The following is a 72,089-nucleotide window of genomic DNA, read 5'->3' as shown; positions in this document are numbered from 1 at the left end:
TTCTTGGAAAAGGAAACCAATACTTGATGATTATCCTATTTATAGCTTGAGATTTTGTACACATCCTCCACTCTTCATCCTTCTTTGGTGCCAGTACTACAGGTATTGCAAATGGACTCAGGCTCTACTGAATTAAGCCCTTCCTCAATAGCTCCTAAGCCTATCTACTTAGCTCTTCAGTTTAGTTAGGAGTAATCCCTTGAGTAGCCTTGTTAGGAAAACTAGCTCCTAGGATTAAATCTATCTGATGATTGATTTTCCTTACTGGTGGAAATCCTTCTGGAATATTATCAGAGATGATATCTCCAAACTCACCTAGTAAATCTAAAACTTCAAGTGGTATTTCACTACTACCTTCTTTATCTTTCCTAGGGGTCAAAGCATAGCACATACGTTGATGTTTCATGCCATCTAAAAACTTCCTGCCATCAACAAGACAAATCCTAACACTGCTACATACCTTTTCACCTTCCTTTTTCATGGGCTTCAATTTGTGGTGAACTCTATCCTTTGTTAGAGAGTATGTGTTTACATGACCATCATGTACTGCATGCCTATCAAACTGCCACGGTCTACCCAACAATAAATGGCAAACATCCATTGGAATAACATCACAGAGAACTTCATCATGGTAACTGCCAATTTTGAATTTCACTAAACATTGTTCACTTACCAGGACCTTATGATCATCTTTCACCCAAGAAATCCTCTTTTTGCATCCTCTGAATGTGATGATTGTGCATCCTCATTCACATGAGCAACGCTAGCTTGAGCCTCAGCTCTCCTATCTATCCTTCCTTGTCATTGAGGTCATTCAAAGGCACGATGACCTTCTTCATTGCAATGGAAATAGGTACCACGAAAGCCTCCTCTTCCTTGTCCATGTCCTCTACCTCTTCCTCTTTGATTTCCAAAGTCTTGATCATGGGAGCGGTTGAAACCCTCGTTCCTCTAGTTCTTGCCAGTACCCATATCTTTATTTTTCTTTTGGGTTTCACTTCGGCCTCTAGATGACCTACCACCACCCCTTCCTCCTTGACCTCACCCTCTTTGTCTCCCTTCAAAACTTTTATTTAACTTCCCTTCAACTCATAGGGAAAACTAGTATGCCTCTTCAACGCTAGTCATTCTTACCAAACTTAATTCCTCCTAGATGCTAGGTCGCAACTCACTGATATAATGAGAAACCTTCTCCTTATTTGCTTCTGCATGCCTTGCTCTAATCAAAAGTTAGTAGAACTCCTCTGTATATTCTTGGACTGATTTTCCTGCTTGCTTTAACCCATGCAAATTATTAAACAAATCAAGCTCATAATCAACAGGAATGAATTGCTTCTTCAATTTATCCACCATACAATCCCACCTTGTGATCTTCTCCTTTCCTTTTCTTATTCTTTCCAATTGAATCTCTTGCCACTAGATCTTGGCATGGCCTTTTAGTTTGGACTTTGCAAATTTAACCCTATCTAGATCCCTAGTATCCTCATAGTCAAAGTACTCTTCCAGTTCATTGATCCAATTGATCAACTCATCTGGTTTCAAATTTTTTGAAAATACACCCACATCAATTGTAGGTCTCTTCCCAAACTTAGTAATGGCCCTAAAAAGCCTTTCCTCTGCCTGATTCAGAACTTCCCAGTCAAATTTCCCTTCTGGTCCAATTTCTTCTTCTTCATTGTCATCCTCATTTTCATCATCTACGGCAACATTTGTTCCTCTACGGAGCTCCTCCTGTAATGCTTGTACCTGCCTTTGGAGGGATCTAACCTCCTCAAGATTAATAGCTCTAGCTCTTCCACCATGCTCTCTTCATGGAGGCATCTTCTTAACTCAAACCCACAAACACACATTCCTGGTGCAAAGTGCCTCATAGTCAGCGCTCTGTCTACACACTTAGGAAAACCAGGTCTGATACCACTTGATGGGGACACAACCCAAGCATAGAATGGACACAATAGGAAAGGGAAAATTTTATTAATTGTAAAAATATGCTAGTACACTTAGTGTAGAGAAATAGACTCCAAAACATGCGCTATGGGCTTACAATAGCATAAATCTGGAGATAAATTCTTCTCCTAGTACCTTCTCTCAAACTCCACTTTGAACTGCCTTTTACAATGCCATAATGTTATTAAATAGACCTAGAAGGGTTAAGGATTAGGAATACATTCTAGAAAGTGCTAGTTGGCATGCACCGACCAAATAGAAGGCTCTAGAAGTTGCATTAGAAGTCGGCACAAAATTAGAAGAATCCAAAAATGGTAATCAAACTTTTGGTAGGCATAACTTTTGAATCGTAGCTCCGATTGACAAATTGTTTACATTTCCAGAAAGCTCTCAAAGTGCTCTATATCCCTATGAACCACCTTTTCTCATCTCCAATTTTTGGCCCTTTTCAAGGTCATTTAATGCCCCTAACTTGACTTCGAAGCATTCTTAAGATGTCTCCAAAAACTGAAAAACTGCAATAACTTTCAAACAGTGGGGCCTTTTGACCTGATTCTTTTTTTGGAATGCTCTAAATTACAATTACATTCATCTGGCCAAGTTACACCTTCTAGTTCACCAAAATTATGGCTCAATTACATACTCCTATTTTTTTAACATTTACACATATCCAAAGGTGATTAAAAACTCTAACCCAAAACACCAATAGTGGAATTGTGAGAGTTGGAACCTTTATTTGACCCAAATGGGTATCCAAAAATGAAAACACATGAAACTAAAACTAAGTCTAAGTACATTTTTTTTGGATGACACAGGATTGCCCTTATACCTCTGGATGCTCCTGCATCACTAGGACCCATAAAACTTTCACCATTCATTTATCACATGCATTAATATAAAGAAATAACATGTAAAACATATGCATTTAAATTATGTAAACATGTAATCAATCACACAAATAACACCACATATTATTACCCAAAAACCCTCCAAGTGAGAAGGTAAAACTGGGGTGGGTATGACACCCAAAAATCTTCACTGCTGTAGTATTAAAGTGTATCCAGTGAAGGTTACAATGATTTGACCATGAATCATGGTCTACCCTATGAAAGGTCTTCCTATTAAAGGCTTACAAAGACTATTAGGTCTCACCTTATTAGATGATTCTAACACCCTGTTAGTAGTGTGCCTATTAAAGGACTTCAAATTATAATTAAGTAAGCACCATGGTAAAGGATTTTATATAGCTTGTTAGGACTACTCTGTTAAGAGATTTAACTAAAATCACCTATTAAAATGTCTCAACATAGATGCTTCAATTGGAACTTGCTTGCCTGATGTTAGAGCACCTCTACACAATGTCTAATTGATCCTTCATGATCTAGTAATGTATCAATGCTGTATCCTTCTCTATATCCTATGTTCTTCTCTAACTAATTCTACAACTCACTATTACTTTTAAGTCACCTTGAATGCTCTACAAATTTTCTTGTTCACTCTTCAAATTTCATCATTCACCCATCTATCTATTGTATAGAGTTTAGGGCTTCATCCTACTTAAGAAGACTTAGGTGGCTTAGGGTTACATATGAATCTATAGTTTAGATTCATTAATTTTTTTGCTTAAACCTTCTCATTTTCTGATTGGTTGCATGTAATTGCATAGGGAGTCCAAATATAAATTTTTTTTTATCTCCAAAGGATTGTAATCTATCCTTAAGTTAGTTCAGAAATGGTTTACATAGTTTTTTGTTCCATTGCAAACAAATATGTCAAAATTATGCCACTCGACATATGAAGTCACTAATGCTTGGCATGCACCATTCTATATAATATGACTTGACACCTGCATTACTCAACATCTAATGTTTACTTGGCACTTGAATCACTTGAAATGGTCTATTTACATGTTACTTGAGTGACTTAGCAAATAAGTGACTTGACACTCATTGCAACTTAACATGGTCTAATATTTACATGTGCTCAACATGTATTACTAGTTCAACATGAACTAAGTAAATGACTTAAGTGTGTTGACACTCACCTCTTAAACCAATCTAAGATCAACAACATCTCCTTCCTTTTTGTTAGACATGAGAGATCTTAAATTACAAACTTATCCTAAAAACCAATAAAAAATATCTAATTATATACCTAATGACTCTCTAAATGGTGCTAAGTAGGTCTCTACGCCTGTTTATATTCATTAATGGGTGCATGAGTCTTTACATGACACAAAAGAATAAAAGAATGAGAAGATAAGAAGAATTCAGCTCCAAGATGATCTAGGAATCTCTAGAAGCTCTAAAAATGGAAGCTCAACCTTCTCTAGGCATTTTTGGGAGTTGAATTTCCATCAAAAAGTGTTTTGGTGCATTAAATGCTCTAAATTAGAAATTGATAGTTAATTGTTGGTGCACTACTTCTTACTCAAAATTGTCGGTGCACTTTTTTGAAAAGTGATGCACCTTTGTGATAGGTTTCAAAAAATAAAAAATTCTTCTAAGTGTCAAAACTAAATTTCTAGCATTTGGGTTTTCTTCCCCTTTTAGACCAAAATAATGTATGGTTGTTTATTCTTAAACTTATCTATGATCTTGACCACTAGGCTAGCTTCCAAAAAATTACAATGCTCCATATTTATCCTTTATTTATTGTTGGTAATTACTAACTTCAGTTTGAGTTGCTGTAAAATCCTCAGGCCTTGTGTCTAGCTCCAACAATACCTCTTTAGTCTTGAATGCTTGTCTTATGTCTTCATTTGATGAAGAATATTTGGATGTTCCTTGGAATTGTTGGACCATTGATTACATCACAATAAGTTTGATCTTAGACTCATCTTCAAAATCCTCAAGGAAAAAAACATTGTAGTACCTTTCTTCTTCCAAAAATTGCACTTGAGTCTAATCCTTAAGCCTTTAGATCTTTGCATGTAATCTGTCCATAATCTTATTCCTTGCTGATATCTTCTCAATCTAGTCATCAAGATTGTCTAGCTCCTTAGCAATATATACCTTGATTAGCATATGATAACTTTGGCCCTTTATTGATTTTAAAGCCTATAGGTCTTTGGCCCAAGTATGAACTTCAACCATTAGCCCAAAATATTGGTTCACAATGGAAACCAACTTGTTGGCACTTGACTAGATGTGGAGCAATAGGTTCAAATTACCCTATATTATTTGTAGACCTTTTTCGTCAAAATTGTCATATCATTTCTAATATGCTTCCAAAAATGGATCTAATTGTGTTGTCCATGTTCTTCTTTTCTCCAATGTTGCCGCAAGATCAATCTCTTGATTTTCTAGGTTAATGGGGCCCATAAATTCATTTAGGTAGCCTCTTAGTATCTCATTTTATTTCCACAACATTATGAACTTGGACTTATCTTGGTCCATGTGCTTGAACACTTCTTTCATACCCATTGTGATCATCACTTTGGCTATGACTAGTGTGAGTCTTCCCAACATGACCTCCTTGATCTAGTAATATTTAGGAGTCAGTTTTTTAGTGTCAGCATGTAGAGGTGGAATGGCTATATGTGAAAGTATGTCCTACTCTTGGTTCTTCATGATGAAGAACTCTTGACTACTTTTGCTAACTCCTTCATTCCCTCCTCAATGTTTAGGTCTAGTTTCATTTTCTCATGAAATATAACTTCCCTCTTCAACCATGTCAATGTTATGCCTATAGAAGACATGTTTTTTTACTAAAGAGTTTATTGCTACTATAGGTTGCTTTCCCTTATTAGTTCTCTTTAAAGTCTTGTCATATCAAGAAAAATCTCCAGTTTGAGTACCTGTGTCTAGTTGGGATAAGGTCCTAGTCTCTGTATCCTAAGGAGTTTGCTGAGGCTTTTCTTGTAATTTCCCTTCCTTGGATACTTCATAAAAATGCACTTTTTGGGTCTCTCCTTCCTTGGTTTCTTGTTCTTCTTCTTCTTGGGTAGGCAGAGAAAGTGGAGTCACTGAACCATTATCCAAAAATGCCAAATCTTAAGATGTTGGTGGTGAAATGCCCAGAGTTCCTTAAGGTAGAGGTGGTAATTGATTCTACTCCTCTCCTAAGGTTTGATTCATGGTAGTATCTCTTATTTTCTCACCCACCATCTTAGTACCTAATAGCATGAAGTCAATGTTAGAGAGGTCGAAGACATCAATTTCTTGAACCTCCATATCTGCTATAAATTTTTTTTTCCATCATTTGAAGTTGACACTTGGATAGGCTCCCTTGGAAAAGATGAAGGTGTCACTATGGAGCTTCTTCTCCTCTCTTCCTCTATTTCCTTTGCCAAGCAGGTTTTTTGGCTTAAAGGGACAAATTCAATTTTCTCCCCTTCTTCTTTATCCTTTGCTTCCAAGATGGTCTCAAGCACTTGCAGGGATAGAGTATTCTTCTTATTTATTCTCCTTCTTCATGTTCCCACAATAGCTAATTTACCTCTTTCCCTTTTTGAAGTCAAGGGAGAGATTCCTTCCTCTTGTTTTTCCTTTGGTGGTATCTTTTACTCTTCTTCCTGTTCTTCCTCAAACTTTTTTAGCTATGGAAGTGCTTAAGGTTCTATGGATTTAGGCTTAGCTTATGGCTCAACTTGTTTAGGTTGTGCCTATAGTGGAGGTGCTTGAGCTTGAGATGTCTACTTCTTTTCCTTAGAAGAAACTTAGAGTCAAAGGTGGCAATACCCTTCTTTTTCTTTATCTCGAAGGCACCAATTGTGATGGGCTAGACCCATGTCTTCTTATGTTGTCTCCTCACTTTGTCATATGCAAAACTAAGCTAGCATATAATCTCTAGAAGAATGAGTCTATCAGATGGATATCTTGGGAGCTTCTTTGGGCACAATAGAATACCAACTACCCAAAGATAGGTGAAGGTCTTAAACTTAATGTAGTAGGTACCAATTTCAATGATTCTAGTTCCTACCTCTATTGATATTCTTTTGGCATAGTCACCTTTGATGAAACTTATAATTGCAAAGATGAATCCATCATTCACCACTCTATATTCCAAACTTTGTAGTGGGAGCTTCTTCTTCACTAGTTGTGGATATACTACATAGGGCCAAGAATTTGCATCCTGCATAATTCCCTTTCTATAGAGGCCAAGGTAATCTGTGGTTCTTGCCTCTAGTAAATACACCATGTATTATGTCATGTAGAAATGTGGGTCAAATTTGACAACTACTAACTCATCATCCAAGTTATCACTTAGGATGGTAACCTAATCAATTTGCATCCTTTCCATTCTTATGGATTAAATAAAGTGAAATATCTAGGTTAGAAGGTGTCCTATTTATGGAAGGCCCATGACTCTACTTAAAAGCATAATTGCATATCCAATATCTCTTTCATATAACCCCTTGTCATGTCAACTTTACTGACTCGGTGGCCCACTAGTGTTCTATCTATTAGGAAGGAGGGTTGCACTATTTCTAGTACCTCTTTTAGATTATCCTTATACCACCTTTCTAACCCATCATAGGAAATCTATAAGTACTAATCTGCCCTTGGGAGATAGAACCCTTTCTCAATGTTACTAAGTTAGAGGTCCATGACTATCTCTCCTATAATTCTCTTAACAATCTTCTATTCGGTCACATAGTGTTTTGTAAGGGTCATTATCAATTTATAAGATTGAACTAATGTTGGATGAGATACTCGATTGATGAGGCTTGATTGAATAATTTCTAACACCATTGTAAATCTCTCCTTAGATTTATTGCATATCATGAGGAACACTTTTTAATTAATGTGTCAAAATTTCATGTCTTTGATCTCGGCATGTCCATCTTGGAACCTTGATTTCCTTGGTGCCACTTGGTACTTGAATGCTACTTTTTTAGGAGCCATCTTTTTTGGAATTGGAGAGAATGAGGATGCCATCTTATTTTCAAAAAAGAAGCAATCACTAGTCAAAAGGCTAAAAATTTGACCTAAAAAAAACTCTAATTGACTTTGAAATAGGTAAAAAATAAGTTAAAATATGATAAAAGTAATTGAAACCCCCAAATGCCCTACTGTGCACTTTAGCACACATAGCACACCCTTATAGGTGTGTAGGTGCACTTTTTAAAAGCCCTAAAATGAATTTTATGTGTAGTTGCACACATGTGGAGCTTGATGAGGTGCACACATGCACATTTGGACAACTAAGAACATGTGCATTTCACAATGTAACTTGGGGAAAAAATCTTAACTCTTTAAATTATCTTTTAAGAGCACATAGGTGTGCACATACATACCTTGTGAACATGCACATGTGCACATCTTCATGGTGACTCCAAAGGCTTGGCATTTTTCTTTAGTCTTAATGTTTTGTCTTAGTGTTGGAAGGTCCACACATGTGCACCATGTGGAGGTATGAACATGTGCACCTTCATAGTGATTTTCAGGAGTTAGGCTTCATGTTATAGTTTAGTTTCTTAGGTCTTTGTCTAAATGGAGGTGCACATATGCACACCTTCATTGTGATGTTGACCTTGTTTCTTGTGCTTGCAAGAGATCAAAGAGCTAGGAGGAGTGCATAGACAATATGTGTGGAGGTATGCTTCTAGTCAGTGGGCAAATGCAAGCAAGGAGGGTTAGAAAGCTCAAGGTCTTATATAGACCCAAAGCCTAGTGCACACCCTTTGGAGGTGCACACATGCATAGGTGCACATGTGTGTATCTCTAGAAAGAGGTACAGTGTGCACTTGCGCACTGAGTGCACATGCACATGTGCTTTAAATGTACACTAGTACACTTAAAGCACTTTTAGCACAAAACTCACTTTTTCTCCATTTTTAATTCTCTAGGTCTTTCTAGTCAAATACTAGTGCTTGACCTAGACTCTTGGGGGAGTCCAAAAGTGACCCAAACCCTTGAATAGGAGCTTGGGAGACAAAAAATTTACCAGGGGGTCCCATTTATAGGAGAAATGGGGCATGCATTGTGAGATCACAACAGGACATATGTTGTTATCAAATGTATTGGTAGGAGTCATAGGCTAACCTATTACCCCTTTCAATAAAAATGATCAATTAGAATATGTCCCTAGGGGTCCTAGGACCCCTCACTACTACATTTGGATACAAATTGTGTTGGTAGGCCATCACAATTGTGATGAACAACCATTGGCTAAGCGATAGTACCAAGAATAGGTTCTCATTGGATGAGAGTCAAACTTTTGGTGTTGCAAATTATGATGGAAAGCATATTCAATTGCAATTGTGATACAAAAATTTGTCACAATTTGGCAGATGATAATGCCAATAGGTCATTGTCACATTATTGTAATTGTGATAGGTAGCCATCGCAATTACAATGCCTTACAGTTCCATTATGTTGTCACAATAGTAATTCCCGTGCTCTATGGATGATATTTAACTATCAAATTTTTGGTCATTTGTGGAAAAATAGTGCTATGAATGTGACACTAATCCATCAGATTTAGCCATCACAAGTGAGACAAAAATATGATGATAATGTTGTTGGTCCAATGATGTTCTGTTAGATCGAGCCATTGCAATTGTGACAACCTGCTAAAATATTTAAAAATAAAATATTTCATTCATGCTGGAAATAAATTCATATAACAAGATACATAATTTCAAATTACATAAGTATTTATTACTTATTTTGGTTTTTGTTATCTACCCATTAGAAAATTAATGACCAATCTTGATGAGATCAAAAGAGTCTATGAAATTATAGATGACAATACTGATGGGGTTATGACTTTTGGTGAAATCATTGGCTTCTTATGCAAACTTGTAGTACCAATTTTGGAACAAGATCTCACATATATGTTACTTCTCTCTCCAAAGTTGAAGACATGAATTGTAGGTACGTCTAGATTGAATAATTTATGAGATTATATCGATCAATCTTCATTAATAAAGATGAAGAGATAGAAGATGAGTGAATGGCTATGAGGTAATTATTCAGAGTGTTTGATAAGAATTAAGATGGATACATATCTCTGATTGAGTTGCAATAGGTATTGTCTTTGCTTGGTTTGATCATGCAGGGTCAAAAGTGTGAGAGTATGATTTGTAGATTTGATTCAAATTCCAAATGGTCCAATAGGTGTGTGTACTTGATAGTCAATCATGTGTAAACTTTTATTCTTTTGGTGGCTTTACACCATGTGATATCAAGAATGGTTTTCCATTGGAAGGCTACATGCTTGTGAAAAAAATCTGAAGATGTCATATAGATGAATGATTAAAGTGGAATTTTGGGTCAAAGTGGCTTTACATGAAATGAAACGCTTTATAGCCAAAAAAAGAAATCTAATTCTAAAATCAACAAAAAAAAAAATCTTTCTCTTCTTGGAATTACATGTAAATAAATCAAAACTAGAAAAAAAAAAGTACATCAAACTAGTGATTGAATAAACTAAGGTTTCCAATTGCTTTTAGGCCAAAAAATGAATGCTTTTATATTACAATTTGTTCACTACTTGCTGATCTTGATTTTAGTGCTTTGATGAAGGAATTGTTTTTTAAAACTCCTTATCCCTCTTGCATTCTAACAAAAAAAATAATTCTTTACACAATTAAATTAAAAAACTATTAAAAATTGTAACACATTATCAAACCAATTGAAACAATAGAAAATGTAGATGACAAAAAAATAGTGTTTAAGAAGAAATGCAAAGAAAACCTGTTGGGAGCATAAAAAGCTAATAAAATGGAAAACCTAGCATAAAGAAAGAAAAACACTTGGTGCCAAAAAATCCCTAAGATGGCATGATATGCTTTTTTCAGTGGAAGGATGTCTTATAATCAAATTGAGGGGTTTAAATTAAAGGGAAGGTGATGAATGCACATTTGTGTAGATGATTAGTTGAAGTGTGGGAAATTAATTGATAGGACACGAGTCATGATGAGATCTTGGTTTAAATAAACAAGCAAGCAATAATTATTGTCAATGTCAGATCTAACAAGGCATTAAAAACTATTTAAAATTTTATTTAAGAGTGACTTTAATATGCACACTGGAATTCTCTCTCTCTATAATTTATTATTATTATCTGTATAATTTTTGAATATAGTAATGATCACATTCATTATATTTTTACATCTATATGAATATTGTAATAACTATTAGGTTAAAAAGAGTGAATAATTCTTTTGTTTGGAATATTAAAATATTTTTTCTATACTTCCATCAATTTCCTTATTTTAATTTTTTTCCCTTACCCTCCTCCCCATCCCAAAAGTTTGGGGAATAAAAGAAAATATTGGACAAAGGTTTGTGTGAGATCAAAGATGAATTTTTTTAACAATGTTAACAACACAGGGAGTTATTTCCTATTATTATAAACATATTGCTCAAAAAAATAAAAATCCTTTGTCTAACAAATGATTTCACCCTATGCCAAAAGGATAAATTTGAGATGAGAACACATAGACAATTGGGTAGAAACAAAGAAAAAATGATGTGAAAACACTGGAAGAAGATTGGAAAAATAATGGTGAACAATCAATAGAAAACTAAAAATAATTTCCAATGAGAATTTAAATACAAGATGAAGAGAAAGTTGGACCAGATTATAAGTTTATTTGTAACACTTCTCTGATAACACTTCTCCTTATGTCATATAACATAACATAAAGGTTTTGACCAACAACAAAAACATATAAAAATCATACCATCAAGGGTATAGAATTTTGTCCTTAGTAACAGATATATATATATATATATATTTTTCAATAGTAACTTACAGAGTGAGTTGGTACTAAATCTACAAATTAGGCCTAATCTTGCTCAATCTAGGTGAAGGGAGTTAGGAGAAAATAACCAAATTCCTATTCTTTGATACTATTTCATATCCTAAAAAGATTTTCTAAATATGCAATTTAATTTTGGGGTCATTTAGGATTTGTAGGAGAAAAAACTCAAATACCTCATTAGGAGGGCTAATTTTATCATGTCTTTTTTAGCCCTTATTGCAACAAATTGGATTGTGATTTTTTCGTGGACAAGAACCAAAGTATCTATGGTTACATTTTTGGTATAAGTAGCATACAAACACATTCATTCTCTATAATAAATTCTAATTTGATTATATCCTAGTTAGTAAAGTGCTTGTGGAAATGTAGTCCTTGGGAAGGAATAGGATTCAAGGTTTGTTTGGTTGGAGAGTTTACAACTCTACCAAGAATTTTTGGATTGTCTTGTTAGATACCTTAGGAAGGCCACTAATGAGTAAACTATTGGATGGTCATTAAGACCTTGTTAATAAAAAATGTGTTTTGTTAGTTAAACCACAATCCCCTCTGCATCATATTGTTATCAAATCCATTATTTCTATGATCGGTTTGGTATATATTAGTGACCAAAGAATCATTATTTCTAGAAATATTAGAGGCCAACACAATGACTAAATATTAGAATGGAGTACTCTTATTTCAATACTTAGCCAATGGAAAAAGTGGTACCCAAAGGACTAAAAATGTCTAAATTATCATATGGAAAGAGCACAAGTAAAATGTTGAGCATCTCTTCTTCAAGATTATACATATATTTTGTGTGACAAAGCAACATGAAAAGAACCACTCTTTGTTTAGTATTCTCTAATATTTGCCTAGAAAATTCCATTAGCTAAGCACGGAATAAAAGAGATTCTTTTCTATTGTAATAGATTTGTGTTGTGTTATATAATTATTTATGTATTTTGTGTTTAAGATTATTTTCTATTCTAATAGAGCTTCAACCGCATTTATTTTTTAGACAAGTCCCATAAATGTAGTTTGGGAGGGGATCAAAATATTACTGATTGTTATTCTTTATTTGTAATAGATTGAGTAATGACCTGATATTCATGCATAGAATTGGTCAAGAAGGGATAAAATATAATAATGTTGACACATGAAAGGGATCAAGTATATTATCCATTCTTCTTCTATGCATATCAATGACTTGATCTTATAATAATATTGGTTAAAGTTAACTAATCTGAGCTGGGCCATTGTCATGATTTGATTAGTTAATAGTGAAGCTATTCCATGAATGGACATGGCTCCATATCATGGAGACATTTCCTTTCATGAAATGTCTCCTTCATAACATATTGTAGATGCTCAAAAATTGTTCGCGTCTATTGTTTCATCATATTTTCATACTAACTCATCCCATTTTCTCATTTCACTAATTCTGATTTTTTGGCCAACTTGATTATATCCCAACAATATTTTTTAATATTCATATTCTCTTGTGAATCAGTTTCATATCATGTCAAAATCATATATGATCAACCCAAAAACCATTTCATCAACTCAAAATCATATCAAATCAACTCAAAATCACCCCAAATCTACCTAGAATCACTCATAATCACCCAAAATCTACTTGGAATCACCCAAAATAACTCAAAATCAGTCTTAATCAACCTATAATGTGTCAAAAATCCCAAATCTATCATCATTTTTCCAACACTAGGCATATTCATGGCTCTCAATGCCTTGGAAATCTATCAATCTATCAAACCTATCAATCTAGCCTTAGTATTGTCATGGCTCTCAGTGCTAGGTTACATTGTCATTCTTGTCATTTGATCATTGACATTGTCAAGTCCCTTAGTGGTAGATCATGACATCATCAAACTATTTAATAATATTGACAATGTCCGTCGATGTTATTATGATAACCAATACCAATCAATTTTGATACTATAGCATTTATCATATAGGTTAAATGTTACATATCCTTAATTCATGTCATGTGTCCTTGGAATTTTATCAATTTTAATCAATCAATCAATTTGATTATGGCTTTGATCTACCCATCATCATCCTAGTCAATTTTCATAATTGTCACATTTTCATCAAAGGATACTGTCACACTTATTTAAATCAAATTGGCCAATCATTTACTAAATTTCTCCATAGGATTAAATAATGCATAATTTAATCTTATGTGATTTCACTATTTATTCTTCCTAATTAACATCCTCAAATAATTAATTTTATTATTTAATTGAGTCATCCATGGAAATTCACAATTTCCTAAGTCCCATTTTCTACTCATAATTTCTAAATTCCTAATTTCTATTTGTATGGATATATGGATTTTTAATTCAAATATTCGACATAATATTAACACAATATTGACATCATCATGACATATGGGCATGACACATCATGGATTCTTTGTTTACACTTGGCTAAGATATGTCATAATCCATATATTCTTATTCCCTTATACTACTTCCATTGTCATAGATTCTTGGCTTTAAGTGGGTTTGAGGTGTCACATGACACATCATAGATATTGTTCCATTTTTAACCATGTTTGACTTCCAAGCATCATAAAATCCTACATTTTTCATCTTGTGTCATATGTGTCATGGATTCTCAAACGAATCTCTTGCCAAAGCACATATCCAAGGTGACAAGTTCAATGCTCTCATCTTGCGTGTTGATTATAAATTGAGCATTCTTCCTCTTATTTTTGGTCCTTTAAGTCCCTTGATTCTTAACCTCTAAGTCCTAACTTATTAGTCTCTTTATGCCTCAAATCACTTCTTCTAGTTCTCCCCTATCATTATCATAGACTTTTTCTTCCTAATTTTCTGCATTATAGGTAATTGGAACTACATCATATGAAGAAGAAAGAAGGACATGGGAGTTACAAATGAAAGAGGGAGGTTTTTAACTTTGGGTTTCTTTCTTTTTTTATTTGGATTTAATGGTAGACTAGAGGGTATCAATGTATGCTTATTGAGTTTTTGATTTGATCATAGTATGCTAGAGATTAGCCCATTTTTAGTCCTACAATTGGTGAACCTAATGTAAAAATCATGCTTAACTAACTTGGGTTTCTTGTGTTTGTGCTTGTAGGTGCAAGGAAGGAGCTCACTTGGAAGGTTATAATGGCTATCTACTCTTCTTATCACATCTAGTTTAATTAGGAGGACTAGTAACATGATTTTATGCATTCATCTATTTATTATGTTAGATTGTTGTCCTAGGGTGCACTCTACTATGTAAGGGCACACTTGGGACCTCTAGGAAGAAATTTTAGAGGACTAGGAATCATGAATTCCTCCATCTAATGTTCATAGCTTACCAACTATGCTTAGAAATAACCAACTATGGCCTTCTAGGCCCCAAGTGCACCATGGGCATAGTCTACACTATTTGAGCATGCTTGGTAGAGTAAATTTCAAATCTCAATTTCTAAGTATTGTTTAGGGCTCATTTCCTCATAATCTAAAATTGATCTCCCAACTGCACACCAAAACTACCAACTATTCCCTTCTAGTCCCCAAGTACACCATGGGCATAGTTAGCACTATCTGAGTACACTTGGGGGTATCTTGGGTCATTTTGGCCTTCTAAGGCACAATCTTCTCCATTAGAACGTAGTTGGTTCATAGAAAGCACACATTTCACTCATAATCTGCATCTAGGGTTTCTATTTCCTTCTAGGACCTATACTAGATTTTTTTGTGTTATTGATGATCTATTTACAATATGTGGTGATCATTTGATGAATACATAATCATTACAAACTACTAATGCTTATCTGTAAGACATTGTCAAAGACCCTATCTGCTTGTCTAAACTATGTGTGTGGATTTCCTAGATTAGATAACACTTCATTTGGCACACTTAAATGAAATTTCTAAACTAGTTGGTGTCCATGCATTATTTATAACCCTAGGAGTTACAAGGATGTATCCTCTCCCCTCAACATTTATAGATCTTGGGTGTAAGAGAAATCCATGTGACTTCTATGGAGAAGCTTATCTTGAACCAAGATATATGATATTGGGTATGCTAGGGGATGACTTCAAAGTGGTAATAGGACAAATCTAGGGTAATGTTCCAACCACTATATAAAAATCATTACAGTTAATGTCATGTTGGTGATATTGTTGTGTGATAGCTCTCCTCCGGTACCCCTGTGGTATGTCAAACGCCAGTTCTTGGAGCTAGGAGACCTTTTGAGGAAGTTTATCATTCACCTTCCAAATAGAATGCCTGCACTAAATACCTTGTTTTAGAGGCCAAAAACCTTTCTATCTAGTGGCTCAGGTGGTTATCCATTCTTATGAAGACATCCCACATTCTTGTGGTCCTTAGTAGACAATAGCTCCTTGGGAATTCATGCCCCTTGAGAAGCAGATCTTGGTAGCCCCAAGAAGTGAGAGCGCAATAAGGGGGAGCATGTGGTACCAAGATTCTAAGTTTTCCACTCTGGATAAGTGTGACTAAACTTTGGTTCAAGTGGGAATTCAATGGATACAATCTTAAAGCCTAGGTTGTGGTGTGTCTTTTCACTTTAACAACAACTATTCTTATCTTATTATATGTTGTGTGTGTGTAAAACATTAATCAAGATAAAATCCAAATTGCAAATTTACACATTGGATACTATTAAAATCTTGTCAAAACATTACAAACTTTTTCAAAAACTTTACAAACTTTAGTTCAAAACATTCAAGGCTTGAAAAACATGACAACTTGTAACCTTAGAAGTGATTGGCATAACTTAGATTTCATCTTTCATAACATCTACATATGTTCACCATAGTTTAAGCCTCATACTTGCATTATCTATGATTCATTTTGCATCCTAGTAGTCCTCATGTAGCATCTCTCATCATTCATAGTGCATTCCTTAGGCTTCACTTTGCATCCTTTAGTCTTTGCATTTCAACCTCAAATCTGCATCTTGCATATCACATTTTCATTTTTTCATTACCCAACCTGCATATTGCACACTTTAGCCATCATTTTGGGTGTCCTAACTATTATTTTTCACCTTCATTCTGTTCTAAGCACTATCCTCTACTATTTGGCTCATTGTCACATTAATCTAGAAAACTCAGAACCCAAAATCATCTTAGTTTTGGCCTAGCTTTCCAACTGCACTTTGAAACTACCAATTGTGGTCTAATTGGCCTCAATTACATAATGGAAATATTTGGTAATTTATGAGGACACATGGTAGTATAAGAACCCAATTTGGGCTTCTAAACAACATTTTGAGAATTTAGAAGTGTCCTTAGGTACAAGGATAACCCCCCTTATCTTAACATATCCTGATATGCATTTTGCATGTCCTAACCTTCATTACCTTCACTTAAGGCTTCATTCCTTATGTAAAAAACTTCATTCTACATCTATAATCCAATCATAATATCATCCCCAACATCCTAGCTCTCCGGTATAGCAACTTAGCAATCACTCAGCTCAAACACAACAAACATTGAACCCAACCTCCCAACTACACCATGAAACTACCAATTGTGCTCAAATTGGCCCCAAGTGCACCATATGTGTAGTTGATGCTATTAAAGCACACTTGTTACTATCAAAGTCCACTTAGGTACTTGCATGACCATTTTGGGCCTCCACTTGGGGTTTTGGGTCTATAGGTCCACATTCTGCATATGACCCAAAACAACATCTTGCACTCAAAACTTCATTTTTCATCTTAGGACCTTTACATATTGCATATCCAATCAAAATAACCATCATTTTGATCACACTAAATGTCATTTTGAACCCAAAACCTTTGAAGTTAGTAAAAAATATGAACAATAGTATGGACCCTAGAGTATCTCATTGTGTCAATGGATAATGGATCTTGACCATGGTCATTTTGTCATTTTATTTTATCATTTTATTTGGTCAAATATATCTATGTTATGATGGATTTGACTTTATCATTTTGATTTTTTCACTTTGATCTCTTTTTGGTCAAGATTCAAAGTCTATTTTCATAACATTAAACTCTTAGGTTACTCTTGTCACTTAGGTTTGCACCCTTGTCCAAGGCCTATGCGCGAGGACAACCTAGTGAAACATGGAAACAATCTCCAACCTGTGGGACTTGAACTGTGAGGTTGAGTCTCTGAAGAAGGCCAACTTCCTCTTACTATCAGGGTGCACCTAACTACTCTTAGAAGGAAAAGGGGAAGAAGAAGATGTAGGAAACAACTCTACCCTACCCAAACTACGGAGGTGATCCACAAAAATAGAGTGTTCAGACCATTTCTGCCCATATATGCACTATTGAACCAGAATGAAACTAAGGATATATACATACAGGCTTGTTTTGATCTAATAACCTCATGCAGATCAAGAAGCACAACTGAATAATACAAGGAAAGAGAAATCTCACTTATATATTATCCAGTAGGAAAGAAACATATACAGTATGCAGGTTACAAATCTCGACAATACACCAATGAGAGGCAAAAGGGATGCACAAACACATCAATGGCTGAAAGGGATAAAACAGAGAATCATTCGGTTCAAAGGCACATGGAATGTTACACTAAGAGTTGCAGAGCAATATCAGAGAAATTAGAAAGAGTTGACCCTTGGAAAAGATTACAAAATTGCCTTTATAGTTTAGGCATAACTGAGGGAAATGATTCTGCATTAACTGCTCAACTACTATCATTGAACCCCAAAATATCCGATCAAAGATCACACTCGAGCATGGTTCTGAAGTACAAAATCAAATATTTGATTAAAAGAATGCCTCGAGTAGATAGAAGTGGTGCCAATGAATGATCCTGACACAGTAGATGGATCGACTGAGATGGTGGAGTGTTTCCCTATGCCTTGCATTCATTTCAGGTAGGTCAAAATTGATCGTGAAGATCAGATTGCAAGATAACCTTGATCATTTTTGCTTCCTAGTTCATGAATCAACAGGGTTGAAGCAAGTCAAACAGGCTATACAAGCTAGCTGGGTCATGCAGGCCAATCACCTTTCTTCACTCTGCCACCTGAGGAACTCTTTCATGGTTGACCTTCCATCATCGAACTAACCGCACCACCCTTGCAGATATTCATATTAACTATGACGATTACATTAACTGCCAGCCACCGACTGTCCTTTCTGAACAGGCCAACGAGACACACGTCAACAAGGCGCTGTGTCACCAACATAAACCTCAAGCAACTTACCCATAGCAAGGTGGCGACGACCATCGATTGGCCTAGATCCGATGATCATAAAGACTCATCATACTCCACGCTGTCCCTACCCTAGGCCCATCATATTTGGCACCACCTCTGCAACTGTTGTCATATCCAATTGACACCTGGCAACACCTCAGTGACCTTACCTTGGCGAGACCTGGCCCCACTAACACATGGCAACCTGTTGCTATGTTGCTATGGTAAAGATCGCATATCTTCACCATGGAAATATGGCGACAGTCGTTGATCTTCTCTAATCTAACAGCCACGAAGACCCACCTTCCTGCGACCTTCCCTCCTCGTAATTCACTGGGCCCGTGGTACATGTGGCACTTCCCTATTGGTCAGTCAGTCATTTTATCCCTACTACACTGGCAAGATGAAATACGGTCCCACCAGGACATGTGGCACCCTGTCGCTACATTGCTATAGTAACCCTTGCACAACTTCATCATAGCGAGATGGCGACGACCATTGATCGGTCCTAATCTGATGGCGGAGAACTTGCGAGGCATAAAAATATCATAAGGTTCAGAACTTAGGTAATTTTGATATCTTCGTGGGTATTAAAATATTAGTAATTGGGGAGGTGACCGTTGGGCAGGGTAACATTCAAATTTTGAAACTTGGTAGGGCAAACAAAATGTGGTAACATTCTGGCGACTCACAGGGGGCATGAGCCTACTCAATGCATAAGACCAGTGCCTGTAAACAATCCATTGGGCTATGGAGTCAAAAATGGGTCTGAAAGGTACAAATCTGAGAACTGCAAAAACCTAACACTTTTTTGCAAGGAAATCAAAACATTAAAAAACCCTAGATCTGCCCTTGTAACTGAAGCAAAACAAAACTTCCTCTGCAACTTGAGACTGTCAAAACTTCAGAAGCTAGCAACTCAAAAGGAGAACCCTATGTATGCGCACTTATTGAAAGGTAGGAAATAAAAGAAAAGGAACTAGACTAACTATGTACATGGATTCACAATCTTCATCATAAGCAAGCTTTAAGATAAATCCCATTGACTAGGATGGGCAGAACTTCATCGTTGGGTCTGCTCAGTTGGAATGCATTAGCCTGTTTGCAACTGAAAACTAGGTAAGGGCCACTCCACAATTCATCAAACTTAGAATGTCTTCCTAGTTTTGCCTTATCAACATCCCATTTCAGAACTAGATCCCCCTCTTTGAAAGTCCTATCCCTGGCCCTCATGTCGAAATTCCTTTTCACCTGTTGCTGATGCAACTCCAAGGTCTTCATAGCTTTATCCCTTTTTTCTTCTAGCTCCATTAGCTCTGCCATTCTTACTGACATGGCACTATCTTCAATCAATTCCAGCTGATGAGCCAACTCCAAGGAAGGGAATTCCAGTGAAATTGGGAGTCTAGCCTCCCTACCATATACCAGCACAAAAGGTGAATTCCCAATAGATCTCTTGGGTGTTATTCTATCAGCCCAAAGAGCAGTCTTTAATTTTTTATGCCAGACCCTCTGATTGTCTTCTATTTTCCTCTTCATGATTCTAATCAGATTCTTGTTGGAAGACTCAGCCAAACCATTTCCCTGGGGGTAATAATTTGATGATGTGCTTAGGTAGATATTGTGATTCATTGCCCATGCACAAATCTGGGTTCCAACAAAAGATTTAGCATTATCTAAGATGATAGTAGAAGGAGCACCAAACCTAGATACAATCCCATCGAGGAACTCAACCACTGATGGTTCTGTGGCATCCTTTAAGGCAACTGCCTTTGTCCATCTAGTGAAATAATCAGTAGCAGCCAAAATCTATTTATGACCTGCACTAGATGGAGGGTTAATAGGGCCTATAAAATCCAAACCCCACTGGGTAAAGGGTTGATCCACCTGAATAGGATGAAGGGGGAGAGCTGCAAGCCTTTGTTTGCCTGAAAAGAAAGCACATTTCTCACATTTTCTCACATACCTATAACAATCATGGAACAGAGATGGCCAATAATAACCAGCCCTCATGATCTTCATAGCAGTTGTTCTCATAGAGAAATGGCCACCATCAGGGCCATCATGAAGTTCTTTAATCATCCTTTTAGCTTGGTCCTCTTCAATGCATCTCAACAGGGTCCCATTAAAATCCCTCCTAAATAGGATACCATCAACTACAACATAGGGAATGGACTGCAATCTATATTGTCTTCTTTTAGCTCTATCCAATCCCTGAGGGTATCCATCCCCTGATAAGAAGCTCTTCATATTATTTATCCAGCTCTTTGGGCCGTTAACATTTCCTTCCTCTTGCTGCTCTGTTAATACCATAGCAGCCTCTTCATCAGAATCCTGACCTGATAACATTTCTTTGCACAATCCTCTCCCTCTTACCAGCTTGGTAATCTAAATATCAACATCATATTCCATTACCCTAGTGATCCATCCAACTCTCTTTTCACTGATATCCTTGCTTAATAGAAAATCCTTTACACTAGCATGGGGCACCATCAAATGGATCCTATTGTGGGATAAGAGGTGCTTGAATTTCTTCAAGGCTCTGATGACTGCAAGGGCTTGCTTCTCAACAAAGCTATACTTATCTTCATATTCTTTGAGCCCTTCACTAAAGAAAGCTATGGGCTGCTCGTCATCCTTGCCATTTGTCTGAGTCAAGACAACAGAGATACTCGGCTCACCACCTAAAGTGTAGAGGATGAAATATTTCTCAAAATTTGGGTTCATGAGAGTAGGGGCTGAGGCTATGGCTGTCTTGATCTCTTCAAAACTCTCCTTCCCCTCCTTGGTCCATAAAAAAACCATGTCTTTCTTAAGCATTGATGTAAGAGGTTTCACCATGGTAGCGAGATTAGGGATAAACCTCCTCACAAAGTTTATTCTACCAAGGAAACTTTGTAGCCCCTTCTTGTGTTTAGGAAGAGGAAGGGAAAGTATTTCCTTTGTTCTTTTTGGATCAATGGTCAGACCATCCTTAGATACAATGTGTCCCAATAATTTTCCTTCACTTGTAGAAAAGACACACTTGGCTGGGTTGAGGGAAACCCCAAACTCTCTACATCTTAGAAATACCTACCTCAGATGATCAAAATGATCTTCTACATCTTTTGAATATACCGTTATATCATCAAGGTATACTAAGACAAACTTATCAATTAATTTTTTGAAGGCCATCTCCATTGCCTTCTGAAATGTGGCACCTGCATTTGTTAGTCCAAATGGCATCTTGTAGTAAGTAGAGGTGCCCCATTTAGTAGTAAATGCTGTCTTATGTCTATCAGATTCTTTAACTAGCACTTGGTTGTAACCAGAGAATCCATCAAGAAAAGAGAATCTCCTTGACCCACTGACCTTGGATAGAATTTTCTCCATGGAAGGGAGAGGATGGTGATCTTTAAGAGAAGCCTGATTAAGATCCCTAAAGTCCACACACAATCTGATTTCTCCATTCTTCTTCCTTACAGGGACAAGGTTAGCTACCCATGATGAGTCTTTGACAGGAAATATTATATTGGCCTCTATCAACTTGGATAATTCTTTTCTCATTAGGGGCTCAATCTTAGGATTCACCAGTCTCTATTTTTGCCTCATTGGTTTGGCCTTATCAACTAGATCTATAGTATGCTGAAACAAACTAGGGTCAAAACCTTTTAAGTCATCATATGTCCAAGAAAATACATCATTAAATTATTGACATAATTGAATGAAGTTTTCTTGCTCAGTTTCAGAACATACCTTCCCCATATTTAGAGATTTTCCATCAACAATTGTAACTGGGGCATAATCATCCTTTTTTGCAGGTAGATTTATTCCTTTGCCTCTTGTTTGATCATCAAGATTAAAAACACTCTCCAAAGTAATGAGACCCTTGGGCAACTTGTTAGAACTAAGGTGAATGATCTGATCACCATACTGATCTTGTAGCCTTGACTGGCTTCTACCTGAGAATTTTGCCTCATTCTGCAAGAAACTCACAATTTGCTCATCGGAGTCAAACACTTGCCAATGAGTGTTGTTGTTAGGGATGGCAGGCCTCACTACCACCCTAATTTGTTGCTTCTTCTCCTCCTCAAGATTTCCTGGTACATCATAAGCTGCACCCACCACTGCAAGTCTATCAGCATGTTTATTTTCTTTCCTAGGAATGCTCTAAATATTAAATGCATTGAAACCCTCAAGAAAATCCCAGACTCTGTGTTTGTAAGACTTGAGCATGCCATTTTTGGTGATATTTTGGCCTCTTACCTGATTCACTACCAAGTCACTATCTCCGTATACTTTCAAGGCTTGGATTCCCCTCTTTTGGGCAAGTAAGAGACCTTGAATCAAGGATTCATACTCGACCACATTATTGGTGCAACTGAATTGGAGCCTGAAGGAGAAGTAGTATCTTATTTGTGTAGGAGAGACCAACATAACACTAGCCCCTGATCCATTTCTATTCCTTGAGCCATCAAAGTACATACTCCATATTTCATGTATATCATCATTAGTCCCAACAAGATCAGGGACTTGAGCCTCTTTCTCTATTATGCAATATGTACTAAGGCCTATCTCAAGAATTTCTGACATAGGCTCAAACTGATATGCATTTTCCCACTCATCCAAGAAGAAATTAGGAATCTCTGCTATGGAAGTGACAGGCTCATTTACTATGTCATTTTCATCCATCTCTAGAATAGGGCAATTCATATTGATGAAATTGGGGGTGTAAGATTCAGTGTGATGAAGGGCTTGAGGTTCTGCTCTAATTGAGGCATTGGCTCCATATCTGGTCTTAAATGACATTTATGACCAATCAGTAGATATGAATCCACCAATCTGAGCAGTGAAGTCTCTTGAAAGACAGATGGCAAAATAGGGCTTGACTTCAACAACAGATATATCTTGAATCACAGTGCAACCGGGGCATGCATGTAGGGCCATCTCTACATTCCTAAGGATACCTATGGTTTTGATAGTACTACCATCTAGTTGTAACACATCCCTAACAATGGGCTCATATTTCATCCCTAAAGCATCAGCAACACACCTAGGCATTACTGAGCTACTAGCCCCTGAATCTATCATGCAATTGTGGACTAATTTGCCTCCTATAATTAGGGAAACATAGAATGGTGGAGGTCTAACCCTTTTATATGTCTCCACATCCCCAACTAGTTGTACTAGACTTGTGGCATTCTCCATGATAGATGGCTGATCCTTGAGTTCAATCTTCTCTAATTCTTGCTGCAGCATCCTCTTCTGCATTGGTATAGTAGCAATAGCATCCCACATAGAGATATTCACATTGTTTTTCTTCATTTTCTCTACCACACTGAAAGGTGCATTAGAAACTTTGGGAGCTGCACTTATAAGAGGTTGAGGTGGGGCAACATAAGGACCACCTGCATCTTTCTTTCTTGGATCTTGCTCTTGCTATTGTGAAGTACTTGCTTGTTCATTTGCTGCTTGTATATGAGGTGTAGCACTCGAAGTTGAGGCCTGCTTAGCAGAAAGAGGGGCAGCATGTTCCATAGCTCTCTTCCTGCTCCTTGTGTTATGAGCGACGGAATCCTGGTTTATATTACAATGCTCCCCATCCTGATGATTCATGAAAGAGCAATCATCACGTCCTTGAATATATGATGCCTCCTTGGGATGATCCTCCTCTTATGATTGCTTTGCTGCAGGTTCTTGAAAAGTTAGGGCCATATAAGATTCTGCCTTCTGGCACATGTAATAGGTATAAGAATAGTTGCAAGAAGGGCAGAAATCTTGATCTTGGGCCAAGTTATTTTGAGGGACTATGGATTTGTTCTGATTTGAGCTTGAAGCAAAAGCATGACTATTTTGCCTACCCTAATCAAAGGAGCTATTCCACTGATTAGGAAGCCTACCACCACTTGGAGCTTGATATTGTAGTTGGGGAGGCTTGCCACTTTGAGCTTGCTTCCTTTCTAAGGCCACCACCTTGTTACTCATCTTTTGTATCATATAGAGACTATCCTCTAATCTCTTTCCCTGGTCCTTCAACTCCCTCCCCTGCTCTTGCAATTTTTTATCTAGGGTCTTCTCTCTTTTATCTGTATTCAGCACTAGACCTTGGAGCATTTCTTTGAGGTCATCTATCCCATTTGAGGATGTAGAAGCTCGAGGGACTGGAGTAAGGGTTTGTGATGTAGAAGTTGTAGGAAGAGGGGCCATTGCTGGTTGGTGATTAGGAACATCAGGGAAGAAAGGCATAGGGGGCCTTGGAGCCAATTTTCCTCCTTGTATTAGGATGTTCTCAGCTTTTATGGCTATCTCATAAGCATTAGGCAAGGTATCCCCTCCCATAGTTTGGATTGTAGTCGAAATATCACTGTCAAAAGCTCTAAGGTAATGCAAGAAGGCATTACCAGGGGTAGGTTTCACTGTAGTAGGTATTCTATCCCATGTCTTTTGGAATCTATAATTAAAATTAGTCATACACTCATGGGGGGCTCTTTTTACTGTAGTCAGCTGCTCTAATAGTGAAAAATGGTCACTCTTATCCTCAAAATGTTTGCATAATCCTGCTCCTAGTTCATCCCAATTAGTTATAGAACCATGAGCTAAGCCTCTATACCACTGTAATTCTTTTCCTTTTAAAGATGAGGCTAGAAGTCTGACAACAACATCATCCTCTATAATACCATGAATATTACAGACATTTGCTACTTCTTGGATATGCTCTAAAGGGGAGATAGAAGTCTCACCAGTAAAACCAGGTATGCTTTTTAGTGCAGATACTGGTATATCATGTCTTTGGGCTAACAACAGAGGACTTCCACTATGAAAGGTGGCAAAAGCATGAACTCTTGGCTGTGCCATATAAACAAGTATTCTATTAATGAGCGTTGATGGCAATCTAGGCTAAGTTCGAGCAGTAGGAGGAGTAGAGGTAGACCTTACAGGTATATTAACTATTTCTTCACCCCTAACTGGTGATAATGAAATTCTAGTCCTCCTTCTTCTAGGATTTGAAAGGGAAAGCTCTGGATATTGAAATTTACCTCTAGAAGATGCCCTTGTTTCAGCTCTGGGCATGAATCACTACAACTTTGGCCTAGAACTAGGTTTTTTGATGTTCAGAGTCACCAAGTGCTTTGAAGGACCAACCTCTCCAAGGCTTGAATACTGAAGCCAGCACTACCTCTTCAGTATTAATCTCTGAAATTCTTCCTTCTTTGACACCAGTAGAATTTAAATCTTCAATAGGATTATCCCACCGGGCGTGCCAAAAATTGTTGTCACTTAGGTTTGCACCTTTGTCCAAGGCCTATGCATGAGGACAACCTAGTGAAACATGGAAACAACCTCCAAGCTGTGGTACTTGAACTGCGAGGTTGAGTCTCCAGAGAAGGCCAGCTTCCTCTCACTATCAGGGTGCACCTAACTACTCTTGAAAGGAAAAGGGGAAGAAGGAGATGTAGAAAAAAAATCTACCCTACCTAAACTACAGAGGTGATGCACCAAAATAGAGTGTTCAAACCATTTCTGCCCATAGATGCACTATTGAACCAGAATGAAACTAAGGATATATACATACAGGCTTGTTTTGATCTAATAACCTCATGCAGATCAAGAAGCACAACTGAATAACATAAGGAAAGAGGAATCTCACTTATATATTATCCAGTAGGCAAGAAACAGATACAGTATGCAGGTTACAGATCTCGACAATACACTAATGAGAGGCAAAAGGGATGCACAAACGCATCAATGGCTGAAAGGGATAAAACAAAGAATCATTCGGTTCAAAGGCACAGGGAATGTTACACTAAGAGTTGCAGAGCAATATCAAAGAAATTAGAAAGAGTCGACCCTTGGAAAAGATTACAAAATTGCCTTTATAGTTCAGGCATAACTGAGGGAAATGATTCTGCATTAACTGCTCAACTACTGCCATTGAACCCCAAAATATTCGATCAAAGATCACACTCGAGCATGGTTCTGAAGTACAAAATCAAATATTTGACTGAAAGAATGCCTCGAGTAGATAGAAGTGGCGCCAATGAATGATCCTGACATAGTAGATGGATTGAATGAGATAGTGGAGTGTTTCCCTATGCCTTGCATTCATTTCAAGTAGGTCAAAATTGATCACGAAGATCAGATCGCAAGATAACCTTGATCATTTTTGCTTCCTGGTTTGTGAATCAATAGGGTTGAAGCAAGTCAAATAGGCTATACAAGCCAGTTGGGTCATGCGGGCCAATCACCTTTCTTTGCTCTGCCACCTGGGGAAGTCTTTCATGATTGAACTTCTGTCATCGAACTAACCATGCCACCCTTGCAGATATTCATATTAACTATGATGATTACATTAACTGCCAGCCATCGACCGTCCTTTCTGACCAGGCCAGCGAGATGCGTGTCAACAAGGCGCTGTGTCACCAACATAAACCTTGAGCAACTTACCCATAGCGAGGTGGTGATGACCATCGATCAGCCCAGATCCGATGATCATGAAGACTCGTCATACTCCACGCTGTCCCTACCCTGGGCCCATCATATTTGGCACCACCTCTGTAACTGCTGTCATATCCAACCAACACCTGGCAACACCTTAGTGATTGCACCTTAGTGAGACCTGGCCCCACTTACACGTGGCGACCTATCACTACATTGCTATGGTAAAGATCGCACATCTTCACCATGGCGATATGGCGACAATCGTTGATCTTCTCTAATCTAATGGCCACGAAGACCCACCTTCCTGCGACCTTCCCTCCTCATAATTCTCTAGGCCCATGGTACATGTGGCACTTCCCTGTTGGTCAGTCAGTCATTTGATCCCTACTACACTGGTGGGATGAAATATGGTCCCACTAGGACATGTGGCACCCTATCGCTACGTCGCTATAGTAACCCTTGCACAACTTCATCATAGCGAGATGGCGACGACCATTGATCGGCCTTGATCTGACAGCGAAGAACTTGCGAGGCGTAAAAATATCATAAGGTTTGGAACTTAGGTAATTTTGATATCTTTGTGGATATTAAACTATTAGTAATTGGGGAGGTGACCGTTGGGCGGGGTAACATTCAAATTTTGAAACTTGGCGGGGCAAACAAAATGTGGTAACAGTTACTACCTTTCAAAGATTTCACCTAAGTTCAAAACCTTCTCATGCACTCTTGTCATAGAATTATCATATTCATAGTCTTCCTAAACATCATTTTCACTTAACCTAGTGGTATATCCCCTTAATCTTGCATTGTTCATAACCCTAGCATCATTTCCACTATCAAACCCTATCAACTTGTTTATCAACCAACTTGTCTCCTTGATCACTTATCCTCATTTTCCATATCCCAAATGTCATTATCAACCTTAGTATACCATCCCTTCCATAGTTTTCCTTGCATACATCAACTTCCAACATCATTCCCAAGTCCAAATTCTAACCCTAATTATCATTTTGCATACCATAGAGTCATTTTCATCTCCTTTAGTCAAATTCCAAAATGTCACTTTACATTTGCATTTGTATAGTTTCCCTAGGATATTTATACCTTTCATATCAAAACCCTAGTTCATTTGGCACTTCCTCACATGGCATAACATCCCTAAACACTTAAAAATCCAAAAAATACTCATATCTTGCATACCCACTTCTAGATTTCTAAGTTTTACCCTATTTTACCCACCTCACCCTTGTTTTACCAACTACACACTTTAGGTACATAGGTGGTAGGTTTAATGCATATTGGGTAGTTTTAGAGTGCACCTAGTAATCAAGGATTTTATTCTAGGTTCCAAAACCCTAATTTTCACTTTCATAGCTTGCATTGTGTCCCTAAACTCTAGAAAACACCTAAAAAAACTCAAATCATTCACATTTTGTATTTTAGTCACCCTAACACCTTTGTTTACCAACTACATACCTTCTACTTACCAACTACTTTCCTTTAGGGCCCCAAGTGTACCAAGGGTGCACTTGGTACTGTTTGAATGTAGTTGGTAGCTTAGGTGTGCACTAGGGAGGGAGAGAGTCCATTTAGGTTTTCCTCCATTACATCTACATCCTTAGGTATTATGCCAACACTTACAAGGACACAATCAGCTCAGAGACCCAAAGAACTATATAAACCCCTATTTTTTGAGGTACAAACACAACCAAAACCTTGTCTAAGACCAAAGAAGAGCAAGAAAACCCAACAAACATTTGATGAAGACCAAATTGAAGCATCACAAACCTTACTTGTGGACCCCTTAAGCATGTATATGCAAGATCACAATAATCAAGGGATGACACAACAAACCTTAAACAACACACTTACTATGAGGTTTCCTTTAAACTCTTCTCCTATATATGGAATGGTTTAATAGAGTCCTAACTTTGAATCCATATTTGTACCAATACCACCCAAAGGTGGAAGTGTAACCACACCTGAGGATGAATAATCACACTTCTTTAAATTCAACAAACCCACCACAAGTAACTTCAAACCTAACATATCAAACAAACAACAAGGTATTATACACTTAAGTGATGACTCTAAAATTGATTACGAAATCAATAATGAAGAAATGGCTAGGTCATGTCAAGACAAAACTTTTGAAAGAACTTCAAACTTCTGGCAACCAAAGAAATTGTCAAATTCAACCCAAACTTGTAGGGGCCTAAGTCCAAACAAAAAACCAAATCAAAAATCAAAATAATATAGCCTATAATTAATTTGGACTTAGACAAGAGAAAACAACCTTTGAAATTTTCAAACACAATGATGACACCTATAAGTTCCCATCAAGAATCAACCATTGAAATCCTCAAAAGTACATTTGAACACATCAACATCAATACCTTATTTGAAAAATCTCCATCAATAAATGAAAACAAGATTCATCCTAAATATCCCAAAAGGACATTAAGACTCAATCTCAATCACATAATACAACAAGAAGAAATTCCTAAAGGGGCTTGTACTCTAGGGATGCCAAACATACCTCCTCTGGAGGAAAATTAAGAAAGCACACCATTACTCCTAACTTTATAAAATGATGTAACATCAAATATTATGGAGCCTCCCATGAATATACCATGTGAAACATCAATCACAACAACTTCTATTGACATACAAAGGAAGAGATTTATTGAAAATTTCCCCATTCCCAAAAGAAACACATCTCATTACCAAATCAATATGGCATCCAAAGGAGAAACATATAACACACAAAGGTATCAAAACAATAATCCAAACATGATGTTCAACTCTCAAGGGCATAACCAACTTCCAAGACAACAATAAGCTACCATGGTACAAGGACTTAACATTTCTAGTATACAGCCAAGTCAAAATCCACTTAACACACATTCAACATATCAATAACAACATCAACCACAATAATAACCTCAAGTGGTACAAGCATCCAACATCCTAATACACAATCCAATGTAAATCCAATTGACTCACACATAATGTACCAACAACAATTCCAAAAAAAATTCTAACAACAACAAGCCATGTTTTCTAAACAACAAGAGCAACTCAAACAATAGTTGGAATACCAAAGAAGCCTAGAGGAACAAATTTCCTATCAAAAAAACTTGTTATAACAACAAAATATGCCACAAAAACCTCAAAAAATACCTCTCCAACAAAAATCACATACATGCTCTCACATGCAACCAATAAAGGTATCTCAATAGCAACCACAACAAATGGCAGAACAACAACCACAACAAGTGATGCAACAACAACAGATGGTACAACAATCAAAATCAATACCACAATAAGTACCACAACATGTACCATAAAAAAGTTCCTTTTGTCTTTGAGGTACTAACATACCTCCACCACCTAGTGACACATCACTTGACTCTTCAAACACAAAAATGTTAGAACTGAGTAGACATAGTTCTTTCCATTGCAAATGATCTACCTATAGATAGAAAAGAATTGAAGAGAAGATTATCATGCAAAACCCTAATGAAGAATTACTAAAACAATTCAAAAAAATTTCCAAAAAAATTGAGGCATTGAGAGTCTAGAAGAAACATGTTCTATTTATAGAATGAGACTTAACGTCCTAATATATTTGATAAATTTCTTTATATGCCTCCATTCCCAAAACACTTTAAGGCTCCAAGATTCAAAAAATACCAAGGAAAAGGAAACCCCATTGATCACATTAGGGAATTCTATGCCTCTTATACTAAAATTAGTGATGAGCCCACCTACCTCATGAGATTGTTCCCTTGCTCTCTATGTGGGTTTGCACTTGAATGGCACTCCAAACTTCTTGATAACATCAAATCTATAAGGAAACTCAGGTGCGGAAATAGCTTCCTACACTAATCTCATAAGGAAAGTATGATGCAAATCCTATTAAAATCTTCTACACTTACAGATTCAATATCATGTAAACAACAATATTGCAGCCAACCATGCATACATAAAATAGACAGAGAGAGAAACACATAACACAAAGATTTTCCGGTGGGGAAAAACCTTTTGGTAAAACAACCCCACCCCTTCAGAACCTACAAAATGTATTATCTTCAACACAAGGTTACAATACACTTACAATGCAAGTTCAACATTGACAACAGAAGACTCCAATAACTACTTGCAGTACCAACAATACACACAATTCAAGATGTTGACACATCAACATGATTTGCAAGAAATACATTTTACAAAAAAAATAATAAGAATAGGAATTATACAAGGTTGAGACACCTTATTCCTAACAAAATCTTGGTCAGAACTAGTAGACAAACTCATCTCCTACTTTGCCTTCAACATTACAAATAAGTTGGCACTTTATAATTTGTGCTCAACTAAATAGAAGATAGGAGAACCATTTATCAGAGTCTTATTACATTGGAGAAGCTTAGTTAGTCAATGCTCAATAAACCTTCCTAAAGAATAACAAGTTAACCTATGCATTGAGAACCTAGTCCTTGACTTAACATATGAAACCAAGATCAAATTCCAAGCACCATTTCCAAATTGATGAAAAATGGGACGAGTATTGAAGATGCTCTTATCTGTAGGGAATCCTCAAAGTGAATAAGGAAAAAAAAAGAGTGATCAATGATGGTATTGTGGATGCATGAATGATTAGTGCAACACAACCTCAACTAACTTTGAAAGGTGAAAACCCTATGAATTCATAAACTCTCAATCAAACATCACCTCCACAATAGAAAACTAAGATTTTTCTGTAGGATGGACCTTGAAGACATCCTAGAACAAAAGATATAAAATTCACACTCTTGAGGATACCTCTTGAGATTGTACTCCAACAATTACTTAGTACAATAACTTCCTAAAGTTAGCCCCAATCAAAGAGAGATCATTAACTCAAGCTTCTTGGTGGGATGACAAAAATTCTATGATTACCATTGCACCAAGGGTCATAAGACCTTGTCATTCTTTCAACTAAAACATGAAATACAAGACCTTATAGATGAGGGTATAATTACTATTGATCTTTCCTTACCAGCATTCAATACTGATCATACCATCTTCAAAGATCTTTCAAGTAATCATGAAAAAGAAAAGGCCTCCAATTCAAACTCAAACTCCCAAGCCAATGTGAATTACACATGCACTGGATATGACTACACCATAAATTGCTTCAATGAGTTTGATTTCTACATACCCACATTCACCTTCAAGGCTGAAGACCCTCATTATGTTGTCACTATGTGCTACACCAAGATCACCCTACTTGAGCTGCTTCTAGACCTACTACCTCTACTAGACCTACACCCCCTAGTAGAACTAATGCTCCTACTTCATCTAATTATAGCCTTTGTTGAACAACTTAGTGAAACCCTTGTGAAAATATCCATCTTGGACCTGCTATGTGTGTCTCCCCAACATTAGAAGATCTTGGATCAAGCCCTAAAAAGAGTTAGTAGTCCTAGATAACATCAATGTTTCCTAGTTCTAGGCCATGGTTGGGAACCTATTGTATCACAACATATCACCTTTTACCCTAGGGATATTCCTAAAGATAGACCCAACCACAATGATCCCCTTCATCTCAAAGTCTTTATCCATAATGACAAGGTTAGACATATCTTGATAGATGGAGGAGTAGGACTAAACATCTATACTCTTAAAGTTGTCAACGATTTGGGTTATTCTGAGGAATATGTGGATCCCTCTTGAAGAATCAAAATACAAGCCTATGATGATGGTGAATGATTCTCCAAGGGCATCATCATAATACCCATTAGAGTTGGTCCACCTACTAAGAATACATTATTTTAGGTCTTAGATATCAAAATGAATTGCAACATGATACTAAGATGCCCTTGGATCCATGCTATGAAAGCACTGCCCTCTACATACCACCAATGCTTAAAATTATCCTATAACAATGTAGAGGTTACCATTACTAGTGACCCAGGCCCATTCCAATTCTGTGCCAATTTTAAAGGAACTACTACATACCAAGTCTCGACAAATTATGTAGAAAATCCACTCAAATCCTCCAAATATATTGATCCTTCCATACTCATGTCAGTATTCAAAGGAAAGCTCAAAATTGAAGAACAAGTTTTTGGTGAGTACTCCATGTCACATGCCTTTCACATTGGGAAACTCCCTCTCTCCCCCAAGTCATGATATAGTAAACCACAACTTATGTAAAACAAGCCTAAGTTCACATTTCAAAAGAAACCTTCTATGACTTTCACTAGTGGAGGTGGACTATATGAAGAATGTGTCTATGAAAATACATCTACATGGATTGAAAAGGCTAAAGAAAAAAAAATGTAATCCTATATCCTTAGACAAGTATGGACCTAGATTCACCATTGTGCAGAATAAGGGATATGATGGATGTAGTGGCCTAGGACCTCAAGATGACCTTGTAGCTTGGGGCTTGGATTCAAACCATTTGTATTGGGTCTCCCTAATACTAATTCATCCTTGTTTAATAGAACCTACTTCCAACATTGATGCACCTAATACCTCCTTTGGTCTTGACCACATCTTTGATCATGATGAACTACCCATACAGGATAAGCACATCATTAGCAACTCTACTGACCCTTTAGTTCACCCATAATCTTGTGAGAAATATGTTGGGACCCAAGCCCTCCCACCTCTAAGCATGGCACTTATGAACCCTTTGATCATGATGCCCATATCCTTGCCTTTGACCAAAGCTTATTTAACACCGATGATGGCATTTCCTTAATTTACTTTGCACTCATTAATTGGGACCAACAAGGACCACCAACATTTGACCAGTTTGAAAACAATGATGCCATCACTGAATTATTTGGGCTCCATGAAGAAATACCACAAGGTGATCACAAGTTAGGATTCTTCATTAACCTAAACATCATGGCATATTTTGGGGAGTCAACTCCATCTTCTAGTTACAAAATTGAAAAAATAGCAAAAAAGGACAAAAGTAGGTCTCTTGGTGAAAATTGAATGACACCATCAGACCATGAAAAAGTAAAAATTAAAGATGTATCCAAGAGTGAAAACATCTCTAAGGTGCTTGAGGATGGAAGATTGGGCATACCCCTATTGAAGGAAAGATCAAAATTACTTGTGGAAATGATAGAAGAGATAAATCTAGGAACAGCTAACAACCCCAAGATCATACATTTTATAGCCTCATTATCACCAAAGGAAAGAGATGAATTTGTTAGATTCTTTCCAGAGAGGCAGATCAACTTTTTCTTGTCTTATGCAAACATTCCTAGACTAGATCCTAAGCTAGTCTTTTATCACTTGCCATTAAAACTAGGAGTGAAACTAGTAGAGGAAAAGTTGAGAAAGATGCATCCTCAGGTTGCTCTCCTAGTTGTCAAAGCTAAATTGAAGAAATTATTAGATGTCAACTTTATCAAACCCATTGATTATGTAGAGTGGATATATAATCTAGTACCAGTAAAAAACACTCTGGGGGCATCTGGATATGCACTGACTTCTGTGATCTTAACAAGGCATTCTCAAGGATGATTTCCATTTACCAAATATAAGCATCATTATAGACATGAAAACTATATATAAGATGTTATCATTGATGGATGGCTTTTTTAGCTACAATTAGATAAGAATAGCTCTTGACGATCAACAAAAAACAACTTTCACATGCCTTTGGGGAACATAATACTGGAATGTTATGCCATTTGGCCTAAAAAATGTTGTGCCAACATATCAAAAAATAATGACTACCATCTTTCATGATTTCATGCACATCGTCATGGAAGACTATGTCGATGACTTACTTTGCAAATCCCCTAGAAGAAATGACTAGTTGGGCATCCTAGATAAAATATTGAATAGAATGGAAAGCTATAGGCTCTGTCTAAATCCAAGAAAATGTTTATTCAGAGTTGTGTATAGAAAACTCCTAGGATATGTTATTTCTCAACGAGGCATTGAAGTGGATCCTGAGAAAGTAAAAGCAATACTTGAAATGCCTCCTCTAACAAATCTAAATACATTAAGAAGTCTACAAGGGAGATTACACTCTATCCATAGATTCATTACACAACTAGACAATAAGTTTCACTCCTTTCAACATCTATTACACAAAGGACTATCCTTTCAATGGAACAACTAGTGTTCCTTTCAACAACTCAAAAACTATCTTTTGCATTCACCAATTCTAATGGCTCCTATTCTAGAAAAACCATTTATTCTATACATATTTGCTACAAATAAAGCATTAGGAGCTTTCTTAGCACAAAATGATGAACAAGGAAGAGAGAAATCCATTTACTACATCATTAGAACACTTGTGGGGTATGAAATAAATTATTCACTCATTGAACGAGCTTGCCTTGCTGTCCAAAAGTTGAGATATTACATTCTCTATCAAAAAAAAATGCTTGTCTCTATGATTGACCCACTAAAGCATCTCCTAAGCAAGGCTTCTCTCATAGGGTGCTTAGCCAAATGGGTTATGATCCTTAGTGAGATAGACATAGAATATATGGAAAAAAAAGAAATAAAAGGGAAAGTGATAGTAGATTAGCTAGCAGGGGCACCTATCACAGATGATCATCCCATGTTGATAGAATTTCTTGATGAAGCCATATTTAACATGGATATAGCTTATGAATGGAAGCTTTAGTTTGATAGATCACATGCAAGAAATGGCTCAAGTGTTAGCATTATGTTTATCTCCCCCCAAGGTGATATCATCCCTAAGTCATATTGGATAACATTCAATTGCACCACCAAAATAGCAGAATATGAGGTAATTGATCATAGGACTCAAGATAGCTGTCCAATGGAACATTCAACATTTATAAGATTTTGGTGATTCCCAGTTAGTCATCTACCAAGTTATTGATGACTATGAAACCAAAGATGATAAGTTAATGCCTTGCAAGTAGATGGAAGACTTTCTTAAATCTAAATTTGTCACTATCTCTTTTCATTAGCTACCAAGAATACATAACAAGAAAGCTAATGCTATGGCTACCATCACTTCTATGATTGAAATGCCTTAAAATGTGAAGTGTTTTGAGTTCCTCGTCGAGAAATTTTTTATTCTTGCATTTTAACTATCTTAATCTGAGTTTGTGCGCATACTTGTTGGTCCCAATTCCCCTTGGTATCAAGAAATTTAAAATTACCTACATCCCAAATCCTACCCCCAATTTATCTAAAAATAAATGCCAAGCCTTTATCCACCAAGTCGTTAGATATTTCATCATTAGTAACACCCTTTACAAGAGATCCTTTGACCAAACCCTTCTCAGATGCCTTGACTTGTAAGAAGTTCAAACTACCTTACACAAGGTTCACAAAGGTATATATGGATGTCATTTAAATGATGTGAGTCTAGCCAAGAAACTTCTCAAAACTAGATATTATTGGCCCACCATGGAACAAGATGCGTATGATTTTGCCAAAACATGTCATAAGTGCTAGATAGATAGTAATCTAATCCATGCACCAGCACAAGAATTATAGCCAATCATATCTCCATGTCCCTTTTCATAGTGAGCATTTGATCTTATTAGAGCTATTTCTCCTCATTCCTTTGACAGTCATAAGTTCATCATCATAGTGATATAATATATTACCAAGTGGGTTGAAGCCATCCCTCTGATTTTCACCATTGGAAAGCAGATTCAAGGTTTATTTTGAACTACATCATATATCGATATGGAGCCCCCTTGGCTATTATTACTAATCATGGAAATTCATTTCAAAACAAAGATGTGGATAAACTTTGCAAGAAGTACAACATATACCATGGATATTCTAGTATTTACCATCCACAGGGCAATGGCCAAGTGGAAGCATCAAATACGACCATTGTTAAAATTCTCCAAAATATTGTCAATGGTTCTAGTCAAGACTGACGCTTACAACTACATCTAGCTCTTTGTGTGTACCAAAAAAGTATGCATGCTCCCACTAGCTCAACACCATACTCTCTTGTCTATGGCATTGAGGCCATACTACCCATTGACGTTGAAATTCCATCATTGAGATTATCCCTACAAGATGTTGATGATGAAAAGTACTAAATATCTAGACTCAATGAATTGGAAATGCTTGATGAACTAAGATGAGCTATCTTGACACATCTATAAGCTTACCAAAACTTACTCAAATGAAGCTATAATAAGAAATTTTGAGGTCAGTGATCTAGTCCTAAAAATAAACTACAAGACTTGACAACATAGAGAAAAACTAGGCAAATTTGAACCAAATAAGGAATGACCTTATGTAGTTACTATAGCCTTTGGGTCTAGGGTATATTAACTTGCAACTCTAGAGGGTAAATCACTGCTCATGTCCATCAACAACATGCATCTCTACAAGAACTATACTTAATTCTATCTAAAAGTCTTAAAAATGTATCAACAAAAGAATAGCAAAAAATCATGAAAAAAGAAAAGGAAAAAGTGAAAAAAATCATGAAAAAATGGATTCCTTGATGAAAACCTGGCAAACAAGCATCTTGGGACAAAAAATTGAGTCAAGAGAATTTTTTTTGTAAAAGTGAAAACCTGGCAAACAGGTACTTTGGGCAAGTACCATGGTTAAAACCTAGCAAATAGGTGCCATGTGTAATCAGTTATTGCTCCTCCATCTATCAGGATTCCATCTATTTTTCCCTCTTTTGTTAGTCCCTGATCATATCCTTTATATTGCAAGACACCCCTAATCCTTGATCATGGCTCGTAAACTAGTTAATGCCCATTGTTATCTTACCTAGGCATCACCAATCTATACATACTCTGTCTCTGGCCTTGTACATAGTATGCATCTTGTTTGGGGGTATATTACCTAAATAATGCATGAGTTTGAACTTGAAATGGGGGCATAACCATAAGTACATTTTATCCATTAGATTTATTGCATAATGGATTGGAGTTAACACTTGTATATGCTTTTATGATCCTAACAAAATCTTAAAAATTCAAATACGATCCTAAAAAAATCCTAACAAATTCAAATGTGATCCTAAAAAAATCCTAAAAATTTAAATACAATACTGAAAGGAATCCTAAAAATTCAAATATGATCCTAAAAAAATAATAAAAATTCAAATATGATCCTAAATAAAATCATTAACAACCATAAAACATCCTGAACAAATTCATAAAAATCATAAAATGTCCTGAAATAATAACTAAAAATTATAAAATGTCCTAAAATAATCACTAAAAAATCATAAAATGCCCTAAACAAGTCCTAAAAATCATATAAGGTCGTGAAGTAAATGCTAAAAATTGTAAAATGTCTTGAAGAAATGAGTAACACAAAAACATCAACTATCCCCAAAAACCTTAAAAATCACAAAAAACACCAAATATTTGTAAAAAAACTTAAAAATACTCACATTGGATTATCACCTCTTTTGCATAAACACTTGCACTTTCACAAACTGAATTTCAAAGCACTGCACTTCAATGACAATCACACATTGTGAGCAATGTGAACCAACAATCAATTGAATCCACAAAAAGAACTATCACATGATCAACCTATCAAAGGCTATTTGAAGACCTAAAACATTAAAATGAAAGTAATAATGGACAAGAATAGCTATTGGCTCATGCTATTTAGTGAGTGATTTATTTTTGCTTTGTTTTTTTTTTATCATGTTACTATGCCACTCGATTATATAAACCAATTTATGAGAGTGGATGGGATGGTTCATGGTCATCTTTTTCTATCTCTTAAATAATATAACTTTAGATTCTGGGGCATTCATATATGCCTTAGGAAGGAGAAGGTCATTTTCTGTATACATTGTGCTTATTTACACAAAAAGTTTGGATTGGCACTCTGGCCCTTTATGCAATGATGCATTGCATTCCATTTTCCATATCAAAATAAAGCTTCAATAACATATAGTGCACTTTACAAAAGAAAATGTCTTCACCTCATACTACCTATCCCTCATCTCATCTCCTCTAATCTTCTGCATCTCCTTCATCCACCACAATATTATCGTATTCTAATAGACCAAAAGCATTGTCATTCTGCATCCCTGCATTTTTCAAAAATCCAAAAAAACCAAAAGAAATACATATATGCATAAAAAATGGCATTCATATCATTTGAAATTTCATTTTCATTCATTACATATCATTTTACAACTCATGAGAAAAGCATGTGGCAAAAATAAAGATGTCACTTCCTAAAGAATAACATGTGAGAAATCAATACATGATGTCATCATATCAAAGTCCTTAGAAAAGCATAAATGCATCCATATAAAGCATATAACACACATGCATAATCTATCTCATATAGTCACCATAACATAAGTACATCTCATAAATGTCTCACAAAAGTGTTAGAGTACATGACCATGGTTTACATCAATACTAATTTCCTGTAGGCATGAACCATAAAAGAGCATAACAAGAAACAAAAGAAAAATAGAGAAGCCCCTATGTATATGAGCATGACCATGTCAACTTGTTCTATCCCTAGCCTCCTAGCCTCTATCTGACCTCAAGGATGTTCTCTCTAATGTCTGTGGTAGCCTCATTGGTCCCATCACCCCTACACTTCTCTATGTCCTCTGTGTCTACTATGAGGAAGATCTTGATGCACAAAATCTCTCTATCCTCTACCCTGGTGGCACTACCATCTCATACATAACCCTCTATTACTATGTCTCCATATGTTCCCTAGTCATCATTGTAGCCATCTCTTGGATGTTTGAATCTCTGATGTTGCTAATGAACTCTCATGACTCTTACACTACCTTCTCTGCCCTGTGTACTGTGGCATCCCTCACTACCATAGCTTGATCCCTCTCCACCATGGCCTAATCCATATCTATCATTGCATCCCTCTCCACTACAACCTAGTCTAACTAACTCCTTAGCCCTCTAATCACCTCAATAAGCTCTAATTGGCTAGGCCTTACCTATACCAATACTAGCATCCCCTTGGTGTAATCCACTAGATCCCCCTCGATGTCCATTACTACCACATCTATATCTATGTCATCCTCATCACTTCCCTCATTGCCATCATCCCCACCCTCCTCATAACTATCCCCATCCTCTCCCCCATCACCATCCCCATCCCCACTATCCCCACCTTCCTCATTGTCATCTCCATCATCCTCTCTCTCAGCATCCTCATCATCATCCCCCACATTGTCATTCCCCCTCAACATCCTCTCCATCCTCCCCTCCTCCCCATCATCCTCCTCCTTTCCCACCATTTTCATCTCCTCGCTCCTCATCATCTCCCCCATCCTCATCCTCATCCTCCTCCTCACCCTGCTCTATGTGTTATCTTACCCATGGTACTGACATTGTTGGATCTATCAATGGCTTCAGACAATGCTGCAAAAACCATCTTATGCATTTTTCATGCTTGTGTTAACCACATCTGGTATTACTCCCCATACTCTTAGCTATAACTCCTTCAACTATTTGTAATCCACCTATTTACTGATAGGTTCTCCCCACTCTTAGACCTCTACTTTAGATCATGCAAATATTGCTAGACCTACCGACACCTCCTATACCTCTCTAAGCTATCTGTGTACCCACCCTAGTAGGTACATCTTTATCACTAGGTGACCAATTACTGTGTACCCTATGAGATAATGCTCCTATCTATAGCATGGTAAGTGAATCTCATCATTTTCCCACCTAGGGAAATCTTTATAGGGTATCTAGATAAACTGTGTCATAGTATCTAACTGATGTCAAAAGAACCACTTGTACCCCAACAATCCTCGTGCCAATATTCCTCTATAACTATATGAATATGACATTTCCTCCATTAGCTCCCTCTCTATGAGTGGTCTAAATACTATAGTGTGCTCATATATCTAGATCTATAATAGTGTACCCCCAATACTAAATGTTATCTCACCTCTATATGCTACCTAATGTAGATAATAGTACAACATCCCCTACATGCAAGGTCCCCAAGTAAACATAGTCCCATCCATGATCATCCTCTCTAGCACCTAGCCCCATCCAATAGGGAATCCATGTCTGTGCCTATTAGGTATCAGTAGTCCACCAATAACCTAATAGATCATAGCTATTAGTCACTCATGGTGTGCCACCAGTAGCTCCCATCCAATCTCACAATCTTGAATCCAAAACTCTCCATCTTCACATCCAAACAACTACTGTAGTGTCACTTTCCTAGTATCCAAGTCGTACATAACTAAGTCCCCCTAAATCAAAATCCTAAGGATGTTCCATACATCCTCCAAGGTCATAGTAGCTTCTCCCATCGATAGATGGAACAAACTAGTCTATGAATGTCATCTCTCTATCAATGCTATCAATAGGGCTTTATTCCCTCTCACCTCCAGCATAAATGTGATATGATACAAACCAAGACCTGCTAAGATCTCTCACTCAATAGTAGTCATCTAATGACATAACATCAAGCTTTGAGGCCTATTTCCTCTTGTCCACAATATTGGAAAATCCTCCTACATAACCATGTAGCTTATGTCAACCTTCTATGGCTTTGTACCCACTTTAACCTACATTTGACCCAAGTTTGACCTAGTTTTACTCTAATTTGACTTTTTTTTGAGCATGTTTAACTAATTTGACTTTGGTTTTACTTATTTCTAGGTTTTTGATATGTCTACCAAGTTCTGGGTCATTTTGAGCTCATTTGCATCATTTTGCCCCCATGCTTATCTATCTATCATCTTTTTCCTCCATCTAAGCTAGGTTTGACTTTTTTAGATCATGTTGACCTAATTTGATTTATATTTTCAAAATTTTCTAGGGTTTTCAACATGTGGTCCAAGTTTTTAGTTGTTTTGAGTCTATTTGCACCCTTTTCACTACTCTTTGTTAGCATTCGACTGGGTTTGACCTATATTTGCCCTAAGTTTGACCAAGTTTGACCACTTTGACCATATTTTAGCTCTGATTTGTGATCCATCAGTTGTTATGGCTTTTTTTCTCCTTGTCAATGAAATCAACCTATCATATGTCCATGTTGGTCAATTTCTTGAGGGGGCACCAATATATACCACCATTACTAGGGCATGCTTTTCTAGCTTTTTCATTAGGTTTCTTTGACACAATGCTATAAATCACATTGTATCAAATAGGGGCGAAATTTAGATGCTCAGAAATAGTTCTCATCTATAGTTTTATCATATTTCCATAAAAACTCATTCTATTTTCTCATTTCACTAATTTTGATCTTTTGGTCAATTTGATTATATCCCAAGAATATTCTTTATCATTCATATCCACTTCCACATTAGTTGCATATCATTTCAGAATCACATCTGATCAACCCAAAAACTATTTCATCAACTCAAAATCATATCATATCAACCCAAAATCACCCAAATCTTCCCAGAATCACCCCAAATCTACTTGAAATCACCCAAAATCAATCTTAATCAAGTTGAAACATGTCAAACATCTCAAATTTATCATCATTTGTTCAACCCTAGGCATTGTCATGGCTCTTAGTACCTTGAAAATCTATCAATCTATCAAACCTATCAATAATATCATGGCTCTTAGTTCTAGGTCAAGCCATCATTCTTGTCATTTGATCATTGGCATTGCTAAGTCCCTTAGTGGCAGATCATGGTATCATCAAACCGTTTTAATAATATTGATAATATTTGTTAATGTTATTATGATCAACCATATAAATCAATCTTGATCCTATAGAATTTACGATATTGGTTAAATGATATGTATCCTTCATTCATGTCATGTGCCCTTGGCATTTATCAATTTTAATCAATCAATCAATTTGAACACGGGTTTGGTCTACCTATCATCATCCTAGTCAATCTGCATTATTGTTGTATTTTCATCAAAGGATACTGTTGCACTTATTTAATCAAATTGCCCAATCATCTACTAATTTTCTCTATAGGATCAAATAACCCATAATTTAATCTTATGTGATTTCACTATTTATTCTTCCTAACTAACATCCTCAATTAATTAATTTTATTATTTAATTGATTCATCATTCACAAACTATGGAAATTTGCAATTTCCTAAGTCCCATTTTCTACTCATAATTTCTAAATTCCTAATTTCTATTTTTGTGTGGATATATGATTTTTTAATTCAGATATTCTACATAATATTGATACAATGTTGACATCATCATGACACATCATGGATTCTCCATTTACACTTGGCTAAGATATGTCATAATCCATATATTCTTATTCCCTTACGCATGTCTATATTTGGCTTCCATTGTCACAGATTCTTGGCTTTAAGTGGGTTTGAGGTGTCACATGACATGTCATAGATTTTCTTCCATTTTTAGCCATTTTTGACTTCCAAGTAGCATACAATCCTACATTTGGCATCTTGTATCACATGTATCATGGATTCTCAAAAGAATTTCTTGCTAAGTTGCATATCCAATGTGACAAGTCCAATGCTCCCATCTTGCATGTTGATTATAAATTGAGCATTCTTCCTCTGATTTTTGATCCTTCAATTCCCTTTATTCTTAACCTCCAAGTCCTAACTTCTTAGTCTCTTTATAATTCAAATCACTTCTTCTAGTACTTCCATATCATTATCATAGAATTTTTCTTCCTAATTTTTTGCATTATAGGCAATTGGAGCTACATCATATGGAGAAGAAAGAAGGACATGGAAGTTACATATGAAAGAGTGGGGTTTTTAACTTTGTGTTTCTTTCTTTGTTTATTTGGATTTCATGGTAGACTAGAGTGTATCAATGTATGTTTATTGAGTTTGTAAATTTCTCATAGTATGTTAGAGATTAGCCCATTTTCTAGTCCTACACATACTTATACCAATTTCTCAAAGCTAAGAGCGATATTGAAATCTATTAATATTCTTTCATTTTGGTATTTAGTGAATTTAGATAATAAATAATCAAAACTCTGATCTTAAATGGGGTCTTTAACATGGTATTAGAGCCTAGTTAAGAGAAAAATCAAATTTATTTAGAGTAATACATCTTCTATAACAATAGGTTCTATGGAGATTGAAATAATGTCTATTGATGTTTGTCAATACAAGCTTGGCTATCTCAAGAGTTTTATGCTCTTTCTAAGACAATGACTACACTCCAAGATCAAACAATAATTGGCAAGATCACAGAGTAACCTAGGCATAGGACAGATAGCCATGAGGTTGGGAAATATATAGACCCTCCTATAAAGCATGTGTAAATTAATTAATATAAGGAACATTAATTTTTTGTTAGTTCTTTCTAGAAAAAGAAGGTAATCAATGAGTCTATTCTATAATGAAGAAAGAATCAAGCTCAACCTTATTCACAAATTCACAGTCACACCATTGAGTAATTATCACTAGATAAGATACCATTCTTGCATGGAAGCATGTCGATTGTCGAGTTCCAAAGAAATATGAAAATGTTTTTCTTCCAATGCACTAAATAATTATAGGTCATTGACATCAATGTTACTAAGTAAATGTTTACGATAGTCTGTGAAACATGATAGTCTTTTAGCATTTTAATATTATTCTTGGCTAAGCACCAATTCAATGAGGACTTCATCACAATGCCTACAAATATTTGAGAATTCAAAGTTTCAACATTGGCCAGAATTTCTAAATACATTCATTAGTGTTACCATATTCTTGTGATCAAGATGTTTAATGAGCATGGACAATAGAAAATAACTAGAATGGTCTAGCAATTGAAATATTCATGTATAAATTATAATTTAACCAAAGCATTTTGAAAGTAAAATTCAAAATTCAAATCAGTAGATATCATATATAAACCTAGCTAGAGATGTAGCCAATGAAGTTTGACTTTTTCATATTGTAATTTGCAACAAGGATTATAAATAGTGAAACTATAAATGTTAGCTTCTTTCTCCATTAAGTTTTGCATGTCATATAGAACACATAGTGTGAGTCGATTCTGAAGGGACTAATGTTTCCCACTATCAAAAAAATGAAACATAGGTTCAAGTACATGATGTATTGTGGTGGCCTCCTTTTCTAGTTTGGCCATGTTTTTAAGAAAAATCTTTTACCAAACTTTAGGATCCTCTCCTTCCTCCCTATAATATTATTCATCATATCACCACACTCAAAAGAAATAATGAGAATAGTTCATGAATCGATGTATACTTTATAATGATCTAATATCATTTATTTCCATTATTCAAATTCTTCTTCATGTTTCCCAATTTACAACAAAAGTTATCAAATGCAATTAAACATGATTGCAGATAAATAGAAACAATAGAATACATTAGAGAGGAATAATTTGAGGCAATCCCATAGTAAGTCATTCTTTCAAATACTTCATAGACTACAACTAAATTTCATAAATAAATTATTTTGACTATGGTGTCCTTCTGCATTTCCTAAAACCAAGAGATTCACATAGTTAGTTGTCATGCAATCATAGGTTAATGTTGAGCTTCACTTGGTTTTGAGAATAGTTTAATATTCTCTACTAATTAGGGCCAATCACACAAAGATGGAATCTCATTTTACCCCACCCCCCTCCCCCCAACATCTAAATTCTCTGTTAACATCTAAAATTCATTCATTTTAATAATAAAATGTGAAATTCATGAATTATCACATGATAAAATCAATAACACATTAGTTTCATTAGAACATTCACATTAATACTGAAACATAAGATTCATTAGAACATTCACTTGAACATTCAATAAAACATAAATAAAACATCTATACATAAACATTAATCATTATTATAAAATAAGTTACATAAATCATTTCTCTTTTAGTTTTTAATTTTTTTTGTCCTTCCCTATAGTATTGTAGAGGCATATCCATGCCATCATTGATATTTCTTATCGCTCATGAATGTGCACTAATTATCCTTTGCAAAGGAAATTCCTCCGCAATAAGAAATAAAAGGGTTAAACTTTTTAAAAACTAAGACTTTAAACATTTTAAAGAACATTGTAATGCTCTTTGCCTTGTCCAACCACATCATCTTGCTCACTAGCTTGGACTTCATCATGCTCATTAGGAATGACCTCTAAATCCCTTGCAACTACACTACAAGATATTTTTTTGATCTTGACATATATTATAGTTAAATTTGTATTACTACACCAAATTTAATTTAAAATGTTTACCTGTATTAATAATTCATAAATAAAAAATTGAATAGAAAATATATATGTTGAGTACTAGGATCCACATTTGAATTGCTACCTCCATGGTGCTCGGCTGCTGTATCAAGATTGGTAGGCTACAATCCAATGTAAATAATTAGTGTATTTATCAAGAATATATACATATACATACAAGACAAATATCGAGAAATCTTAATCATCCATTTTAATACATATAAATATTACTTTAATGTTTTAAAAAAATATATCAACTTGCAATTTTGGAACTTAATATTAAATACAGTAATTGCTAAAGCATTCAATTTTAAATAAAAATCAATTGAGTTATTTACCTCATCAACCAATCTAGAAAAAGAACCTTGTGCTCTCATTTCTCGACATCATTCATCCACGACTATATAGCCTTTTGTGTAGCCTAATTCTTGTCCTCTTCGGAGATTGTTTTTTAAAACTCCATGGCCTACATTTTTTCTTGGTATCATGAAATTTTTTTTTGTAATCAATTTCATCAAGACCAAATTGTTTAAAATTTATAAATATTTACATATAACTTTACATTTACTTATAACTTGTGCAACAAGTTTTGGATATCCATCCAAGCTAAGTTTGTGCTACCCATGCTTCTATTTTCTTTCTTCAATAGCCTTTGATGTGTCAGGAAACCAATGTCAAGTTTGAGATATGTTAGATCATATAAGTATTAACATTAATTATTACACAATTTCATTCTTAATACTATGACATACCATCTTTCCTTGGGTGGTACCATTTCTCCATCTTCTCTTGCTCTTATCTTAGTGGTATCCTTTATAAGATTATCCCACTCAATAATGGGAATATAGGGGGGCCATTGATACAAGGGTTTTTTCTCATTTAGGTCTTGTAGTTGAACCTAATATACTTTAAAGCTTGACCTACTTTCTCAAGAAGCCTAAGTCTTTGAAAGACGTTGAGTCCAAAAAATGATGTCATGGCATGAATGAGTTGGTCCTTTACTTCTTTTGCTTGCAAATTCCACCTTTTAAGAAAAGAAAAAATTGTTAGATTCATAAATGAACTAAAGCTACCTTTTAATTTATTTGAAGAAATTGATCAAGTTAAGGAAACATGATCTATCAATGAAATCAACATATGATACCCTATGCATATGGTCGGCCAAAATACATGTAAACATTCATCATTAAGCTTTTCATAACATATATTATTCCCTGCAGAATAATAATATGATTAGTAGTTATTACAAGGGACTACATGAGAGGTTAGTGCATTTAATTATGAGTATAAGATTGTATAGTAAAAGAAATGATCAATCTTTAAAGTACCCATAAGTTGGGGTACTCTTAAGGGAAGACCATCTTCATTTCTAACAAGCAATTGATCACAATAATTTAATGTTGTCGTACATCTAACACGAGAACACCTAGGAAGGTCCTCATCGCCTCTTGCATAAAATAAATCCAATGTTACAAAATACCCCCTATGAAATAATGGTCTAAGTGAAATAAACACATGAAAAATGAGCGAGAAAAAGAGAAATTGACTTACCAATAGGTGGTGCCACTATATCATTCACTGAGCTATGTGTTACCAAATTTGTAGTTAGCAGTGCCTCTTCAGTTTTGTTCCTTGTACCAGGTAGTGTAGTGAATAGAGGATCAATGGTAGGAGTTTAATATTGAGATTGTTAGAGAACAATAAAAAAGATTATTAGAGCTATTAAAAAAAATATTGTTCGAGCCAAACACAAGTGTAGGAAAGAAGATGCAATGTACTTGAACCATTTGAAGTATCATCCTCTAGGGGATTGCCCATTAACATCCTTACCATCCTCTGAAAAAATAACACATGCATTTTATTTAATGACATAAATAAAAGAGTGTATTTTAAAAACCATTATTGAACTTTTTTTATAATTAAAAAATGGATTAATGCTTGCTGTATATGTGTGAACTAGGGTGAACAACCTATCAATCTTATCTTGTGTTGGGGGAGTCTGAGGTTGAGTTAATGCCACTTTTGATAAATTTTTTCCTATATCATCAATCAAAATTTTCAATGCAACCACAAGATTAGGGGTTAAAATAAAATCAATAATAAATTTAGCGAGCTCATCGTAGCATGGTTCCTCATCCTCATGGACTACTTTTTCCTTTCCCTTATCTTGAACAATAGTCATTTGCGAGGGTGATATTATTATTTCTATATTTAAATAAATCCAAAATAGTAGTGAAGAGTAAAACATAATAATAAAATATAATAACATATTTCTTGTATCTAATTTGTACAACAATAATGAGTTTTACCTGCAGGAAGAAGAACCATCTTTGACATATGTATCCTATGGCTATTGATCCATACTGTAGCCTTACATTTCAAAAATAAATCATTGAGACATGTTAAAACACATGTGTTATTATTCTAAGTTAGCAAAAAAAAAAAACAAATTTAAAGGTGTGTTTATCTTCATTGCTTGGAGTTGATTTTAAATGTGTGTATGTACCACCTTGCCCATGATAGTGGCTCTATTTGTATTTGTGTGATTCAAATTGTAATCAATAAGAATCTCTTTGCCTTTATATATTGATTTTGTCACACATAAAATTGCATGATTTTTTTCATGTGTATCAAGTATGAAATTGGGTCACTTCGTAGTTGATGTAGGTCATGTTCTATTTATAAAACTTACAATATTCCTTGATGCTTTTAGCCTTCTATCAATGTATATAGCTACTATTTTACTTTGTTCACTTTTTTTTGTATATATTTTTCCATGAGTGCATGCCTACACATACTTTTTTTATATATCTAACAATATGCATCCAAAAACTGTAATCATAGAAAGGTCCAACATACTCCATCAATTCAACAACCTTGTTGTAAGAGATCTTTATGTCATCCATAGAAAATAGGCCCAAACCATGTAATGAGGATGGTGCTATGTGATATATCCTCTCTCCAACACAAAAATTAGTGTTTATTGGATAGAGTTCATTACAGACCCATTGTTTTTGTAAATGTTTTTACCTAAAGGGCACATCAAAGTCACCTTTACTCTCATCATCATAAGAACATGACACGCCTTAAGCAAGAAAAAATTTCATGCACTTACTAATTTCTTTATGATATTTTGACCTTGAGTTGATCTCCTTGATTTAGACATACTAAATATCTCACTTGTTGACAATTGGCTATATGTAGTGATGTAGTTGTTGTCAATAATGGCAACACATGATGTATATACTTGTGGTAAACCTTAGAAATAAAGATACTTAGCTTTTGGTACTTAGAAACTTGTCTAAGTATGAAATTGGTTTACAATAGTACACTGTTTTATACGTAAAATGTTTCTATCATATTATGACTAGAAAAGTTAGATGGTGATAGCATACATATTGATGATAATGTTTATAACCTTGAACATCTGTATAGATAGTACATAAAAGAGATATTCATGTTTTACTAATGAAATAGAACAAAAAAATTAAAGATAAAGGAATTATTTTATTTACAAAATAATTACTTGACCAATTAGGGTTGACATCGTAAGTGTTTACTCTAAGTTGGAAAAGTATATTATGGTCTTAGCTGACCTAGTAGAAATTTGTGAAAAGGCATGGTATTTATGTAAAGGACATCTTGAAAAAAGAAGTGCGCAATTGTATTATAATAAGTGATATGTGAACTTTCTATGAAGTTATATATGTGAAGTTTTTGAGAACCTAATTTTGTGATTCGAGATCAAGCTAAGGTCAAAGATCAATCAAGAAAGAAGTTACAACACATATATACCTAAAGACTAATTACTTATTTGGTTAGTGATCTCTTCTTGTAATTGGAAGTGCATGTTTGGCAAGTGAGCTCATCTTGCATTTACTGTACTACAACTCCAAATAGGGTTGGAATCTCCTAATAGGGATTCAAAGTATCCTAACAGGGACTTCCTATACTGGATTTTCTCATTGACTCCTAACAAGTTCCATCCTCTAACAAGGAACATATATATCAATATATTATCTAGTGGGTATCATCTGGACCGGGGTTTTCCCTTGGCCAAGATTTCCCTAGTTAACAAAATATGGTGTTATGAGTTCTCTTTATGCATGGTTATTATTTATGTTAACCATTACTTGTTTAATTTCTTATGCATGGGACAAAGTAATTAATAATATCCAATTGATGAGAAAATTTTGTAGAATATTTATGTTTCTTGTATCTAATTTGTACAACAACAGCTATATTCCCTATTCCTAACAATTGGTATCAGAGCACAGTTACTCATAAGAGGCTTAACAACTTGAGTAAGATCCCTATGGATATGGAAAAGTTGATGAAGAACCTTGAAGAGGCACTTGAAAAAATTGATCTCCTTACTAAAGAAAGAGATAAGCTAAAAGATAGATATGAAGACTCCAAAGTATACATTGGACAATTGAAGGACAAGATTGAACATCTCAAATACAAGCCCGAATCTACTAAATCTAAAATTAGTGATGATGATTATTCAAAATTGAAGATAGAGGATAAGGTCTTGAAGAATTAATTGAAGATTACCAATCTAAAATTAACTTTGAAGAATGATCCTAGCAAAATTAAATCTGATTTGAAGACTAAAAATTCAGATCTTAGAGCAAGTTTGGCTAAGAATACATCTAAATTTGAAACATTGAAAGAAGATCATGAAGAACTTCATAAGTACAACACTATTGTGAAAGGTGAACTAATTCAATGCAAACAACAACTTGAAAAGGTTTACACTAGCAAAGAAAATCTTGATGAGTCAATGTCAATATAAAGACTACTTATGATAAGATTAGTCTTGGTTATTTATATAACATGTCTGAAAAGAACCTAAAAGTAAATCAGATATGAAAGGAAAAGATAATTCTGATGAAATGATCGATTCCAATCAATCTTTTGATAAACTTAAAGAAGTTGAACAAGAAAAGAAAGCTAAGATATTGGATGAACCAAAGCAAGCTAAAACTCCTAAAGAAAACATTTATGAATTTAGAGGTAAGTTTTTTTCATGTAATGAAATAGGTCATATGAAGAGATATTGTATAAATAAGTTATTTAATCATGTTACATATTTTTATTATCATAATTATCATGGTATGGGTCATAAAGAAATTGATTTTAGGAAACCTAAATATGATAAGATAGAAGGAATAGTAGAATGTATAGAAACACTAATCCTACAAATAGAAGAAGATATAATGAGAGGATATCAAGAGAAGGAAGACCTTATGAAGAAAGAAGGTAGACCATGTGTTATAAGTGTAACAACTTTGGACACATAGCCTAGAATTGTCATGCACCTATTGATTAGAAGAATCCTAGAAATAGAACTCCAATATGTTAGTTATGTAACAACTTTGGATATACAAAAAAATATTGTAGAATGGACAAAAACTTTGGAGATAGAAGGAACAATGGAAGAAACTTTAGAAATAGAAGGAACGATGGAAGAAATGTCAAAAATGATAGAAGGAACCATGAAAGGAACTCAGGAACTAGAAAAGACAATGAAGATAAAAGAAATATAGTTAGTGAACTTCAAGAGGAACTTAATGAGGCATTTGTGAAGGGATTGAATATTTTTGAAGAAAAGTTAGATGATTCAGAGATAGGAAAATTGAAGTTAGTAATTGACTTTGATTCAACTAAGTTGAATTATTTTTAATCATCGTACCAAAATTTGAAACTTCATTTAGAGATCGAACTATGGGTAGCAAAGTTGCAAAAATGAGTACTAAGATAATTTTAGACTATAGCTAAGATCACTTACAATTTAGAGCTTATCAAAACTTGTTATGAAGGAATTAAAAGTTATCATTGTAATAGAAAAAGTTAATTCTATAGAAGAACATGAAAACTATGTTTTTACAGTGAATTTCATGGAGAAAAGTTCCTTGGAGCATTATCATGATGTAAGGAAGCTATGGTAAACCTTGGGTAGAATTTGAAGATTGAACAAAGATTTTAAGTAGATATTTGATTTCAGAATGTAATTGATAGCTTTTCTATGTTTGTAAAGTATGAAATTAATGCAAGTTTGAATTGAATGAATAAAATGGAGTATAGAATTGATTAACACTTCATTGTGATCACATAAAAAACATTGAGCAGTCAGAAGTGACTTGACAAGGTGATTTTGAACTAAACCCTATTTTGGAAAGAGGTATTTTATCATTTCTCCATAGAATTTCTTCCATAAAGTTTATATTTGATAAAATCATGGATATGTCAGTAGTTCATAGTGTTGAGAATGAGGAGAGACCAAAAATAAAGGTTTTTTTTTTGAAACCCACAGAAGGAAACCCTAATTCAACATTATCTATTACTCTAAACAATGTAGTGTATTTGGAAGATGTAGGAAGTTATCTTAATAGAAAGTTTGAAACTATTGGGAGTGAGTACATGAAAAAAGATATAGAAATTTTCTTTAACCATGATATGTTAGTAAAGCTCAAATTTGAACATTTAAAAGAACTAGACCTATTCAAATATCACTTCTACTAAGAATTGGACAATGAATAATGGAATCAAATTATACTAAGTAGAATTCATGATAGAAAATTATGGATGGAAGACAATGTAGTTGACATTTCAACCAACCTTATTCATGAGGTGATTGGTCTTTGAAAATAAGGTCATGTACCTATTGCTAAGAAATTAGTTAAGAAGAAGGTTGAGAGCTATACTAAGGTAGTTTATAATGGAAAGGCCATGGTGATAAGTACCATTAAACAAGATGATGTAAGGTTCCTAAGAAGAATCATTACCTATTCTATTTGTGCAAGTTCTAAGATTGATGAATTATCAACAAGATTCATCTATGTAGCTTATAAGATATGTGTAGAGAAGGAACAAGTAAATTTGATTAAAATTCTAAGAGTGCGATTCCTTGAAAACATAGAAAAAATCAAAAGGACCAAGAATGGTGTGTTTAGATTCCAGTCATTGATCAATCATATATTCTTTCATGTACTTAAGATATTTTCATACTTATTAGTTACAGAGATTATGAGTAGTGAGAGATGTACCATGGAAAATATTACAGATGTATGTAGAACCAATAGACAAAATCTTGGACAACAAAAAGTTGATCATGAAAACATTTCAAAATGGGATGAAACAAAGATTTAGAATTTCACCTACAATTATAGAAAGATTCAAAAATGATATACATGTTATGGTTGATACAAATTTAACTCATATTCAAGCAGTAGAACTTCGGGAAACATTTCTTGATCCCTTAGGTTATGAGTTAAGTGATGATGTAGTAATTGGATATATTGATCTATTGTTGAAATCTGTAAAGGACTAAGTTGTGTATAGATTTGGGACATATGAAGAGATTACCTAGTCATCTTATCAAGCATCCTTAGAGAAACAATCTCACAAAAATATTGAGACAATAATGAAGAAAGCTCTAATTGAGGCCAATATGAAAGAAAGTGAGTCATAGGTAGTTAGGAAGACAATGAAACAAGGAATAATGTATGTGCAACCATTATTAGTTGGGCAACCATCTAGTGTGTCAATTACAAAAGATTCTTCAAAATAGAGCATTCAATATTCTATAGTATCAATTGAACAACCATGTGAGTCAAAGAGAAAATATGAAAGATTAGTAGAAGATGTGACTATGAAGACTAAACGAGTCAAGAAACATGTTACTAAACTAGGAAAAAGAAAAAATTCATTGTTGACAGTTGTGGAATCTAGCAAAGAAGAAGAAGAAAAAGAAGAAGAAGAAGAAGAAGAAGAAGAAGAGGAAGTAAAATAGGCAGAAAAAGTTACTATTTCTAAATAGACAATAGGAAAAGCAAGATCAACCTTGGAAGCCAAAGATTAAGAAGATCAACTTAGTCATTTCAAATGAAGGGAATTTTTTTCAGATGAACAAATTCTATGATTTATATAATGATATGTGCAACCACTATTAGTAGGGAAACCATTTGGTGTGTTAATTACAAAAACTCCTTTAGAATAGAGCATTCAATATTCTATAGTATTAGCTAAACAACCATGTGAGCCGAAGAGGAAATATGAAAGATTAGTAGAAGATGTGACTACCAAGACTAAAAGAGTCAAGTAGTAGGTTACTAGACTAGGAAAAAGATAGAAGTCATTGTTGAAAATTGTGGAATCCAACGAAGTAGAAGAAGAAAAAGAAGAAGTAAAATAGGCAAAAAAAGTTATTGATTCTAAACAGACAACAAGAAAAGCAAGGCAACCTTGGAAAATGAAGATTAAGAAGATCAACTTAGTCATTGAAAATGAAGGGAACTTTGTTTAGATGAACAAATTCTATGATTTATATAATGATATTGAGAAAGATTAGATTGATATCTCTACTGTGAGATATATTATTGCTAACAATTTGAAACTTGAGGATATTGAAGGTACAATAAATCAAAAAGTCAATGAAAGACTTATAGGGAAGAAAGAACCATCTCAAGAAGATGATATGAAACTTTAGGAGTCCATGTTAAGAATTATATGCAAAATAGATGATGAGGAAGAAGTCAATAAATTGTTGAACAAGCTGGCACCCTACTTGAGGAACAAGATGAGACCATTTATTTTTATGGTGGGTGAGAACAATATGATAAGGAGTGAGATAGATCTAACTATCAGTTAGATGATGATAGAGTCAAAGGCAATGCCTACACCAATACCTAAAACTCCAAAAGTTTCAATAAGTGGTGACACTATGTGGATCAACTAGACTAATGTTACTATCAACATTTATGGCACTAACCCTTTTGAAAGTTTCAATAAACCTAAATCTTAGGCCGAGGTCATTAAAGATCAGTTGAAACAAATTGAAGAAGAAAAAAGGCAATTAGATGTAGAAAAGAGAAAGATCAAAGAGGCCAAGTAGAAATTTCTTGAAGAAGAAATGAAAAGGAGAGTAGAGGAAGAAAAGAAGAAAAGAGTGGATGAGGAAGAAAATAAAGAGAAGGAAAGAAAAGAAAAGGAAGAGAAAGAGAAAGAAGAGAGAAGAGATAACAAGGTAGTACAGGAGAAGCAAAAGGAAGATGAAACTAAACTATCTAGTTCATCTACTCCACTTTTTCTTTCTAGGCCAACAAGTGATGATAATGATCAAACTAACTTGATCTCATCTCTGACAAAACTAATTGAAAAGAATAGAAAAGTAAAGAACTTACAAAGAATCTTAATGGAGGTAATTGATAGATTACATAGTACTCTAGTAGTCAAGCATATAGAGGTAGATCCCAAACAAAGGGAATAAGCAATATTAAAGTCTTTTGATGAGGAATTTACAAAAATTTTGAATGTTACATAGTCCAAGGCCAAATTTCTCATGATGCTAATGTATTTAGTACTATTTGTCAAAATACCAAGAATGATTTTTTTAGTCCTAAAACTTGTATTAAGGAACTTCAAAGATGTCAACAAGATGGAAAGATATCATACATTAAGTGTACTTTATCTCACAAGTTGATCAAGAATTTTGACAACAAGATTGAAGGAAAGTTGAGTGAGCTAGAAGCTCTAACAAGATAGATACAACAACCTTCCAACAAAGTTGATGACTTTGAAGGACAAGTGGTCAATGTTCATAGTGATATCAAGAAACTGGAACTTGAGAAAGAACAAATTTTGAAGAGATCATCAAAATTTAGAGAGTCTATTGCTCTGAAGATATCAACTATTGAGAGATATTTGGAGGAATGTGTCAAAGACAAGGAAACCTATTCAAATTTCTTATACTTTGATCAATATAGTTGAGATTACATCATATGCCCTACGTGAAATTCTCACTTCTACTAAAATAGCTAAGGACATATGGGTAAAAGGTTTGAATAGTCTTAGGGCAAGTTTTGATGATTGCATGAAGATGTTATCAGCTTAAGGAAGATGAATAGTTTTGACAATTTTTTTGACATTCTAACATTTTTCATTGATGTCAAAGGGGGAGAAGATGCATAAGAAAATTTTAAGGTAAGGTATGAAATCATATCGAGCATGTGTAAGATGGATTAGTTGTAAAAGATGATTAATGTATTGATACTATAATGTTTTGGACAAGTTTTTGATACTTAGGCAATTTTCCCTATTTTGTTGCCATCAATGCCAAAGGGGGAGATTGTTGACAAATGGAAATATGTAGAGATGTAGTAGTTATAATTAATGGAAACACATGATGTACATACTTGTGGTAAACCTTGGAAATAAAGATACTTAGCTTTTGGTACTACACAAATTATCTAAGTATGAAATTAGTTTACAACAATACATTATTTTATATGTAAAATGTTTTTAACATCATATTATAACTAGTGAAGTTAGATGGTGATAGTATACATATTGATAATGATGTGTATAACCTTGAACATTAGTACAACTAGTATGTAAAAGAGATATTCATGTTTTACTAGTGAAACATAAAAATGAAATTAAAAGTAAAGGAATTATTTTGTTTACAAATAATTTATTGACCAATTAGGGCTGACATCCTAGATTTTAATTTGAACTTTTTGTGAAGCAATATATGCAAATTTTTTGAGAACCTAATTTTGTGATTGAAGATCTAGCTAAGGTTAAAGATTAGTCAAGAAAGAAGTTACAAAACTTATATACATGAAGACTAATTACTTTTTTGGGTAGTGAACTCTTCTTATAATTGGAAGTGCATATTTGGGTAGTGAGTTCATCTTGCATCTACTATACTACAACTCCTAACATGGTTGGAATCTCCTAATAGGGATTCAAAGTCTCCTACTATGGACTTTCTATACTGAATTTTCTCATTGACTCCTAATAGGGTCCATCCTCTAACAAGGAACATATATATCAGTATATTATCTAGTGGGTATCATCCCAATTGGGGTTTTCCCTTGGCTAGGGTTTCCCTAGTTAACAAAATATGGTGTTATGAGTTCTCTTTATACATGGTTATTATTTATGTTCAACAATACTTGTTTACTTTATTTTTCATGGTACAAAGTAATTAATAATATCTAGTTGGCAAAAAAAGTTTGTAGAATACTAATTCACCCCTCCCCTCTTAGTATTCCCTATTTCTAACATCACTTTCTTCTTCTATTCTAACATTTTCCTCACTCAAGGAAGACAAATCTAACAAATACCTATTTGTTGGTACTTGGACTCCATGAGATAGTTGGCAACGAGAGAGATATTTTACAAATGGTAAAATACATTACTCTCTATGGGGTGTACTGACTTATACCTAATGATCCATGAGACTGTGTGGGATCCTTGTGAAAGGGCTTTACATTTCTATAAGTAAATCAATTTTCTTATGTTAGATAAAAAATTGATGGTACATATACCAAAAATTACAATGAATATTATCATCATATATGAATTATAAATAGTAAAAGGTTATAATCATCATCATCATCCTCCTCATCATTATGATCAATAGAAGCATCATTTGCATTAGGAGCATCATCTTCTTAATGTTTATATCTACACATATGGTTTTGAAAGAAAAATTTGGTGTAAATAATATGTCTATTTGCAAAAATATTGGACATGTACTTAATGTTTATATATGCACATATGGGTTTGAATGAAAAATTTGGTGTAATTAATGTGCATATTTGCAAAAATATTGGACATACTGTACTTAATGTTTATATCTGCACATATAGTTTTGAAAGAAATTTTAGTGTAATTAATGTGTAAATTTACAAAAATATTGGACATGTTGTACTTAATGTTTATATCTACACATATGATTTTGAAATAAAAAATTGGTTTATTTATGCCTCTTCATTTTGATTTTTTTCAAGGGAAGCCCATTAATGGTAATAGAAAACAAGAATGAATTTTCTAAGAGTTTACAATTGTTCAACAAATTTAATGTTTTATGAGAAAATGCACTTGAAGCACTATTAGCTCAAAAGAAAGAACATGGTGTTGATATTAGATCTATCTTACTAACTCCTAATGAGTTAGGCTTTTATTATTTTTCCCCATCACATTCACTTTGATAGCCATGTTAGGGAGGTGATCTCACCTAGTTCATCTTAATGACTTTGAAGTCCTTAGTCACAATCTTGGGTGCTCAAATTAATGTCCAAGACATTTGTGGCCTTATTTGATCATCATTTAAAAGGGCCTCAATGTTGTTCCCAAAATGTCTCTCAATATGGTTAGAGGTTTAGAGGTAATGTCACTTAAATCTTTACTAAAGTTATTCTTCAACATCCTCGGCTTCCATTGTTGGGCTAGTGTATGGAGCCTTTATATGCAACTATTTGATATAAATTGGGGAACACACTTCATCATTGGCATGCAAATGATGCATCTACATATGCAATATTATCACCTTGAGAAATTGTATTTGATCCTGCTAGCTAGGAACAACTGATTGTTCAAATTATTTTCACTTGAAAAATTATTTCTCCATCTTCAACTAACCTAAATCCTTGATTCTCCCAATTGTATTATTTCTCTATTGTTATATATTGTAGAATGGATTTTGAATTTCTTTCTTCATGTTTTTTATGATGCATAGAAAATCTCATATCATCTTAGGATAACTCTAAGGAAAGTGATTGCAAATATATGAATAAAAAACTCAAAAATGATTTCAATTAAATAAATAATTTGTGTCTAATGTTATTTAATGAAATATTAACCAATTAATCATCATATACTTATAATGATCAAAATATGCACAAAGTAAGATCTTGGTACATAAAATTTCAACAATAAATAGTGGGAACAAAATTCAAATAGGAAGTCATATTCTAAGGAAAAACTCATAAGATGCAGTATGAATTACAATGAAGAGATCATTTTCTTTTATAGAAATATATAATCCTAAAAATATTCAAGAGCTAACTCAAACTAAATTTATAGTATAATAGAGCTAGATATGCATGTTAGAAGTGCATGATATGCACAATGTATAAACTAGAGCCCAACTAGACTAGAATATTATAAATTTAGGCTCAAAACTGAACTTAAGTTAGAGCATGAGTGTACAAACATGTTTTTGATTATGTATAAAAATGTATATGATGATATTCTTGAACATGTAGAAAATTAGGTAACACAAGATTGCAAACTCTCTAAGCATGAAATTCATGAATAGGTCCTAACAACAAAATACCTTCTTAAGTACCCTTACACAATAAAAGCCTCTCAAAGAGAAGAAAAAGGAGCTAAAATAAATGGTCAAAAAACCCTCTCCAAAAGTGAGAGATATAACTATATGAAATGTAAAATAAAGGGAGGCCTCAAGAGGACCTCTCAAACACAAATTTCTTCATTGAAATAATCAAATGCAAGTAAAGATAGCATGGAAATGCCAAAGGCTTTACAAAGATTCTTACAAATTGTTCCTCTACTAATTTTTACTCTAAGTGGAGAATATCATCTTGAATCAATTGTTAAATATAGTGAATATGTGGATTTCAATATACTTAATCCTCAGATGCTCCGCTAGATTGCACAAAATGTGAATAGCACTCTAATTATCACACAAAAGAATAATGATACCATTAGGAGGAAAGAGAAACTCTATCATTAACTAATTAAGCCATAAAAGCTTTTGAACATTAAGAATTATTTCTTTGTACTTAACCTTTGTAGATGATAATGTAATTAGAGATTAGTTCTTGAAAAAAAAAAAAAGGCCTAAACCAAGATAAATAAATTTTAAAAAAGCTAGAAGTAGATCCAATCATTAGAATCACAAACCCAATCTAAATCTTTGAAGCCAATGATGCAAGAGTCACTTGATGAGTAGTATGTACCTCAAAATGTGTTTTCTAGTTTGAAATTGACTCATATGGATCATGAGAGAAGTGAGAATGTAAAAGTCAACCATAAAATAAATATTAGGACAAGTATGTGTTAGGTGTAAAAGATTGCCAAATGAAATATCAACTAATAAAGAAGTTCGATTGGTATTCAAAACAATACCAAGTTGAAGGAGAGTGGTAGTAGGCTTGGAATCCCTATGATGTTATTGTACAATAAGTAAAATTATGTGGAGGCCAATGTTATGGAATATGTATGTAGCTAGATCATTTTTGGTAAAGCTAATTGTTCATTTTTATTGTACCTAATTTGATGATAGTTCTATAAGAATTTGTAATCAACTCAGCTAATCAACAACTAGACCAATTTAATTGGGTTATGGCTTGTTTCTTTCTAAAAATATCTACTATGATACATTTTTATAAAATGTCTTGCAAACTCTGCCCATTTTTTGTGTTGGGTCTTGAGGTAAGTCACTTAGCATAGGTTGAGTGAGTTTTATTGTTTTATTATTTGGATTCTAGAAAATGTATGTAGTTGGATCAATTTTTCTATTGTGAGATAATATTTAATAAGCACCTTAAAAAAGATCTCTTTGAATATATAAATAGATACATATTTAGAAGGAAATATAAAGACATACAGTTTACAAGGAAAAGAAAAAAAATTTACATTCGTACCTCTTCTTGGCCCTTGAAGAAAATCATAGAGAAAGGGCACATAAACACAAGGGCATGACATGACAATGAAATCATAGAGCAACGACATGATACAACATTGAAATCAAAGAAGAAGGGAATGACCTTGAAATGCAGAGATGACAAGGGCATAGCAACCAAATGCACCAATCATAAGGCCATGACAATGTTCACATCTCTCCACCCTCATTTCAATATTGGCCAAACTTTCTAAAAACATTCATCAGTGTTACAACTTCACCACAATCCCTACATATATCTAAGTGAAGTTTCAACATTGGCCAAAGTTTCTAAAAATATTCATTAGTGTTACAACTCACCAAAGAAGAGAAACATTTCATAGTCCTAATGAAAGGGGAATTTGTAATCAACCCAGGTAATCTGAAACTAGACCAATTTAACTGGGTAATGGCTTGTTTCTTTCTAAAAAATATCTGTGATGATATATTTATGTAAAACTTCTTATGAACTCTACCCATTTTTCATGGTCTATATTATTTTGTGTAGGATCTCGAGGTAAGTCACTTAGTACAAGTTGAGTGAGTTTTATTGTTTTATTATTTGGATTCTAGAATATGTACCTAATTTTATGACAATTCTATAGGAATTTGTAATCAACCCAGCTAATCAAAAACTAGACCAATTCAACTAGGTTATGACTTATTTCTTTCTAAAACTATGTGCTATGACAACACATGCATAATTAGAGTGCAAACTCTTGTATTGTCTACATGACAACCCCTGAGAATTTGCAATCTCCTATGTGAATGAATAATGCGTATTAATTATTTTAATATTCACTTTACTCTTTTCAATTTAATTTATTAATTTTTAAATCTCATGCACTTGCTTTAATAATTCCACTTGTTTTATCTTAATATATTTATATTTTAATCACATGCACACATTATGCAATTTAGAATCTTTTAATAATTTTAATATCTTTTCCACTTTTAAATTTATTTTCTAAACTTAATTGCTAAAATATTTATTAACTTAAATAAATATTATCTCATTCCAACTTTAAAATTATAACTTTTATCTTCAAATTTAATTATTTTATTTAATTAATTTTCTAATTAATTAAATTAAATAAATATTAAAATACCATATTAGTTTTCCATTAAATTAAACCATTAATTAAATCTTTTAATTAGGCTTAATTAATAGAAAATATACTAAAGACTCATAAAATAAAATACAAAAAACCCACTATAGCAAAACACATACAAAATCAGACCAAAAGAGTTAATATCATGGATTACATCATCTAACGCATTCAGAGGGTACTCAACTTAGATGCTTGTCCTAATTTCCAACTAGGACAAATGGCTTAAAGGGTTGGGATTTGGACTTGAGAATTTATCTCCCCTCTCTTACCATTGAGATAATGCGATAGGGTACGCTCATCTTGGCCATTCAGGGAAGTTGATACCTGGTACCTGCAAGCTGCATAAAAACAATGCATGAACATATTATATATATATATATATATATATATATATATATATATATATATATGCCAAGCTAAACAGGCAATGGTAGGAAGTGGTGCATTGTGTAGATCCCGACTAGCAGGTGACTATGACTCCCTTCCTTAACCACATCATAAATGCCATCCAAGAACAAACACACACACCATACACATGCAAGTATGGGGTAAGTATCCATAAGAAAACACATGTGATAATAAACCATCTAACTAATCATCATCAATAACTGAAAGCATTATAATAATCATCATGCATATATGAAATGTAGAGTCTAAGTAATCTCATCATACATCCACTAAATCTGTAACACAATAACTGATAATCTCAAAATAATGCTGCTAACCATCAACATAAAACTAGCCCTAGAAGAGTTCAACTATGATGACAAAAATGTGACCTAGGGGCAGGCATCACACTAGCAATTGGTAATGATGTAGTTTTTCCTCCACCATCCATAAATTTTGTTACATGTCACAAGGTCAAGTTTGTTGTACTTGAAACACACACAAAATTCCACTTCTAGTGTGACATGTTCCTCAATACAATATCGCACATAGAACAAACCTGTTCTTATTATTCTTAGATATTATCTACCATAGTTGAATATCCACCATCCGCTAGAACATTTGAAGTCTAATTTTCACCACCATCATAAAATCTCCAGACTTATCAATTAATTTCCATAGTGAACCTAGAAAGATATTGACTCACAAAGAGTTAGGCTACATCTGATACCAATTCCTAAAGGTTGACATCCTTAGGAAAACTTATAGTCATTGAGATGACATGAAAAATGCACAATGAAATTGTTTCATCCAATGTCTTCCTCCAAACCAAGGTGTCAAACAAAATTCCTTAGCAGCTCAAGTATTACAAACTCCATCACATGCAACCAATAAGACAAATAAGATACAATGGTGTTAACATAGCTACAAAATGCTAGAGTCTCTGATTTAAATAAAATAACTTTATTTTATAAGAGACTTTGCCAACTAAGGGAAAGAATAATAAAATAAACTTTAAACTCCTTATTAAGTCCCTATAAAATTATAGGCTATTATTTAGATTGGGTGGGCTCCTACTATTCTAATACACCTACTAGAAGAAAATAAGGACCAACCTAGGCATATAGATAGTAGGGGCAAACACATATTGGCTATAAAATCATTTATCATGAAACAAGAATTAACCTACCAGGATGAAGATAGACTAATTGAGTGACAATGAGGTTTATGTGTAAGAAGGGTCCATGACAAAAGCTCAGATCTTTTCTCTCCACCTAATTCTTGACACTAACAAAAAATCTTTACCACAATATTTGCAAAATATTTGCCATTTGTTTATGCTTGGCCTATGATGCTTCCAAGAAGAATGTTTCCTTTGTGAAACTTATTAGCTAAAATTGCAAATCCTACCTCATGTAGCAATAAAAAAGATATTTAAAAAATTAAAGAAAATACACTAAAAAAATTCAAGAAAAATAAAAAATTGACATAAAAGAAACATAAAAAATTCAAGGGAAAATGGTAAAATTATAAGTTTAACTTCATATTTTTTATATTTTGAATTTGAAATACATAAATTTAAATAGAAAATTATGAAACCTTAAGAATGAATTGTAAAAATAATGAGAAAAATGAAGATTTTCAACCTATCTTGACTTGATGGTTGAAATAGTTGGAAATGTGCAAGTTAGATCCAACACTTTTTTATTTCCCTATTTATAAATTCTAGGTCTAGTCCCATCATATCAGCTCCTTAGCAAAATATCAAGTAGAGAAAACATAATTTGGAAGTAATAGGGCAACAAAAATAAGCTTAAAATAAGAAAATGTATTTTTAAAATGTTAATGCATGTGTGGGTTATATAATTAAATGTTTCTTTTTGTTTTTTTAAAATTTGTACTACCTACTCGCATAGTCCAAGATTAAGACTTGTGATTATTGAGCTTCAATTCAATGAGTATGTGATCTACGAACTTGCCCAGGGTGCCTCCAACATAGAGAATCTATCTAGCTATGTACTACCTATGCAGATACATTCTTCAAAAGTGAGAGAGTTTGAACAAGATTTCCTAGATTTGATATTGAAAGGGTCTAGGATAGTTTTTGGAAACACAATTGTCGAGAATGAGGAAATTATATATGGAATACCTTAGAGGTTAAAATCTCTTATTTGATTCGCTATTTGGAAATAAGTAGGGTATACCAAAAAAAATCATAAATGAAATTCAAACATTTTGTTCTTAACAACTTGTAAGAACCATGTCCTTAAAAGGGCCATGTCATACAATTTGTAGAAAAAGTGGGGAAAAACCAATTTAAAAAGTCATAAACCATTCATTTTTATTAACTCAATTAAAATGATGAATTTAGTACACAAATAAGTACATTAGGATTAAGATGCTAGTCTGCAATTTCACATCTTTTCAATGCTCAAAGAATGATCAGATTTACATTCCATAATGTTAGTTAAGTTACTAGGAACAATTATTATTGAAAAAGATTACAAGGTACTGCCTAAGGTGTTGTTCCAAATTTCAATAACCATCTCATGCCCAAATTATGCATGAAAAATAAAACAAAATGATCATTGAAGTTACACTTTCCATTTACATTGACACATCATGAAGTTATGATGAAGAGGTATTGAACTAACTACCACATAAGACTAAGTTGATGATCCAAACATTCACCAGTTAAAGGGAAGTACATGTACATCAATTGTAGAAAATACATTGCTCATTTGATACAATTACATAAAATGACTCATCACAAGGATGAAAATACAATAAAAGCTATAATCCTCAATTCTTGTCATGTGACCTTCAATATAACTTGTCTCCAAATCCATCAGACATCATTGTCCATCTACTATATGATATGGGAGTGTCACCTAGTTGCCTTTACCTCACCAAACACAAAGTGTTTACTCCCATGAGGTTATTCTTGACATTAAGAATGCCTTGAACCTGGCATGAGAAGCCTTGCTTCCCAAACCAAGATGGAATAGATGGATCCAATGTGGCTGTGAAACATACTACATGAATCCATGTCCCTAGTAGCCTAATCACAAATTGTAGCAGGGAATGAAAATAACACTACACATCTACACTTATGTAGTAACCCAAATAAGCATAGTCACACACATATGCATTACCTAGACAAAATAATTAATGTAATAAATGAATTATCTTGGCCAAGCAATTACAAAGCCAAATTTATCAGTAGAAGAAACAAAAACATGTATCCATTCTACAACACTAGTGGATAGAAGAAACTAAACATACAATATCCATTATATCCTTCCCATATCGCTACATTACACCCATGCAAGAGGAAATTAAACATCTACACACTAGTTTACAACAAGAAGGAAAAGCTAATACTATTTGTATTTGTTCATGTGCATCATTTTACAAGTAACTTCACTAGTCAATTTCATCCTAGAGAAGTTTTTGGGTAGAGTTTTGGCCTAGTAAGAATATACTACATAATGTTTCATACTTTTACATCCAAAACTTAATATTTCCAATCCCCACCTCTATTACATATTCAACCCCACACTTGCTGGAATAAGAAAATAATAAGTGAACAATATACAAAATAGTCAAGGTATATCATCACATGTGTTGGATTGAGAAGACAATAAGAAAAACCATATTCAGTGCTAGAAGCATAACATCACACTTGCCGGAAAAAAAAAAAAAACTCAGCACAATAAGCATAACATCACACTTGCTAGAAATAAGAAAAACAATATTTAGTATAGTAAGCATAAAATCATATTTGCTAGAAATAAGAAAAAAAAAACATGTTAGAATGAGAAGACAATAAGAAAAACCATATTCAACACAGTAAGCATAACATCACACTTGCTGAAAATAAGAAAAAAAATATTCAGCATATTAAGCATAACATCACACTTTGAATTTTTGAGAGCCATTCTAGCCACTATATAATAGATTTGAACCCAGACAAGAGTATGAGGTTTTCAACATCAATAGTAAAAATCACAACAACATATCATTTCTCATTTGTTAAGTTAAAATAAACTTTATAGATCTATTTTTTTGTTGGATCTATTATTAATGAGCAACGTCTTTTAGTAATCCAAATTGATGGTTTTACGAACATACATGTCTTGATTATACAAACATCTACTAATGAAATCCAACATTGATACTGGTGTTAAATTAAGTAAATAATAATTCACATTCCTTTGTTATCATAATGGATAAACTGTTGAATCCACATTTTGGAGTAAAAGTATGCAACATTTCCATCACAATAAGGTTCTAGAATGTATTGGTGCAGTTTAATAGTTGTCAAACATTTAATGTTGTCAATGAAGAAGGTTTGCCATAACAAATATGCAACAATCCCAATTAAGTTCATGATTTCCAATTAATTAGGATTCCAATTTAAACCTAACATCCCAATTAGGACTACTACCTCTCCAATTAAGCTTCTATGCCACAAATACAACTCTATCTCATATGGTTGGGTAGGGAAGAGCTGTCATTTCAACCTATCAGCTCCTATGCTTATTTCTGGTTGTCTAGGAAAGGTGAGAGACTTGTATTACTAGAAGAACATAGTTTGATTGCTTCAAGAATATGAAGGTCGTTGTTAGTAAATTCTATATTGTAGTATATAGGTAGAATTTTATCTAGAAGGGCACGTGATGGTTGAGTCACCCATCTGGGAAAGTATATGTACATCATCTGAAGGGACTATTGTATCATCATTATCATTGTAATTGTTGGACTTGGAGTGCATATTGTGTATATGAATAAAGTGTCTATTTGGTGTTACATCTTAATCTACTAAATGTGACAAGTATCATTTTACCTTGTATGGTAAACATTTGGTGTCATTTCCAATCAAACCTAGAAAAAAGGAGGTTTTATGAAGAATAATGATGAATCTACTTAATAAAGATAGGAATAAGATAAAAGATAAGGATGAGATACATAGCATGGGAAGTATTGATTTTAGCACAACAGGTGAAGAGCATAAAGAAGTTTTAGAAGCTTACAAAAGGACACCAAGGGATTGAAGGAACATAGATGGAGGGAGTACATTCACCTAAAAAACTGAGTGCTAAGGAATTGCTTGAAGAAATGTGACAGCAATTGAATTTCATGGAAGAGACAAGGGAGGAATTCTTGAACTTGTATATGCCCAACGGTAGAGAATCCAAATAGAAGGGAAGTAACTCATACAACTCAAAGTGCCAAAGGAGCATGAGCCTGGAATGAACTCTTTGTTCCCAATACATCCAATGAATAGATACAGGTAGAGAATTGAATGAATTCACTTGAAGAAGATATTTTCACACTAGGTAACATGGTTTTACAAAGTAGGATGGTTGTCCAAAGTAGCATAGATGTGAAAAATAATGTGGGTACTCAGAACAACATGAGTGCACAACAAGCACCACATATTTAGAATAAAGTAGTAATGATAGGACCAAAGAAAAAATTGCCAAATTTTAATGGTGATGTATGGTCAATCTAGTCAGATACTATAAGATATATGACACAATCTAGATAAAAAATGATGTAATGGACTAGGATGACTGGGTCCAACAATTTTTGGTGACCCTACAGGGTGTAGTGATTGATTGGTTTTCAAATGTCAATCTGTAGAAATTAACTACATGGATAGAAGTTAGGAAGTAATTTGTAGTAGAGTTTTGACTACTAAAGGATGATAATAAAATAGTAGTGAAAATATAGATTACAAAATATGGAAAGAATGAAAGAACCTATGTATATGCAAGAAGGCTAAAGGAGCTGGTGGGAAAAATGGAAAGCCAACTAGTTTATGGGTTAAAGAAAATGTGGTTTGTAGAAGGGTAATGACCAACATTGAAGAAAAATATGAAAACTATACCCTCAATTTCATACATAGATGTGTATAATAAAGTGTGGTATGTAGAGAGTGAGCAGAAAAAAGAGAAAAAAGAAGGAAAAAATTGTCAGACTCAGATGATTCATCTTCCAAAAGTAGCAGTAGTGATGAAGAGTTGAGTAAGAAGGTGTAATAATTATAGAAGGGTATGTTAAGAATAGTGAAGGAGTTCAAAAATCTAAAAAAGAATCTTGACTCAATGAAAGGGGAACTATGGTGTATGGACTATACAAAGGAGGGCCACACAAAGGGCTCCTGCCCAAAGAGTTTTTTTTGTGATAGCTACCAAATTATAGGATATTCCATCAAGGAATGCCCATTCAATATAAAGACAAAGGGACATCAATAAGTGTTACTAAAATAGGAAGTGTCCATCGTAGGAGCTAGAATGAACATAAATAATGATGCAACCTTAGGAGGGTACTCGAATAATAATTTGCATGGACAAGGTGGAAACAATATTAATAATAAAAATAATGGAGGCTGAAGTAAAATACAATATGACTCGACTAGATGACCAATGATACAATGTTTTGCATACAACCTTTGGGGGAACTTTGCTAGAGACTATACCATGAAGGAAAGACCACAACTATTGTGTAGATGGTGTGGTCTAGGAGACCATGAGGATTCAAAATGCCTTAGGCAAGGGGTGAACTTGTTAAGCATTGAAACATGTGAGGAGGAGACATTAGCCATCACTCATGAGCAAGAAAAGAATACAATGTATTCAAATGCAAAAGAGAAAAAGAAAAGGTTGCAAAAAGCATGACTAAAATTGGAAAAGCATAAAGAAACTGAGAAATCACAAACAAAAGACACTGATGACACCTCAAGGAGGAATCTAGCAAAACAAAATATTATATGAAAAGTAATGCAAATGGAAGTTCCTATGAAATTGAATGATCTTCTTCTTACAATGTCTCAGCTATGAACTGTGATACTAAACATGACACTACTCTTGAAAGAAACAAAAGAGACAGGAAAAGATGGTAGTGAAATGACTATGATAGACCCAATGCTATTGACACTCACTATGAGAAGACATCTTGTAGTAGTAGAAATAGGTATCCTTGGAACCATACTCATAGACACAATCATTGATGGAGGGTCCAAAGTGAATGTATTATTGGAGGATGTATAGAAGAAGTTGGGACAACCTACATTGTGGCCACCTACATTTCAACTACTATTTATTGTTCAACATGAGATCCGGCTCTTAAGGAACCTGATGGCATAGCTTATAACCATCGGGATACACCCATTCTTATTAGATTTGATGGTCATACCATTAAAAATAAAAGGGTATGACACCATCTTTAGATGGGGATGACTAGTATAGGAAAAGTTGAAACGTGAATAAAAATAGAATACCATATCCATGGAAGGTAGAGGTCAGATATTTGTAATCAATTTACACATATAAATGGTAGGAGAGGAGGTAGCATCATCAGATCCTGAAGGTGAAGGCAAGGATGAGGAGAAGAAAAGAATGGAACCTGATGAAGAGGGGATATTGAGATTGGGAGGAGGATCTAATGATGATGACTTATACTCGGTGAACAACCTACTCCATTGGTAGATGGAGGACTATGAGCTCTTTCCAAGTTGTAACATGTTAGGTATTGAATATGAAAAAGAAGAGAATGAATTTACAAAGGATTATAAAGAAGTGGAGGGAGAAGCAAAAATCAATGAAACACCTATGAAAAATCTTAGTGAAGATAAAATAATTAAGTCTGAAGAGCCTATAGTAAAAATGATGAACTTAGGAGATAAACTAATTAAGTATGAAGAGCCTAAAGTAAAAATTATGAACTTATGAGATGAAGCCAATCCCTAAAATATATTTGTGGGAGATGACTAGAATCTAGTCTCGAAGGTAGTAGCATTCAAAATATTCATGGAATATAAGGATGTATTCATGTGGACATATAGGGATCTAAAAGGGGTACCATTGGAGTTATGTGTTTACTAAATACTATTGATAGAAGGTGCAATACATGTATGGAAGTGTTCATACCAAATGAACAAAAATCATGCCGCATGGATCACTAATGAGATATAATGAATGTTGGAAGTAGGAATTATTTTTTAGGGTACAATAAAAATGAGTGGGTATCACCAATTATGATATCTCTAAAGAAGGACACCACTTAGATAAGAATATGTGTGGACTTTTGATGCCTTAATGCAGCAATGATAAAGAACCTATTTCCAATACCATTCGGTGATAACATTTTGGAAGAAGTTGCGGGGCATGAAATCTATTCATTTATGGATGGATTCTTTGGATACAACTAGAGTCCATCACCAAAGAAGATAGGCTTAAAACAATGTTCATATTGGAACATGGAGTATATGCCTATAATAGGATGTCATTTAGATTGTGTAATGCTCTAGCAACATTCTAGATAATTATCTTGCACATATTTGATAAGATGTCAGTTGCAAATTTCAAGGAATTTTTAGAAGATTGGTCAATATTTAGCATAGAGGACAAACATATAACTACACTGTACATGGAACGATGTAGATGGGAAAGGCTGGTAATGAATTGGAAGAAGTGTATATTTATGGTACCATAGGGGAAGTTATTAGGGAACATAGTATGCAAAGCAAGATTGAAGATAGACCTAGACAAAGTTTGGGTAATCTTGGAAATGCCACCATTGATGGATGTAATACAGGTAAAATCATTCCTCAGACATACTGGATATTACTAAAGGTTCATCGAGGGCTTTGCAAAAATATTGTACTCACTAGATAAACTAAATTGCAAAGGAGAAACCTAAAAGTGGGATACAAATTAGAATGAAGCCTTCAAAGGACTAAAAACCAGACTAGCTACAATGCTTATCCTAGCTTATCTAAACTAGGATAAGGAGTTTCATGTTCATCTTGATGTGTTGAACTATGTGATTAGAGAGACATTGGCATAAATAGTTGACCATAGACTGGATCATCCAATATACTTTGCGAGTAGATTTCTATCTAAAGAAAAGAAAAATTATAGTACAATAGAGTGAGAGGAACTCATAATGGTATATGTAGTACAAAAATCTAGACATTATCTACTGGAAACACCATTCATATTTTATGTGGATCACCAAGCATTGTTATATTTTTTGGACAAGCTGATAATCCAAGGAAGGATAAGAAGATGGCTAAAACCATTGCAAGATTTTACATTTAAGATTATGGTATGGCCATGAAAGAGTCATGTAAGCATGGATCATTGATCAAAGATAAAATTAAGAGAGCCACAAGAGGGGGTTAATGAGGATTTTCCTAATGCATAGCTATTTTAGATTGTTGTATTGCCATCTTGGTACACATGTATTAGAGAATATCTTTTGATGGGACAATTTCCTAGGGAAATGTTGCTAAATGAGAGAAGAAAATTAGTGCTAAAGAGTCATATAGTTTGATTGATCAATGGGTTACTGTATAAGATGAGACCCAACCAGATTTTAAGATGATGCATTCTAGAAGAGGAAATCCCAAAGGTGCTGAAGCAAGCATGAAGGACCAATAGGAGGACACATGGGACTAGATACAATTACGTGAAAGATACTTTAGGAAATTTTATGGTGATCAACTATGTACAATGATGCTATAGAGTGGGTTGTTGGATGCAATATATGCCAAAGAGTAGGAAAACCACTAAAGAGGGACTTCATGCCTCTAAATCCTTCACATGCATAGGAGTTATTTGAAAGATAGGGATTGGACTTTTTCAAACCCCTTAAGATAAGTAAAACTAGAAGATGTAGGTGCATAGTGGTAGCAAAAAAGTACCTTACCAA

Source organism: Cupressus sempervirens, chromosome 8, assembly GCF_028749045.1.
Source record: "Cupressus sempervirens isolate cs-2001-9-10 chromosome 8, ASM2874904v1, whole genome shotgun sequence".
Taxonomy (NCBI): domain Eukaryota; kingdom Viridiplantae; phylum Streptophyta; class Pinopsida; order Cupressales; family Cupressaceae; genus Cupressus; species Cupressus sempervirens.
Note: the sequence above shows the minus strand (reverse complement) of the source record.